Raw genomic sequence first — 72,089 nt, forward strand, 5'->3', positions numbered from 1 at the left:
TTGAGACCTTGTTATGCTGACCAATGTATGCAATTAGCTCATTACAGATTATAGTTTTAGTGGTTTGCATTGCTATTATCGAATGCATTGTTATTCAAATGCTGCATAGATTGCATCTTTTCCGCCGTTATGGACAGCTATTAATGTTCATTTACATATATCATTTGGTGTTGAGACACATTTATATCGTGCTAGCTTTGTTAATATAGGGAAATAAATTCATTAACTTTGAATAAACTGGTGTGATTATTCATGGCCGGAAGGTCATGGTTCGCCGAAATGTTTTCTGGATTAATTGTGAAGTGTTATGTTGATCAGGGTATTGCTTATGTTCGTTATTGATTTGATTAAATTGACTAATCTCGGGTGAAGAGAGCCCCACTTGGTCAAAAGATTCATCGACCTAAGAGCGTCCACATACAGGTAATTTATTAGGTCGGAACGCTCTATCACTGGCATGGGTCCTCTGCTTGCTAGACGAGCCCTCACTTTGCAGGGAGGGCTGCACAGGCCTCTCCCGCGGCTGCGAGGCACGGGGCGATGCAGAGGCAGGGGAGGCTGAGGGGTGTCCCTGTTGTTTGAGGAAGCTTGGCACCTTCACAAGAATCCCGTATCCATGGCCTGGGATTCACTCCTTGACCGATTCCTAGGACACATTCATAGTGACAATTTACCCCCGTGAGCCTGACCGGTTCTCCATTGGTCCCCGTCTGCAAGTATTTGCACCCTTGGCATCCCATCTCTACCGGCTGTACAGCTGATCAGCCTTCCAGCCCCTGGTGCCCACGTGCCAGGCTAGCCCTCAGCTACACCCCGCACCACCTGCGCCCTAGCCCTGGCAATCTTGTCAGACCAGCCCCCAGGTCTGGAGGGGGGGGGCATGGACGAAGCATTGTTGCTTTTGTTCTTTTGTTACAGTGGGCAGATATTACAGCACTGCTGAAAAACCGGCCCCCAGTACAGCGGCGGCTGCCACATAATTCGAGGGGAGGGGGGGAAACGAGGTAAAAAAAAAAAAGCACTTACCTTGCCTCTGTCCCTGCCGCCTCGTGCTCCTCACAGCAGCACAGGCTCCCCAGCAATCCTGGCACTGCTTTGATGCAAACCCTAGCATGAAAGCAACGCCAGGATTGGTCTGAGCAGCAGTGACTGCCGCTCAGACACAGTCCTGGGGTCTGTGCAGTTTCTCCAGCCAGCTTTTAAACACAGCCGGGCTGGGAGAAAAATAAGTGAGCATGTGTGTTTGCCCGGCCTCAGATGGCTGGCTAATCACACATGCGCACTTAGGTGCACTCTCCCCTCATCCCCCCTCCCGTGGCCCAGCCCCGCCCCTCTCTGCACTGCTGGCTGTGCCAGAAGCAGAAAGATAAAATAAAAGTAAACTATTGTTTTATTTTTCTGCTTCTGGCTCAGCCAGCGGGGCGACGCTCCTTCGCCATAGCGAAGGAGCTGTCCCTGCCCCAGTAACAACACCCGCCCCCTCGCCTCCCCTACCACTGAACAACCAGCCCCTCACCCTTCCAGCCTACCAGGAAAATGCCGGATGCCCACTGCGGCCAGTCCGGCGCTGATGTACCCAGCCCCCTTCACGGGTATGATCTCACCAGCCTCAGGGCCCAGATCACCGTCCTCCCTCTGTTACGGGTCACGCCTCGGAGAGGCAGGCACATCAGCATGCAGCTGTCTAGCACTTTTATATCTAGCGCCCTCTACAGGAAGATTTTAGCTGCTGTCACCCCAGTGCCTTACCTTGTGTGTTCAGTGCTGCTTTAATAATACTTGCACTGTGGTCACACAGTTTCAGTACTGCACCACAGTCATATTATGCTGTTACTGTTGGCAGATGAAAACTCTAATCAAAAGAGTTTAAAGAAAGGTGTGGCAGAGATGCTAGGAGTAGTGCTGTAATAATGTGTAAGGCATAATGCCAGCCTCTGTGAATTTAAGTTCTGAATTTCGCAACAATTAAGCTTGCAGAATCGACATTGTCTGCATCCTCAGCCTTCCCTGTGGCTGGCCCTGAGAAGTTTCACGTTTTCTTCAGTTATCTCATTTGAAGATGGGTACTGGAAGGATGAATGTCTGCCAGTACTGCTCTGCAGCCTGTTCAAGCCAGAGTTCTCTTCTGGTGGACGAAGATTTCAGCCTGACTTCTCAGGAGTACCATCAGCTTCTTCCTTTCAAAAGTCTTGACCCTGACATTTTAGAAACAATTGCTCTTTGTGAAGTACACTATGAATGTGTGCATGTGAAGGTACTTACCAGAATCCTAGCTGGGAAGCAGTGGAGCTCAAAGTATGTTTTCTAAGCACATTAACAGAGCTAGGGAAGGGGGTGACCCACTCAGGGTAACAAGATCATCCTTGGGGACACCTGGAGGACTGCAGCCTCATAGCAAATGGTCTATCCAGCCTCATGGAAGCTGTATCGTGGTTGCCACAGTGGAGCCGAAGGTGGTTCTCATGTCCTTTCGTTCCAGTTCTGCTTCTCCTTTATTGACCAGGCTTTCGTGCCAGACGTCCCCCTAGGCCACAGCAACCAAGCGCACAGCGACTCCTGTTTCAGCCCTTTAAGGCTCATGGTCTGGGTATTTTTCTAAGATCACACATTCACACTCATATTCCCAAAGTCTCCCCCTCACACCTACGGGCATATTTATACTCCATTCACGCAGAATTTGTGTTATTTTATTTTACGCAAATTCAGCGCAAAATTAACTCCATATTTATATTTTGATGTTAGATCATCTGACGTCAAAATATTGGAGTTTGCACCATTTTTTTGATGCTTGAACCTACCTTGCATCAATGAGATGTAAGGTAGGCGTTCCCATCTAAAAAATGGTGCTATCCCCATAGCCCCATGTTTGTCCCCGTGCTAAAATGACGCAGTGGTGGGAGGAGGGGCTCAATAATGGTGCAAAGCTTGCTTTAATTAACGCCTGGGTCAAACCAGGCGTGTGGGGACCTGTGGACCCATTTCCATGGTCAGACACCATGGAATGGGTCCACAGGTGCCCTCCCCAAGCCCCAGGAACACCCCCACCCCCACCAGAGGAAAGGGGACCCCATCCCAGGTAAGTAGGGGAAGTATTGGTAAGTATTTCTTTTTTAAAACTAAAGTGCCATTGGGGGCCCAACTTGGGGCCCCCTGCATGGCACAGGGTGCCTTGACCATGCCCCGGGGACACTTGTCCCCTGTGCTGCCCATTAGGGTGGTGGGCATGTTTTTAGTGGTTGTGTGCCAGAAATTGGCACTAGTCTGGTTAGAGCCTTTTTTTTTGCCTGAAACCAGGCTAGCGCCATTTCCTGGCGCACAACCCCCTCCTTCCCTATGCCACTCCCATCCGGCTAGCGTCTTCTTCTAAGATGCTAGGCCTAGTTTAGCACCGGCTTGCGCCATTCTATAAATACAGCGCCCGGCTGGCGCTGTGGAATGGCGCAAGCCGGAGCTATACTTTTTGCCGCAAAACTGCGTTTGCGCAGTTTTGTGACAAAAAGTATAAATATGGGCCCTAGTCTTCACTGGGCTCAAACCAGATCAGTCACCGCCATTCACCTGGCAAATTCATACAGAACAGGGAGAAGCCTGTGACCATCCCCCTCCCTGCTTGTGTCTACCCAAGCCTTGCTTCCTCCCAGATTATCACCTTCATGTGATCTCCCAGCGCCCTCACAACTAAACTTTATAGTCTGTATCATTACAACAGTTTCATGAACTACAGTGTCATCAGAAAAAAAAACTAACCATCTTGGGTAGATAGGACAACACCAGTCTGGACACAATAACGTGCAAGAAAAGTTAATAAAAAGAAGCCAGGCCTTCATCTACTGCATCCCCACCCACCTCAGGACCGCTCCACCCGCGTTCAGCGATTCGCTTTCTAGCGAGGTTTGCCCAGTACAGCAGACCACACTGCATCCCATCACACACACATCAATCCCAGGTGGCACCTTTCACTTGACTGGTATCTCAGCTTCTCCTTCATTTGTCAGCTTCTGCTGCTAGACAGGGCTGTCCTGTGTACCATGCCACTCAAGATGCCCACTGACAAGCTGAACGGTGTTGTCACATGTGACTCAAACTACACAGCCGGGCCGGGCTCATGCCACATCAATCCAGCTGGCATTTCCTCACTGTCCCATAACTCTTTCCTACTGATCTTCTGGTATTATTGTTGTCCGGGGTAATTCTGAGGGACAGGGTTTTAATTCTGAAAATGTATATTCAATATACAATGGCGGGTGAAGCTGTACAGAAGCCCCTTCCATTTCCAGCTCACCCCACACTTAAAGGAGCTCCACCCTCAGAAACTTGTTCTCTTCCCCTCCTGCACCAGAACACTGGAATTCCCTGTCTCCAACTGGTTCTCCATCACTGGAACTCTTTCCAGCTTCCCTGGTTACCTTAGCATGAAGCCTTAGCTGTGATCAGATGGCCTCTCCGTCCTCCACGTTGGTGTTCTGCTGTAGCTTATTGGATTTTACACCTTTTTCATGTGGAATATCCTCAGTATTTCTGTTACTCTGTCCTCTTGAACCTTTCACAAGCTTCCTGCAGGAGCTGGCTTTTTAGATGGTGCACTAAAATGAAGTACTCCGTGCAGAGAGTCCAGTGGATCCTCAGTTGGTTTGCAGAGGCAAAAGTAGATAGGACTAATGCTCTGTTTGTGGTAGCGTGGGCAAGCAGTTAGGCTTATCAAGGAGTCATGTTAAGCATTTGTTGTACTCAGAGGCAATAAATGAGACACACTCAAGAATAAATCCAAGACCAATTTAGAAAAATAACAATTATTTTTATATATGTTTCAAACCCAAGAACTTCGTAATCAGGTAAGTCGACTTTTAAGCATTAAGGGCCATATTTATACTTTTTGACGCAAAACTGCGCTATCGCAGTTTTGCGTCAAAAAAATTTGCGCCGTCTAACGCCATTTGGATGCTCCATTCGGGCGTCAAATTTATACTTTGACGTACGGCGGCGCAACCAACAGGTGGGAGTCATTATTTTGGGACGCACACAGCGTCGGTCTGTCGTAAGGGAAACCCACGTAAAAGTGACGCAAATCACTGTGGGTCGATTTACGACAGCGCAATTGTGAAAACGCCGGTTTTTTTCACGCTATTGCGTGACATTTTTGCGCGAAAACTGCACTTACAGGAGAGGAGACCCAAAATGGATCCTAGATGCCCCAACAGACCCCAGGAGGATGAGAGCAGACCAGGAACCAGCCAGGAGGAAGCATACAGGAACCAGGACATGTTAAAGAAAAAAAGAAAGTGTCGCTTCAGTGCAGAGGAGCAGGAAATCCTGGTGAAAGAGGTGACGGAACACCAGCACCAACTTTTCATATCCTCAAAATTGCCACTCAGTAGGAGAGAGGCCATCTGGAAAGAAATTGTGGACAAGATAAACAGTGTGGCTGAAGAACGCCGGACAGTCACCGAGTGTAAGAAACGCTGGCATGACTGTAAACGTAGGACCAAAGAGAAAATGGCCAGGAACAGGAAGGCAGCAATGCAGACTGGAGGGGGGAGTCCAGCACAACAGGAGGCCCTGGACCACATGGAGGAGATGGTCGCAGCCGTCATCCCGGAGGAGATCGTCACAGGGATACAAGGACTGGACAGCGCAGACTACCACGACACTACGCACATGCAGGGTAAGTCGCATGGGGAATTACAATGCAATAATGGGGACTGTAAGCAGGGGGGGGATACCTACTACACAATGCATGTAACTTAGCACATATATGAAGTGGCATGGGGAAAGGGGCACGGCAGGGGGGAATGCCCAGTACTGACCATAGCCGGGGCACGACAAAATACTGCCACCACTACAGTCCCACGGGGACATCCTGTAATTACAAGAGAGCCAAGGGAAACCAGTGACAGGTGGGAAGGACACTACCCTGAATCCACATCCAGGCACTTGTTTTGCACAAACTATTCCCCATCAACTAGGTCCCTACCTGTAATGCAGTAGCAAATACAACAACTGCAACTTAACTGCCACCACAGTTGACAATAACACCTCTCATCTCTGGGCAGCTATAGTACCAAATGGCAGGAACCCCACCCTGGAACATACATACCTAAATTAGGGGGTGAGGATGACATCTGCAACTACTCCTAGAAATAAGACAAAGGTACCAGTACACTTAAATGCCGAATGTCCATAACTGACACATACATAAGCCTAAGTAAACAGCAATAGGAGCCACACAGCACTAACGACACACACATGCTGCATACGTCAGGGTCCCTCACGTGCCTGCCTAACAATGCTACATCACAAATGTCATACTGCTCAGACAACAACATTGACGAGGGGACACAGGCAACTGGTCAATGAAACACATCTGCACAGTCTAACCAAAAAATAGGACATTCATACGATAAACAGGCCAATCCAGTAAGACACACATGAGACCCCATCAGATACAAACATCAACAATGTTTACATCCATACCACATCCTAACATTGACATACATAGGTCATGCCACCTAACATGTACAGATCATGCAATGTGAATAAAAAGTGTATGGTGCAGGGCCTGTGAGGCAAGTGTGCTGGCAGGGCAGTCACAACACCCACAGTCAGTCAAAGTGTAGCGTGGCAAGTGAAACGTATACTTTGCGCAATAGCCTCAGGCTGGAGGCCTTTGTGCATCTTACCCTGAATGTACTTATACTCATTTGATCACATCTAAGTGCCTCAGAGCACTTTGCACTAAATGAATCTCATTGCCCTTCCTATCAGTTAATGTAGCAAATAGTCAGTCCTAAGGTGTTGGCAATTAGTCAAATCACCCTGTTTTGTCTACTTCTGGACTGGAGTTTGCCAGAACATATTCACTCTGTGCCCCAGTCAAGGATACCGTCTGGTTCGTTGATGATAGATGTGGTAGGGGTTAAGGTTTGCCATTCCTGCGTAGGGAAACTTTGTCATCACAATGACATATGTTTTTTAAATTCACTTCCTCGTCCCAAGACACGCATGGGGGAGTTTACAAACAGAAAATCACATCTAGATGCTGCCTGCCTTGCTGCTGATGCACAACCAGATCCCAGCCCATTCCTCTGATATGAGGGATGATGTCTCCCCTGTGATTCAGACAGCCAAGCTCCAAACTTAACATGCTGTGCTATACATAGAACAAGCAGAGGGAGAGTAGAAACTGTTAGGCACCATGATAGCTGTGTACCAATGTATTACTCTCCTGCGGACTATTTCAGTTCTAACTGTGTGTATTGTTTTGGTTATTGGGGCTCACACCTAAATTCCTACAAGTCAGTTGTACAATGAAACTTCATATCAAACAAATACTGTCCGTGTCATTTGTGTATGGGAACATACCGGAAAAGATAGAAATGTGTAGGACCTGAGTGACCACCACTTCCCTGAGAAGTCCCAAAGATGTCATGGGCTTGGACTTCTAAACATTCCTCTGTTGTGGGAGACCAGAGGCACTGCTAGTCTGTCTGAGCTAAATAGAATATCTGGGTGACAGAGTTATTTACAAGTGGGTCAAACTTAGTCCCCCACACCATTAGCTATCCTGCTGCCTAGAAAGCCAAGAATCACATGTAGGATAATGAGAGCCCACCCAAACAAATGTCCCTCCATAACAATAGTGAAACACCGAGGGAGGAGTAGGACAAAAAAATGCATATTCTGAAATAATTACAAATCAACACCTAGAGATGACCTGGCAGGCATGTCTGATAGCTCCATATCATACATGTGACACACAGGTGGGCCATAGGCCTACAACAATGCCCTATGACGGACAGCAGATACCAAGACAAAATCAGAGTACAAAGTTAAGGCATCCAAAGGCTTGTATCTTAGTGCTAAATGATCTCAACACAGACACACTAATTGTACCCTGTTTCTTTGCAGAGGAACACGGATCTCCTGCCGATATGCCTGTCCATGAGTTCCCTGATGACATGGATGACGAGACCATCAACCTCACACAAGAGACCATTGACATGGTCCTCGTAAGCCTCCAAACCCCCCCTTCAGTAACAAGGAGGAGCCAAGAAGAAGCAGCCACCACAGTAGAACCACCCGCCACCCCAATTGTAAGACCTGCCAGCTCCAACACAGCTGAGGACTCTGACGACACTGGCACCAGCTTCGAAAGAACAGTCGTTGGGGTCCAGCGGGAGCTGGCCAAGGAGGTGCGGGTGGGGATGCAAACTATGGCAGCCAGCCTTGAGGGGGTGCGTTCGTGCATGCTGTCAACTGCTGATCAGGCAGCTGCAATGCAAGCCAGAACATCGCTGTTGGAGGAACTTTTAGTAACACAGAAGGCAATCTGCACAGCTGTCATCCAGTTGACCAAACAACTCCAACAGCAAGCCAGTCAGCGTGTGCACGAATGCAACATCGAACCCCTCAGGGCCGACCTGGCTGCCTACCATCGGGATGTGGCTGCCATTCTGAAAAACCAGCACGCCCTCCTTGCTGCAGTACTGCCCTTCATAACTGGACAGGGATCAGCCCCCGGGATGTCTGCCTCCATGTCTTCTGACACTGAGGTGTGTGTTGCCCCTTCACAACCAACAACAACAAGGACACACCAGGCAACACACACATCAGAAGAAGAAGACATGGAACAGATAACATTCACTCGCAAGAGTAACTGGAAGCCCTAGTCCCTGCACCATGGCCTACTCTGACCAAGGTCCTACGTTTTGACACATGCCAGCCTCACTCCAACTACCCTCAATGACTGTTCGGCAATCCACTGTTTAACTTGTCCACATTGGCTGTAAATGTTTCTCTCCTACCATTTGGCAATTCCTGTTCCTCTGCACCGTCTGTGACATCACCCCAGCATGTCAGGAGCATCATCCACACCCTGTAAATAGGATCACCATTTAAGAATGCACCAGAACGGACTCACCTAACATTGTTAATGGACTTTTTGCACTACTCCACCTAAAAATAAATATCACTTGCACACCTATTGTGTCTCTGTGTCATTTCACACTTCAACTGTGCAGTACATAACTCCAAAGTGGCTGTGTGGCAACCATGTCGATTCTCTATACTACTGTCCTGATTTCATGTATACTGAAACATCTGTGCAGTGGCCAGGATTGCATCATAGCTTTACTAGACTGAGGAAAATAACTGATGTAGGGACTAAGCACACACAATCATGCTGTGTTGGACAGAATGATGCCCCATCCATAGCTATTCTAGACAACTAATGGTGGCTGAGAAATGTAGGCACCTTGCAATACTAAAACAAGAAATTATGCTGTAAAATGAAAGGAATGATAACCAAATTACACTGCATCAATCACCCTTTCAGCGTATACTACCATGAAGGAAAGTCATGCTCAAGCAGTACACACATGATGTAGGTCAGCAATGACAGCAACAAGACAAGAGTGTGAACAAATACTCATCTACAAAGCTCTCCCTGAACTTCACAATGCTGTCCGACCTATCTATTTACCTACAAAATCAACTCTGGAAGCACTCTTTGTGAAGTAGGATACATACCAACCCCAAATCTTGATGATCTATGCACACTACCAATGGTGGCTCTCCCACATGGTGGATACTTACCAAGTTAGCACACGGGTAGCTGGCATGTTAAACCTCAATAGCCTGGGGATAGCGAGCATAGGACACAAATGTCATACTAAAACTTTCTGCTACACTGATGTCAAGGCCATGAAAAGGTAGCACCTAACGCATCAGGTAAAGGGTTAACAAAATTTTTATTTCCAATAAGTAATAAAAGAGGCAACTAAGGGAAAGATAAACCTACACTAATCTAACCTGACTACTACTAACCCACAACTGTCCCTAACTAACCTAAGCTAAACTTACTCTACACATGTAACGAAACGATCTAAACATCAACCCCCCACCCACCATTATGAGACAAGACACATGCAGGACAACACTTACTAACCTACACACATACTACACTATCCTAAACAAACATATATTTTTATTTTTTATATTTTTATATATATATATATTTTTTTTTTTTTTAAACAGGAATCCCAACATTGCCCCCCACCCACCCACCCACACAAAAAGATAAGATATAAAGAAGAAGGACCCCCCACCCTCTTACCTAACACTAACTAAGCTAATTTCCTACACTTATCCTATAACTAACCCCCCAAACCCAACTAACAGTATGAAATAGGAAAGAGGTGAGAGGGGAGGGGTAAAAGTTCTTGAGGGCAAAATGTCTACAGATTTGGCCTCCGTATTGTTCGCCGGATGGAGCGCACCTTCTTCTTCACCTCAGCCATGTCCTCCGTCAGGGTGTCAACTTTTCCAATCAACCTGTCCAATTTCCTTGACAATGCGTGGAAGTCCGCTGGGTTGATCGGAGGGTCAGTGCAGGTCTGGGTGCCGGTGGAGGTGGATTGTGTTGGTGGAGTGGTGTGGGCACGGGACTGCCCTGCTCCCACCACACGGCTGGGTCCAGGTCTGGATGAGGATGCCTGGTCCGTTGCTGGGTCCACTTGGCCAGACCTGGTGGATGTAGTGGCTGGGGGCACCGTTGGGGGGGCCTGTGGTGTGGCATACCACGCCCCAGAGACCCGTTCCGAATTGTATCTGCGGGCCATCCTCCGATACCCACACTGCACCTGCAGGATGTGGCTGTACCTCATTGCCCGGCGCTCAAACTGGTTGCGAGCTGCGGCACTCAGGTTTGCAGCTGTGAAGAGAAAAGGCAAATATTGAGCATAGAATTTACAGTGGGTTGAATACCACAATGGGTAATTTGTCCATTACTAGCAATGTATTGGTTGCAGCAATTGTTACAACATAGTTCACGGGAAGGCTCAGAGGAAGTACATGTGAATCATGCATACTGAAGGGCATATCACATATAGCATATCCATGTCTCTACATGATGGATGACATCACCCTAAACTACTCATACAATTCATACCTAAGGCATTATACATTATGGCACCAGCTCGTCCGCATACTGACTTCACTACATATGTCATTCTATGTGATAAGAATCACACTCCTCACTCAATGGCATTTCGAAATAGTTGTGTGCTAAGATTGAACCCCTGGCCATGAATCATATGTCGACACTATGGGCCAGATGTAGGAATTGATGGGAAATCAACTAGCAAATTGCAAAGCTGAACGGTGTCTCTGACACCGTCTGCGAGTCACTATGGGGTCCCTAAATCCCACCTCATGAACATCAATGATGTGGGTTCCAACTTGCACCACCTTAGCAACTATGGGCACTCACGGGGATGGAGGCCTGCTGGGAACAGCAGAACTCCATAGACGTGACTGCTTTTAAATGAAGCAAGTTATTTTTCACCAAGTGTAGGCCCTTTATCTGAAAGGAAAATGAGCTGCTATTTGTTTAAATTCACAACAATTGGTTTTTACGTAATTTACACAATAATTATTGCTCCCTTAGACCACTGGCTGTTTTGTGCAGGAGTATTTTGGTCCACTCACAAAGGTGAAGGTTCACAATGAGGACCCCTTCCAGTCAGCAAGTTGGTTAGCATCCAATTCAAGTGGATGATAACAGCTACTCACTTTGCAACCACGTACTCGTTAGCAAATGGGATTGCCTACCACTGTGATTTGCAAGTAGGGCTGGTAAACTCCTTTATTTTTTTCATTTAGAAAAGCATTTTGCTAATATGTACATGACCACCAAAAACATTTCGGATTAGGAAACAGACGTTTGCAACTCACTAACATCAAATTATGCTATTTGCAATGTGTAGACATTTTGCTACATCTGGACCTAGGTACAAACTCAAGTCACAAAAGGTGTTAAGTACGTGTAACATACTGGTTGCTACAGTCCTAGGTACCCTGTTTCACAGTAACATCCCAGTCTTTGTGGGTGGTGTGGGAAGAACAAACAACAATCCCATGATCAATGCACAACCAGGAGTGTACAGAAAGTTCAACAAGCATGTGCCTTCACACACAACACCTATGAAGGGCTAGCAACACGTTGGAGTCAGCTCAACCTTGTCACATCCCAGGTCCACACATGTCAAAATGATATGACTTAGCCCAACATAACATACTATTAGTGAGGCATGTTTTACAACACACACAGAGGAGGTAGAACACCCATTCACATGATTCAACAGAACACCTAGGCCATTGCACTCAAGTCACACACACTTCGAGGTCACCTTGTGGAAGTACATGCCCCCGGAAGATCCGACCTACAGTGTACACAGTCCATCCTCAACTAGGAAGAAGCACTTGTCATCGAAGCCATGTGCCTAAGCTATCTGGGAGACTGTCAGTCTGATATGCTGACTCAGTTAATGGCAAGTTCCTGACCAAGTCTAACATTGACCAGTGTATTCAAAATGAGTCATGCCATTCCCAATTGTCGCACTAATTGAATGACCTACTGCCCCTCAATCTGAGAGATGACTAGGTATTGCTTTACAGAAACATTATTCCAATTTGATATCACACCAAAACAACAAAGCCAATGAACGGCCAGCACATCAAATCATGAATTATCCTGAACACACAGTAATCCATCATGCTTCATTTCCAAACAATGTAAATAGCACTTAGGCAACACTCACTGTAGGTATCGGGGTCGTCAAAATGGGCCACCTCACCAACGGTGTACGGGGCTGGTCCACCTGTAAAGCATGAAAGGAAGATTATACTCAGACTGGGTGAACAGACAAATAATTTCTGTTACAATGACAGTGTGTGAATATTACATGGTAATGATACACTTTCACACATGCTCATCCTGCCTGGCTGACTTTGTATTCTAGATTATCATTGGATGAGTCTCCTGCTCCAGTGACACACCCTACTACACTCATGCAGTGGCCAGGACAGTCATGTGTCGTCCAAGTTAATCCTCCATTAGTAGGCCCCAACAATCATGTGATCCATACATCTCAGCATGTGCATCCCAGAGAGAAACATTCCACAACTGGTTCCATGAGGACTGCATGACCACTCACAATCAAACAGGCTATGTGGACAGGTTCAACACACAGCAACCAGACACACATGTGACATATGTGTGGACAACATGACTAACTTCATGTGACGTGAAGGCAACACACATGTGTAGCATCATCATGTGTTTGCAATTTTCGGTCTAGCTATGGCGTCTACATATGTAGGTATGTTGTTTCTACATGAGGTACTCACTGGCCATTATGACCAGTAGAGTACAAATAGAGCAGTTCACGTGTTGCTTTTCAGACACAAATGCAACAGTACATTCCATGCAGCTACAGCCATCTGGTATGTGTTGCAAAAATGAGGCATCGGCCTGGTAGCATAGGTCTTCATACACATCCTGCAACAAATACACATTTGGACACATATGTATACCTTTGTAGCGCAGCATTTGCATCATTTTGTGACGCAGAGAGGGGGCTACTTAGCAAAATACAAATAGATGTTGCATTTTACTGCTGTTATTGGGTGTACATGTGTAGCAAAAATGGGGATTTATGTGTATACCCATGGGCCTAGGTTTCCCTAGCATAACACGCAGTCAGCTACTTATTTTGCAGATTGGCTACCAATCATCACATGTTCACGCACACATTCCTATTATTCCCATGTAATTGATTAGTACTCACCAACATAGCCACCAATCCGGAGTCCCAGGTGGTCCAGCAGGTCCTGTTCCCTGCTGATCAGATCTGCCCAGCGGTGCTTGAGTTGATGTATATTCCTCAGACTCCCGTAGACCCGGACCAGGTGATGGCGCACCTTCTCCCAACGGATTTCCCTCGCCTCCGTGTGATACCCCTGTATCACACGGCCCCCAGCCTCCAGCATCAGTGGGAGGAAATGGCTTACGAGCCATATGAAGCCCCCCAATTCGTCCTCACCCATCCTGGACAGGCGAGGCCTACCTGACATGATGAGAGGTGTAAAAAAGTACAAAAGAAAAATGAAAGAAAAAGTGGGAAATGGGGAAAGGTAGAGGTGTGAAAGAAAAAGAAGAAGGAGAAAAATAGCCCAACTAACCCCCCAAACTATGCTACCCACAACAGACTCCCACAGACAATACAAACTATCACAGGTATAGACAAAATAACACTAAACAGACTGAGACAATGTTAGACAACAATAAAAGATTGACACAAAGACAAAATACAAGGCACACAGGACACTAAAACAGTAAAACACAGGACAACACCTTTCACACAACCACACAGTCTAGATAACGCTGAGACTGCAAAGTGAAAGTGAAAGTCAACTCCCAGTACAGATTTGGTAAACAGGATATCCTATTACATCACTTCCTGCATAAAATGGCCGCCGTTTTTATTTTCGCATAATGCGTCATATTTTCACGCATACACAGATGTGCGTCATATTTTTTTGACGCATTACAGTGCACATGATGCGGAGTGTAAAAATATGATATGAATATTAATATTTCAAATTGTACATGAGATGACCAACATATTGTCCATGTAGCGTCATTTTTACCACGCATACATCATGGGCGTCATTTTTTTTTACACGTACAGTACTGCACATGATGCGGAGTGAAAAAAAATGATATGAATATTAATAATTAATACTGTACATGAAATGACCAATATATTGTGCATGTAGCGTCAATTTCACCACGCATACATCATGGGCGTCATTTTTTTTACACGTACAGTGGTGCACATGATGCAGAGTGAAAAAATATGATATGAATATTAATAATTAATACTGTACATGAAATGACCAACATATTGTGCATGTAGCGTCAATTTCACGACGCATACATCATGGGCGTGTTTTTTTTTACACGTACAGTAGTGCACATGATGCAGAGTCAAAAATATTGTGGATGTAAATAATAATTTGAAGGTGAAATATCAAGACACTTTTGGATACATTTGTATCTGACTCTGCATTGTGTGCACTCATGTACGTGAACAAATTATGACGGCCATGCTGTATGCGTAGAATATGGAGCAAATTTATCCAAATGTCTTCATGTATTTAGCTTTGGAAAGGTGATTTGTCATGGTAAAACGGTGCGATGTGAGACACATTTGTGTTTGTATATGACAAATGTCCGTACTTTTATGTATAGACGGCCTTCACACTGTGATGTTTGGGATACGTTAACTAATGTATTGACCATATTTGACAACATATTTGGTGTAATTGCTGATGGCTATTTTGAAATGATGTTTTTGATACCATTATGTATTCCGTCTCCAAAATGTCCCCACCTTTATGATGGGGATGCTTTTATCTGTAGTCCTAACAGGGAGTGGGAGAGTCACTTTCAGTTTTTATGGGGCTGACCATGTCCCATTATGATTTTGTGTTTCATATTTGTGTAGGACTTGTGACATGGAGGCCACACATGTGCCTTATGCATGTGTTTAGTTCACAAGTACATGATTCTTGTATGTTTTGGGGGTGGTAGAGGTGGAGTTAGGCCCCCAGCACCCTAGGATTTGACCATCCAGAATAGCTACTGTATCCATGGAGTATTTTTATCATATCCTGGCAAACCTGCAGCAGCGGGCGAATGTAAGGCCATATGGTATGAATGACTGTTGACCATTCATTCATCTCATTAGCCCATTTGACGTTTGCAGTAATGATGATTTGGAGCTAAGTTGCATACCATTTTCATATGACTAAGGGGGTCATTCTGACCGCGGCGGTCGGCGGTCGCCGCCAGCCAAGCGGTTCCCGCCGAAAGACCCCGGCGGTCATTCTGGCTTTCCCACTGGGCTGGCGGGCGACCGCCAAAAGTCCGCCCGCCAGCCCAGCGGGAAACACCCTTCCCACGAGGACGCCGGCTCAGAATGGAGCCGGCGGAGTGGGAAGGTGCGACGGGTGCAGTTGCACCCGTCGCGAATTTCAGTGTCTGCAAAGCAGACACTGAAATTCTTTGTGGGGCCCTCTTACGGGGGCCCCTGCAGTGCCCATGCCACTGGCATGGGCACTGCAGGGGCCCCTAGGGGCCCCGCGGCACCCCCTACCGCCATCCTGTTCCTGGCGGGAGACCCGCCAGGAACAGGATGGCGGTAGGGGGTGTCAGAATCCCCATGGCGGCGGAGCCATGGCGGATTCTCAAGGGCAGCGGGAAGTCGGCGGTCCGTTTCTGGCCGCGGCTGAACCGCCGCGGTCAGAATGCCCATCGGTGCACCGCCAGCCTGTTGGCGGTGCTACCGCCGACCTCCGCCATGGCGGTAATTACCGCCAGGGTCAGAATGACCCCCTAAGTTTGCAAGACTAATGCGAAGATTGTTTTGCTTGTCTGTGTCCCTTTCTGCATAAACTGGTTTAGTGTCATGTTACAATCTTCCTGCTAGGTTCAGACTGGGACACAACTGTGATGGTCTACTTTCAAATATTAGGTTGGTTGTATGACATATGTGTACATGTGTGTGGGAATGTGGATCCAGTATGACCTGTCTGTGTGTATGTTGTCACTGTAACTTCAAGGTCTCCTCCTGAGTTAGTGGCAGCTGATGTTGTTGCAATTGTGTATTGCTCACATCATACACTTGAGAGAAGCCATTGATGACATGTTCACGTACACATGGATGGTCCCACCCTGTCTCTGAACACGTGTGATGTGACTTTCAAATGATCTCCAATTTTGGGCTGGATGAGAGACTGTTTCAGTTGTTTGGATCCGGCATGTGTAATTGTCACATTTGTACTCTTGTTGGGCTCTGTGTATGGTAATGTAACATGTCACATCCTACCCTCTGTGCATACAGTTGTGATGTTTATTTTTGGTGTGATGAATTTTAATGGCATTCTTGATCAATGAGACGACATTCATCTTCAGCTATTTCAAACTAAAGGTGGTCAGAAATGAATAGGCCAAAGCATGATGTGGTGTTTGTTATCTGTGTTTATTTACAAGTGTGGAATACAAGTGATTATAATAACTTAAGTAAAAAAAAAATTCACAAGCTGTTGGCGCCTACGCAGTCCTGCTGCGGTGTTAGGTTGTTCCCCCTCCTGTTGCAGGCCAGCATCCTCCTCATCATCATCCTCAGGCATGTCTGGGTCCGGTTCAAGGAGGGGAATGTTCCTTTGTACACAAATATTGTGTAATATGGCACAAGTGAGTATGATTTTGCAGACCATCTCTGGGGAGTATAGTAGGCTTCCGCCAGTGATGTCAAGGCAGCGGAACCTTGACTTTAGGATCCCAAAGGTCCTCTCCACAATGCTGCGGGTCCTCTTGTGGGCGTCATTGTATGCCCGCTCAGCAGCAGTATTTGGGTTCCCATATGGTGTCATTAGCCAAGGCTGGATGCCATACCCCTGATCAGCTGAAAGAGAAACACAGAATGGTATCAATTAGATGTAGGAGGCACTGTTGTACGTATCTTTGATGGCAGTAGTTGTGTTGTGTTGTCTGTGACTATTTTGTGTACTAATGTGACAACCTATGGTTGTTGGTGGAAACTTTGGCATTGTTTTTTTTCCTTGGCTGAGCAAGTGTTTGTTGTCTAACTGTTTGTCAGCAGGATGTATTGGTTTCTCAAGTACAGTGTGCCCTCCCTTGCATTGTGACTTGTGACACAGGTGTCCGTGTGTCCTCACTGGGGGTGTGATGATAGTTCCATGCAGAGTTGAAACATGAAAGGGTATTAGAAACGTTCATATGAACATAGCCAGGCCATCCCATCCCTTAAAAGTTATGCATTGTATTAGTGTACAGGTTATTGTGAGACTTCCAATTTGCAAGGTGACATTTAGGCAACCACAGTCATGAATGTCTTCACACTAAGCTGTGGAGTAAATTCAAATGTGTGAGAGGTTCAATGGTGACTTGTGACACATGGCTAGTGATGTGAGTACCTCAGTGTGTTCCTGTCTAGGTGTTGCTATTGTGGTGTATGGGTTGTTTATCCTAGAGGGTTTCTGTGCAGTGAGTATATAAGTAGATTTTTGTCCTTACCAACAAGTAGTCCATTGCCATACCGTCCATCCTGGAAGTGTTGGTTGATGGTGCAGTGACGGAAGATGAATGCGTCATGTACACTCCCAGGATATTTAGCCACAATGTTGCTGATCAGTCCTTGGTGATCGACTATGGCCTGCACGTTGATGGAATGTGTGTGCTTCCTGTTGCGGTAGAGGTGTTCACTCGCAGCAGGTGGCACAAGGCGTACGTGTGTGCAGTCGATTGCACCAAGGACGTGCGGAAATCCACTGATGGCGTAGAACCCCTGTTTTGTTTCCTGCTGCTTCTGCACTGTGTTAGGGAAGCAGATGTGGCGGGGTGTCAGTCCAATGATGGCATCCAGTACTTTAGGCAGGAATGCGGAGAAAGATGGTTGTGAGATTCCACCAACCAGGGCACCAGTTGTCTGAAAGGAGCCACTTGCCAGCAGGTGAAGTACGGCAAGCAGCTTTGTTTCGGTTGGGATAGTGCGTGGAGTCACTAAAGTGGGGGCCAATTGCTGTTCAATATTTGTCAGCAGCTGCTGAATGGCCTGCCAGTTCAACCGGTACCTCTGGATGATGTCTCGTTCCCTGAGGCCATGCAGGGTTGTTCGTGGGCGGAAAATCCTCTCCTGCCTTCTGCGCTGCACACCCGTCTTTGGGGACCCTGCTGTTGTTGTTGTGGCTGCTGTTGTTGCTGCAGGGCTCTGCGTCTACGTGCACGTTGAAGAAAAAGCACCTCCATGTCTCCCTGTTGCTGCTCTGCTGCTCTGTTGTTTGTTCTGTGTGTTCTGATTAAGTACAGGTGTGTTTGCCCCATTTTAACGCCTGCCCTGACCCAGGCGTTAAAATTTCACGCTATTTGTGCTTTGCGCCATTTTTTTGCGCCGCCTGCCGCGCTGGAGTGATTTTTGCCCTGGAGCATAAATACCACGCACCGCTATGTGCGTCTGTTTTTGGACGGGAACGCCTACCCTGCATGTCATTAACGCAGGGCGGGGTGCCGCTTCCAAAAACTGGCGCACATAGCGCCATTTTCCTGGTGCGCCGGATCGGGCGTCAGGGTTTAAATATGGGGCAACGTTTGCGCTGAAAGTGCGTCAAAATTTTGGATGCACATTCGGCGCAAACGGAGTATAAATATGCCCCTAAATTCTCTGCAGTTTCAGAAATCACCACAGTGGAGTTTTCAGAGTTCTTCCAATGTTATCCTATGGGGGAAATCAATGTTCAGCAAATACAGGATTAACAGCGACGTACAAGGTCAGGCTTGGGAAGCAAAGGTAAGTACTGGGCACTGATCAGAACCACACCAGCAGATCACACTGGGCAGCACTGAGGCGGCTGGGTGCAGGGGTGCAGTAGGCATCAGGGGCCCATTGGTTCTCTATGGGATTTGGACCTCGTGACAACAGGCTGCAGGATCTGGCAAGGAAGCCAGTCAAAAACAACAAAGAGGTGAGTGGGAGACTTAGGCCCTCATTCTGACCTTGGCGGGCGGCGGAGGCCGCCCGCCAAAGTCCCGCCGTCAGGTTACCGTTCCGCGGTCGAAAGACCGCGGCGGTAATTCTGACTTTCCCGCTTGGCTGGCGGGCGGTCGCCTTCAGACCGCCAGCCAGCCCAGCGGGAAAGAGGCTTCCATGATGAAGCCGGCTCGGAATCGAGCCGGCGGAGTGGAAGCTGTGCGACGGGTGCAGTTGCACCCGTCGCGTATTTCACTGTCTGCGCAGCAGACAGTGAAATACATGTAGGGGCCCTCTTACGGGGGCCCCTGCAATGCCCATGCCAGTGGCATGGGCACTGCAGGGGCCCCCAGGGGCCCCGCGACCCCCCCTACCGCCATCCGGATCTCGGCGGTCCGACCGCCGGGATCTGGATGGCGGTAGGGGGGGTCGGAATCCCCGCGGCGGTGCAGCAAGCTGCGCCGCCGCGGAGGATTCAATGGGGCCGCGGTACACTGGCGGGACCCCGCCAGTGGTGCCGGTCCGACCGCGGCTTTACCGCCGCGGTCGGAATCCCCATTCGAGCACCGCCGGCTTGTCGGCGGTGCTCCCGCGGTCCTCCGCCCTGGCGGTCAAAGACCGCCAGGGTCAGAATGAGGGCCTTAGGGTGCTCAGGGACATAGGTGCACCTTTGGTCCTTTTCTCCAGTTCTCAGGGGCGACGTATGCAGGGGTGTCCTTAGGCATCGGGTTTCTTCATCTGGGAGCACTCGCGGTCAGGGGGTCTTGTGTGCTTAGACTCCAGGCATCATTGGGGAGTCCAGCAGGGGTGGACTCGAGCTCAGGGGAGCCGGGGACGTCGCTGTGACCCACCTCTGATTGGTGCAGTGGTTGCTGAAGGTGTTGGGATTTCTCTCACCACAAGGCTGCCGGAGAGGGGGGCCGGCATGCAGAGGCTGCATGCGACTTGGGTGAGTCCGGGAGAGGTGACACTCGGGTGGACTCGGTCTCTGGACGGCTCAGGAATCTTGCATGTACTGTTGGTTTACGCCTTGCCGCGGGCCATGGACATTGGGTACAGAGGTCACTTCAGGTGTCGGGTCTTTGCTGTTCTTGAGGCTGTAGAGTTCTTTGTTACTTTGGTGCTGAGCAGGTCCACTGCTCACTGGAGTCTTGAGTCTTTTTAGAAGGCAAGCAGTCCTCCTGGGTGTCTTGGAGGCTCAGCTGCAGGATGAGTCATCTTCTTGGGCAGAGTCTGGTGAGATCAGCAGGCAGGCAGGTAGGGCTAGTACTGAATCAGTTGCTTCTTTTCCTCTTCTGCAGGGGTGCGACTCTCTGTCCTTGCTTTCTAGGTCATTGAGATCTGAGTTCTAGGGTGCAGGGGTGCCTCCTAAATACTCAATTTAGGGGCATTACACGAAGTGTCAGGTGGTAGCCAATAGGCAGACCACCTTTAGGGTGACTACACCCTTTCTATGACCACTTCCACTGGGAAATGGGCATAACCCTAACCCTAACCCTAGGAGCCTAATTCCTTTCAAGATGGAGGAATTTAAAAAGTACAGTCCACTTCAGCCCGTCTACCTTAGAGGTGGGACTGGCATGAAGAGGGCACACCTCCTAATCTGCCTAATTTTCCCGCCTGTGGTGCCATCAAATGTGGGGTCAGGACAGCAGGGTTGGTCATCTCCACCATCTGGAGAGACTTGGGTCACATTACAAGGGCGGCCAGGCCTTTGAAGATTCCAGCCATGGAACGTCCATGTTGCTCTAAACGAGGTGTTGGCACCCCCACCCAGAGCAGGCCTTTATTCTGGGACTCCAAGGGCACTGTCTAGGGTGGCTGCACTGGTTTTGACTAGTCAGTGAACACACCAATAGCTGGGTAGGTATCAGAGGGCCCCTCTAAGGTGCTCTCTGGGTGCAGTTATTAATAAATCCCTCACTGGCATTAGTGAGGATTTATTAATCTAGGATGTTTGATACCAAACATCCCTATATTCAGAGAAGCCATAATGTAGCTGGGGAACTCGTAATGACCAGTGTTCAACACATGTACTTAAAATGGCATCCCTGGTCACTCACTATGTCTGAGAATCATTAAAGACATACAAGGGGCATAACTGCTCATGCAGCTGTGCCCTCACATGTAATATTATGCACCCTGCCTTCGGGCTGTAAGACCTGCCAGAGGGGCATGCAGTGTTAGGGGACAGGGCACAGGTTGTGTTTTCACTTTTGTCTGCACCAAGATACGCAGTCTGCAATGCCAGCACTGTGTGCACCTAGTGAGAGGGTCCCCGAGGATGGCACAATTCATGCTGTAACCTTCAGGCCTCCTTTACTAACCCATGCCCTAGGTACCAGGGGTAACATTTACTAGAGACTTACAGTGGTTGTAAAGGTTTTGTTAATTGGGAAAAATGACTGTACAGTTTGGGGAAAGAGATCTGGCACTGGGATCAGGTTAGCAGGAACCCAGTGCACTTTCAGTCAAAATTACACCACAAACCAGACCAAAAGAGTGTGGGGGTGACCATGTCAAAAGGGGCACTTTCCTACACTTCATAGTATAAAGAATCTTACCTGTTCTCAGGCTTTCCCTGCTATAAGGTTAGACTATCTACAGCTCTGCTGTTACTCGTACTGTTTCTTTAAAATATTCCTGGTATCCATTATCTTTCAGCCATTCAGCCAATTTTTCTTATCGGTTCTTAATTACTCTCATCCTTTACCAGTCATCCTCCAAGTGCCCCTTTTGAGCTCTCCCGGCACCCCCAGTTCTCCTGGGGCTCGTCTTCCAGCCAGCTGCTGCAAGCTTCCCGCTGTTACCGGGCTCTGCCCGCTGATGCGCGCTTCTCGCCTTGGCCTGCACCCGTGCTTATTGGGAACACTGTGGGCGCCCCTCGCGCACATGTACGGCTATTGAGCCTTCAATGTTATAATTAGGCATTTCTACGACCCTCGCAGTACTTCTCACTCAATTTCTTCAAAGAAAACCATTAAAGAATAAATAAGGCACGTACAATAAAGAGTTAAAATAGTTAGAAACTCACCCGAGATCTTTGCATTTGATAGCATCTCCTAGAAAACGAGCACTTTAAAGACGTCTGATCAGAGGGTAAAACATATCTCGACATAACACCCACATAACAAAATAAAGTGCAACATGCCCTGGAAAGAAAATGAGTCACAACCACAAGGGCCCAGACGTTTGACCTGGTGCCGACCCTTTGGCGCAGCAAACACTTCACCAGATGTATTCTGAACCTCGTTACAAGGCAGCGGTGTAACCGCACTGAGCCCAGATGTGGCTCCGTCTTTAAGGTACATTTCAAATGAGCCTGAGCTCGCACAGAGTGCAAGTCCTGGATTTCTCTTCTCCCTTCTGTGTGAGGAAGCTGATTTTAGCTCATCTTCCTGATACAGTCCAGGTTATCAAAACCTTCTGGAAGCCCGAACACTCCAAAACACATTTAATGTAGCTTAGCCAGGGGGCCCTGTGTGCCCCATCAAGGTTCACACAATCCCTCAAAATGGCGCTATAAAGCTCAGTTGCACTGTTAGCCCAGGCATAGTCCCCTGAATAGGGGCGATGGGCAAAGACGTCAGAAATATAGGGGAAGATTTATTGAAACGTGTCACAACGCGGTGCTGCGCCAAAATTTACAGCGGCGCGCTGCGTCACTTTAGAAACGCAGGGATGCGCTGTATTTAACTGAATACAGCGCACCCCTGCGTTTCCCCCTGAGCCGGCGCTAAATTTAGCTGCCAACGCAGGCATCCTTGCACCATCGTGCAAGGATGTCTGCGTTGAGGGGTGTGATTGTTTATGTGCGGGAAGGTGTCCCTTCCTGCACATAAACAATCACTAATGCACTTTGGTGTGTGCTGCGCAATGCAGCTCACACAGAAGTGCCAAAGCGTCATTTTCAAATGATTGTTTATGTGCAGGAAGGGACACCTTCATGCACATAAACAATAATTTCTGGTATTTTGCTTTTTGTATGCGTGCGGCAGAATGCAGCATGCATAAAAAAAGCAAACAACGAGGTTGCGCCCTACTAACGCCACCCTTGGGGGTTACATTTTGGCATTGTCTCAGGTTTACATTATTTTGTAAATCTGAAGCAGCGTCAAACTGCAATGGGTGTTGCTGTGGCACGCCCACAGCGACACCCATTGCACTCCCCTTCCACGCACAGTGCTGCGTGGGAAGGGCCGTACTTACAGGGTGGCTTACGCCAGAAAAAAAGTGGCTTAACGCCACCTAGTAAATACGGCGCTGTGCTTAGCACCACAGGAGCGTCACAACACGCGACGCTCCTCTGGCGCTAGGGCCGTATAAATACGGCCCATAGTCCACACTTAAATCCTCATGAGCTATATATGCAGGGATGCTCTAAGACAGCAAGCATCTCGCCCAATTATTCTAAGCAGATTTTGATACAATCTGCTGAGAATGATTGTGCAAGAATATCTTCCCTTTCTCAGAGCATCCCTGCATATATAGCTCAGGAGGAATTAGGACTGGGCTCTATTTCTAATGTGTCCACACAGTCCTAAATAACACCACACGAAACTGCGCAAACACGTTTAGACTGATATCATTTTAACAAAGTTGTCAACTGTTTGTTCCCTAGTCTAGAGGGAAAGTCAAAAACAGCAGAAACATTTGTTGTTTTCGGAGTTCAAGAGCACGGCCCATGACCCTTTATCATCAAATTATACACCAAATTACATGTAAATTAATAGAATGCTAAGAACCTACCCATTTCACGTCCCTGAACAAACTGTGTTCATTTTGTAGATTTAGGGCTGGCTACCATTATGTTTGATTTTCTCAAAACACTTATTCTTATTGGATCTTTCAAGCAGCTCGTATTGATTACCTATTAACAGCTAACTTTAGAGGGTTATCAGCAGCCTTACAAGCAGTCACAGTCCTTCGATAGTTTCAGCATGTTTTGCCTGTTAAGCAGAATGTAAGTTCAAATAATAATATGGCAAAAGTATAATATAACACCAAATAAAAGTTCAGATAGGCTTGAAAGGGATGTACTCCCACGTGTCACGTGGTCATGATCCTGTCACAAAGAGCGAAATAATTGTTTCATTGGCCTTACAGGTATTTTTTTTAAAAAATATTCAGTTTCTAGGAGATAAACTGTAGATGTGTGGGCCTCTACTGAGAAAACTTTGTTAACCCCTTCAGGGTCCTATATAACATGTACACAGGATTCTATGCATTATACCCCCTAAGGGTAGGTTCATCTCATGTGATTCCTAAGTGCAACCCCCGGAGCAAGCAAGAAAAACAGCCTTGGCATTAAAGGGGCTTAAGTGTCCTTCGCATTAACCACAGTAGCTCTGTGTGGTATGCCAAGTCCAAGAAGCCCTTTAAAATGTGAGTCTTGTAGGTAGGAGTTCTACTACACTGGTGACCTCAGAGGTCTCTGTAAGGACACACTGAGAGTTGCTGCATTGGGGAATCTATGCCCCGTCCGCAAAATTAAAAAGCTAGGACTTGGACATTACCCGGGAAGGATTCTTATTTATAAACCCATTCAATGTTTAATGATTTGCATATTCATTGATACTGAATACCACTCAAAAATAGTTTTCTGCCTAAGGATGGTAGAAAAACCTATTATGATACCAAAGAATTATATTTTCTGAGAATAACATTTTTTTCATTAATTTTCATAGCTATCGTTCTATTCAATTACTTATTATTGTGCTGCTCGGATCAGATGAGTAATTGATAAACTCTTCTAAAGTGCACTTTTCCCAGTTACACTACCAGTCAAGTATTTAGGACTTACCTGTCATTTGTCCTTACCTGTTCTTATTAACCCTTACCTCACATTGTCGCGTTGTGACCAGTGTGCCTGCATCGCTCCTCCAGAAGCCCTTACCTGTTCCCTTCTCATCTCTTCCACACCCCCTGGGGCCTGCAGATTGCTCCAGTAATCCATCCAGGAGACACATGAATCATCTCGTGATCCTTCTCTAGACCCCCCTAAGCGAAGGCCCTGACTGAGAGGAACATACACCAGCCGTGTTTTCAGAGGTACTTTAATGATTATTTTATCCGGTTGCCACAGGCAGGACCAGATTTGATCAGTAGTGATGGTTTTCTTGAATGAACTTTAATGGGGGGATTCATGGGTCTCGAAATGTTCTACCAGTCAAGAGTTTTTCTCTCTTTCTCGTGTCCTACCAGATGAAGAGGGGTTTCCCGTCTTCCTTCGCCAGCTGTACCAGGCAGTTGAGTAGCAGCTGCACATCCTTCAGCACATCTGCGGGCATGGCCTCGCTGGCCATCTTGCGCAAGACCTCGGGGTCACTGAAGGACGCCAGCTCCCCGCTGCCCGGCAGGGGCCGGTCCTTCATGATGCCGTAGGTATTAACCAGGTACTCGGAGAAGATGGGGTGCACCCGGGGGTCGTAGCCGTACTTCTTGAGGCGGCACATCATGTCCTGGTAGCGTCGGTTCATCTCGCAGCGCTGGGCCTCGTCCACCTTGTTGTTCAACGGGCACGTTGTGGCCTGCGGAGGAGAGCACCATGGTCACGCGCCGTTGCAAGCCTTTTATTAATGGTTACAAAGAGCTGCACAAATGCAATGTAATATAAGGGCTCTCGCCCACCACTGACACTGTATTCAGACAATTACACCACTCTTGAGGTCTGTAGTGGTCCTTAGGATAAACGAGCCCTAGCCACTGTTTTCGGCTCGTTTTTGCAATTAAATAAAACAATACATTTCAAACGTAATAGCTTCTTAGCAGCTGTGACATTAACATCATGTTATAGAGTTACACCTTTGTTTCTCCAGCCATTCATCGTCTATGCAGGAAATTACATTTTGTCTCCATTTTAAAATGTGTCACCCACAGAAATGACTAACCCGTGGTCTTCACTCATTGTGGGGAGCCCCAAAGGAGGGTGAATCCACAGTTGAAGCACAGATGTAGAGTTACCGTGGATAAGTTAGGAATGTGTTGGGCTCTCACCCCTAGGTACATTTAACAGCTCTGGGATGAATTATAAACACAATACACATCCAAAAGTGAAGGGAAGCTGCTAATAAAATTCTTCGAAACAAATCCCAGCATGGCACGCATAGGGGCCCCAACGTGTTTGAGGGACACCTCTCTCGGGCTCTGCACCTGGGCCCCAGGAGTCCGCGCTGGGATACTCAAGTACCCCGAGTACCCCCTGGAGCTCAGGCAGGAGCTGCCTCCGAGCACATTTCCCATTGGCTTGCCTCTTCGGGCTGCAAAGAGGGTCTGGGGCTATTTAGGCTGTCAGGGGTCTTTGGGTCGTGAGGTTCTCATTACCTGCCAGTACTGGAGCAGTACCCATCGGTACTACACCCCACACACTGTGCCCCACTGGAGGTCAGGGGACGATGTACGCTTCCAGTATCAAAAAGTGTAAAACATCCTTTTGTTTTGCTGCAAAGGAGCATTTATGAGGCGATGACACTACATTTCAATCAATGGAAAATGAAAGTCTTATAAAGGTTAAGAAGTACTCGTTTCTTCCAGGGGTCCAGCACCTTTCAGGTTCCCATGCTTAAAATATTCCCTAGCACACCCGTCTACTTCATTTGGGTTCTTTTTCAGGGCCACGAAAAAGTAGTCAGGTCTTTACTTTCTCCTGAGGCAGCCATCTTAAATGGTGAATAAAAGATTGTTAAAACATAGACTGAATCAGACTAGACAAAGGACCCGTTTGTCACTGAAAGCTGAAGTTGGCATCATTCTATCATCCAAGCTTCCAGAAGCTTGCATCCATTGATGCTGAATACGTCTTGAAGGGCACGCATAATTCTACTGGTTAGGAGGGCATTAGTCATATGTGGACCTTGTATGACCAAGCAAGTCTTCACATCAGATATTCTCCATCAAACAGAAACGATCCAAGCTTTAGTGTCTCTGGAAATATTGCTTCCTGATTGGTTAACCAACTTAAAAGATACTAAAAAGCGAGTTTGCCTATGTTGGTATGGAAGCCCTAGTGCTCTGAAGCTCTTTGGTAATCTCTGCACCATCAAAAGGCATGTCTAGACTTTTTGCCCGAACCTGAGGTCTGGGGTTTGGGAACAGTACCAACCCCGTCCCTCCCTTACACCTGAATAAGATCGCTAAGGCGCTACAGCCTGGAGCTGTATGGAAAGTGCATGGAGAGCGCTCCTACTGGTAAAATTCCATTTAACCCGCTCCCAATGTGCTCATGTATTGCGACAACAAAGTGCGTCCGGTCCCTTCATAGGTATGTACACAACTACATCAAACATGTATGTTGCCTTGCATGCCTGTAATTTGTGAGCTCTTTAAATGGGGTGTTAGGGTCTCCTCTACTGTTCTTTTAAGGGGTCCAGCGGCATCTGGGCCACCAGAGGCAGCTGCCATTCCACCATTTATCCTTCCCATGTTGATATTCATCTTACACAGTTTTCCATTCTGAAGGGGTCTCTAGTGAAACAGACCTATGAGCCAACACTGGTAATTAGGCTCAAGGGTCTTTAGCAAAGATATTCGATTCCCATTTTGTCCAACTAATTTATGAACAATGCATCGCAACCTTCCACTAGCTGTGACAATTAGTCATGTTATAGGGTTACCTCTTTGTGGAATTAAACGGTGCATAGGAGGCTTCTGAAAGGGAATTCCAGCCCCCCTCCCACCCAGGAGTGATGGGGGCGCTGAACGCGCCTCGGTAACAAAGATGGCTGTAAGGCAGAGACCAGTCTTGGAGGATTGACAGCTCTTTCAGGTACAGCATCATAGACGGCCTCAAGGCGCACCTTCAAGAGTCCAGTTCCAAGTATAGACAGCAAAAAAAGAGCGGGTCAGTCACTTGGTTTATTCAGAAAGACACAAGTATAGACAGCAAAAAAAGAGCGGGTCAGTCACTTGGTTTATTCAGAAAGACGCAGGTTTTGTTTGTAGAAATCTGAGCCACCTCGGGTTATGTAGGGACGCACACCACCACTGAGTCCCCAAGTTCATTCTGGCGCAGGAACCTGGACTCCATAAGGCCAGGACTCTTGGAAACCAACAAGTTGTGGTGTCGAGTTGACAAATCGAGGACTGACTTGTACAGAACAGGCACTTCCTACAGGAAGCAGCAGCCCAAGGGGCGTCTGTGACTACAGCTCACTTGATGTTGTCAGAGCAGAGCTTTGATTTGGACCAGTTTACGAACCCTTCCCGAGTGTGTCACAGACACACCGATGCCTGGGGAGAGCCCGGAGTACACACTGGGCCTTGGAGGGGAAGATGAGCTGTCACGTTACACAGGGCAGTGGAGAATGCCCTGGGAGCAAATGTATGAAACAAGAGGCAATCCATGCTGTCCTTGTGCCACACCTCACTTCCGGGGGTCTCTAATGCTCTTGTTTTGGTTTCTAGCGAGCACACCCTACAGCCAGCCTGCCCAGCAGCCAACTCTGCAATAGTTACAAAGTACAACTATTCCCAAACTAGAAAGAGGTTATAGATAAAGAAAAGGGCTGAACCATCCTAAATGTGAGGGGATAAAGGGCCAGATGTAGCAAGCAGTTTTGCCCATTCTGTGTCTATGGGAAAATGTGTTCGTACATATAAAGTAACTGGAATACAATTGTCTACTTACAATTCCCTTGAACAAGCTTCAGGGCACCTTAGTTTCTTGAAGTAAGTTGAATGAATCTAGAATCTGAACAGTACCACCCGCGTAACCCAACTACGCCAATCGCTCGCTGCCTGTGACCCTGCACACCGCTCTGCTGCATTATTCCTTGGTCTACTTTCTACAGATACCACCTGCTCTCCTATTCCTTGTCTTGTGACGTAGATAATCCTATACTGCTCTCTGCAGGAATGAAGGAAGAGTCGTATTCTCTTCAATACCAAGACCAGGTGGGTCTGTTCTCCATCTGGAGGGCCCGGTGCACCACTCAGAACATTTATCCTAGTATGGGAACCTCTGATGGGTCTACGGAAGTCGACATTTGGCAAGTAGGTTGTGCCATGGGATGCTGACATGCAACATGGGATCTGCAGCAATAAAGGATACGGGCTTTAAAGGGCCGGCTACCATTGGTCAAAGCTGGAGGAGCTGGAAGACCCACTGCTCCTGGACAATGGCCGCCGCCTGTCCAAGGGCACACGCAGCACAGCGGAAGAGGGACTACTTTGAAGGACATTAAAGAGTCACCCCACAACATGAACTTCTGTAAGAATAACTGGCAAAGAAGCGATATGAAAGCTATCATCTGGTGACTTTGGGGGCCTTAAGTCGAGAGGCGAGAACAGCCGCACTCTTGTAGGAGCGCTCCCACAGGACTCTCTTAGATGAAGATGCAACTTCAAAAGTGCCCGGTTGTGTGATGAGCTGTGGACATTGAGGGTTGAGGTGCTACTGGAAACAGAGACACTGGGCAGCAAGTGTTGGGCCCTCGGCCAGGTCTCCAGCAAGGGCAGTGAGTATTGGACGATGATGGCGCCTCTTCAGCCTTTACACCCAGAGCTTACGCAGCGCACTGAGGTGGGTCACAGACCAGGGACAAGCTCTGAGACGAAGCCATCTTTCAAGGGAGAACTCGCATGGAAATACCCATCTCACCCTTCACCGAGGAGGACACGACAGGCTTCCATGGATTGATGCTGGAGCCCTCTGAGCTCTTGGGGTGAGTCTCCGGCAGAATCGAGCGCCCAGTCCGCATAAACCATGTACTTGCAGAATGGATGTTCTGCAGTCAGCTGATGAAAGCTCAGCCTGTCTCAAAAAGTTCATTCTTTCATGCAGGCGGGTTACAACATGCCAGAGGCAGCAGGGAAAAAGGTTACCAGAAGAAAACTGGCGAAAATGTAACACCAGAAAAAACTGGCAAAAACGCCAAGACCAGGATAGGGGCACAAACCAGAGGTTCCATCCACAAAACAGACCTGCACGAGAACATGATTCCTGATGGTCTGGGAAAGTGTCTATGGTAACACCTTCACAGGGACTTCTGCAAAATATTGAGCGATGGCAAATGATGCTAATCTTTTCCCATTCTGCAGGAAGTGCTACACAGCTGGGCAGGGGAGAACTGGATGAAAAGTTTGTAACCTTCTTCTCAATTGGAGGCTGGGCCATGTTTCTGTATTGATTTATTCAGCCACTAGGGGTTTGGAACAGTGGATTCACAAACGTGGTAGGTGTTAAGGAAACACAGGAGGTCCCTAACACACCCACTCAGAGTTGTCGCTACTAAGGCACCCCTGGCTTAGATGTCGCTAGTTAGGGCACATCTAGGTTAAAATGGGCTCGAAACCCCAATGGAAGGTCAGTGGGTGGCGAATATTGCATAACTGTGTAGTCTCAAGCAGGAAAACGCCCCTGAAAGAGGCCTCAGTCCTCACACACCTTTTGTGTAGGGCATGGACTTTCTGGAGTAGTTACAAATGCAACATCCACACAATATACGTCTTTGCCCAACAAAAATATGCATTGTACTCTCAGTGGATGGAGGGAGGACTGGATTTAGTTTGAATTCTTCTTGGGCAAAGAGATAAGGAAGGAGCTTGCCTTAGATGTCAGGCTAGTGGTTCTAGAGGGACTCATCATGTAGTATAATCCTGGACTAAGGTTTGGTTTTTCTGCAAGAAAGAGGGAATACACTGAGAAATGAGTCTGCTGACAAGGACTCCTGATTATGCACTGACCCAGGAATGGTCCTGTGATGTCTGACACTGGGCTGAGGGCTGTCTCAGGTGGTCGGTCTGGTCTGCCTCTTCTGCCTGGCCTACCAGTCTTCAGAGAGCCCCCCAGCCAGTCTCCTAACTCTAGACCTTCTTGCGGGAGAAAGGAAAATCAAAAAGGGCACCTGTTAGAGCAGACTGTGAGATAAGTCTCTCCTTTGCCATATATTAATGCTGATCTTTTCGAACCGCCTCCCTGTTTTACCTGGAGATCTCTGAAGGTCATAGGGTCTTGGAATTGCCACAGGCTCCTCATTTATCATCCAATGGATTTTTAGGGACCACAAGTACCTTCTTCAACGTTCTTATACTAGGAGCTGACCAGGCGGCCTGAGCATCGGGGCAGACCCTACTGTTGTGGTAATACATTCCGCTAGGCGTGGAGAGGACCTGTGCATGTTCAGAGTAATGGGATCGCAAGAAGAGACGAGGCCCTCTGCTGAGATTAGGTACCAGAGAGCCTCAGAAGAGGATGTTTTCTAACAGCCTGGTGATGTGTGACCTGGGTTTCTGTAGAAGGGTTTCCTCAAGCATTCGTTTCAGTAGTCATTCATTTCAATCCGAGAATACCTGTTAAGAGAACTGTTTCGTTTTGTTGCAACAAAACACTTCTATAGAGGAAAAAATAACAACTAAAGACACAGCTCTTAGCACGATTTATGGTGGACACTTGTACCGACACAGCACAATGTATCAGCCTAGGGTTCCCTGGAAGATTCCTTAGATTTGGAAGGGTTGCTGCATGCCCTACCCTGCTCTTCCCTGGGATTTGAGACTGTTTTGAAGCCACTAAAATATTGATCAGAGGCGTGGCTTCGGGCGTCAAGATGGCGGTCGCACTCTGAGAGTGCTCTGGACCCCTCCGTCATCCGCCCGAGATTACCACGACTTAGCGACCCAACGGTGCCGTGCCGACCATCCCTGTGATCTCCCCGTCCCGTTGGGGTCCCAGGGTGGTGAGTGGTGGCGAAGCGGAGCCCCGCTCACGCGACGCGGCCGGAGCAAGAAAATGGCCGTCGGAGCCGGAACCCCCCGGGCAAACTGACTCGGAGCTGCCTGCTCCTTGACGTAGCTGCTTGGACCGGGGGTGCGGCGGTGGCGAGGGGGAGCCGGCGCTGGGCCCTGGAGTGCGGGTCCCGGTGGATTGAGGGACCGCACGGCCCTGGGCGGTAAGCGGGGCTCCCGGTGTCCCGGGCTGCGCCGCGCGCCTGTCCGGCAGCGCCGGCTGCGGGAGCTGCGGCGTCTGAGCCGCTTGAAGAGCTGATCTCCGCCGGATCCACCCGGGCGGCGAAGGAGCCGCGATGGGAGCGCCCCCTGCGGTGGGGGCCCCCCGGGCTCCTAAATGAGGTGAGCAATGTGCAGCAGGCCGCGAGGGCGACAGTGGAGCTAGGACCCAGGCTCCGAGACACTCCAGGAGGGAGCCCCCCCGGGGCCTGCCCGAACGGGAACAGACGAGGCATCCTTGTAACGAGGCCCCCCCTGGCCCCCCTGAATGAAGACAACTCCAATGCTAAGGGTTCACAGTGGGCCGTGTACGGTGACTAAGCAGTAAGCAGGATACCAAATCAGCTTGGGCCCTGAGAGACGCGCCAAGAGGGGGCTCGGACGCTCCACTGAGACATTCTCTGCCCCTCTGTCTGACTCAGCACCTAATCTTAGTAAACTTTAAATATGCTCAGCTTCGCTCTGTAACGTCGAAGACCACCTTAATAGTGCAGCGCGGGGCGGGCTGGAGAGGAGACAGATGTGATGGGACCCAGGCACTGAAAACGAAACACCCCCAATAAAAGGCAGGGGAAGAGGCACAAAAGAAAGGGGAGCCCGGCGATCCGGATTGCCTTCTGGGCCCCGGAACAGGTGGGGCCTACTGCAGAGCACCTCATAGGTGTTGATCGAGCCGAACAGACAAGATCAAAATCCTTGGGCCCCATCAGATTGTGCGGTCGCAACGCAACTAACACATACTCATCAGCAACAGCCGTGGGACCAGTAGTCCGGCTGGAGCGGTGGCGGACCTACAGCCGGGACGCCGCGCCCTTGGCTCACGCCTCAGCGATCCTGGGCCGGTGGCCGCTGGACGAGGCCCCAGGCACATTGGAGTAGGCCCCCTGGGTCCCCCCGCTGCACCGACGACCCAGCTTCCCCGGGGGGAGGAGTGGACTTACGTCCTTGCGCCCCAAATAAAAGACCGCGACCACACAAACCTGCCGCCACAAAAAGCCCTGCGGAGACACGACCTGGAACACCCCAAGAAGTTACAAAACTGACCCTTGTCTCTTACGCCAAAATGGGGAAAGACAAAGCAAACAAACAACTCCCGGCCTCCCAGCAAAAGATCGACCAGTTCACGACACCGGCGGGTTCCCGGGGAGGAGGAGACGCGACTGGTGGAGGTCCTGCGCCGGATGGGGTGAATGCCATCCTCCTTGCAATCCAATCATCGCAAGTAGCCGTAGAGACCAAAATTGGGGAAGTGCGAGAAGACATGGGCCTTATTCGTCAGGACCTCAGAAATGCGGTGAGCCGAATAACCGATGTGGAAGCCCGCATCTCCCAGACGGAAGACGAATTATCCGATCTCAGAACCAGGGTAGCCCAGCTACAAACTCGAACTAGTGAGCTGCACCGCCGCACAGAGGATGCGGAAAACCGTTCGAGGCGCAACAACCTCCGCTTTGTGGGATTCCCTGAGGGCGTGGAAGAAGATAAGGCCTCCGAGTTTCTGGAGCAGTGGATTAAGACCTGGATGCCGGATCAAATTCTTTCACCTTGGTTCGCAGTTGAGCGCGCACACAGGGCTCTTGCCCCGCGGCCCCCTCCCCCGCCCGATGATTGCACGCTTCTTTAACTTTAAAGACCGAGACAATATCCTTAAAGAAGCCAGACGCACCAAAGACCTCCATTGGGAGAATCATAAAATCCTGCTCTTCCCAGATTACACCCGAGAAGTTCAGACTCGCCGCCGATCGTATGAGCAGGTAAAGCAAAAGCTCAGAGCAATGCAGCTCTCATACATGCTCCTCTTCCCTGCGAGACTTAAGGTCCTCATGGCCGGAAAAGCGTACTTTTTCGAATCTCCTGAGAATGCGTGGGACTGGCTAACAGAGGAAGGCCTCGGGGCCCGGAGGGGTCCCCTGAAACCAGTCGGGGGGACCCCCCACGAAGGCCCCCCCCTTGGGGGAAGCCCCGGAGGAGCCGGAGGCGCACCAGATCCCGCAGAGGGAGGCAGAAAGACTCAGGCACTCCCATTAACGACGGGATGGCTCGCGACTCCGATGTGCAGACCGAGAAAGCCCCGGCTGGACCCCCGGGACCCCGGGACACAACACAAGCCACGGATGACAACCGCCTGAGCCAGTCCCCGGTGCTCGGCTGACTGAACCACTGGATCCCTATTGGGTTACATTAGGAGGTCCTGGGCGTCGGCGCGCACCTGGAGATCCTGGAGGAGCCACTGAGGTTGGCGCTACCATTCCTCAGCGCAAGCCTCGCTGAATTTGAACCATGTCTGCTAAATTGTAATTGATCCGACTAAATGGAGGGGTCCACCACTCCACCCCAACGACAGTCCTCTTGGCTGTTAGGTTCTGGTTGGGTATTTGGGCGACAGATGCTTCCAGGGAGGGAGTATGGGGAGGGGGGTGGTTGGGGGGTAAAGAGTTTAAAATGGGCTTAGATAGTAAAATGTGGATTCTTTTTTTCTATTACTGTAACATTTCATTGTTGTGTTTTAAACAGTCGTCCCGGGGTCCACAGACAGGCACTCAAAACCTTGTAACACCCATGCAACCCACGCCCGGCCCTCACTGACCCAGATTATTTCATGGAATGTAAATGGCCTACTAGATAAGATCAAGAGATCCGCAGTATTCAATACTCTCCGCAGATACTCCCCCTCAGTAGTCCTACTACAGGAAACCCACCTCCTTGGGACCAAGTGTCCCATGCTCGCACGAGGAGGGTACGACAGGGTGTTTCATGCGGGCTTCTCTAGAGGATCCAGGGGAGTGGCCATTCTGCTCCACCGCTCACTACCCATGGTGGTTACAGCCACGCAATCCGACCCCCAGGGCAGATTTGTAGTAGTTCAGGGGACTCTTCACGGGTCACCGATAAACCTGGTATGTGCGTACGGGCCTCCGGCAGGACTTGACGCATTCCTGCTTTCGCTCCGCCATGTGGCAACGGGTCTCCCCCAGGGTATCACCCTGCTGGGAGGGGACTTCAACGCCGTTCTCAACCCTAGTCTGGATGTATCCGGCGAAATCACTGCTAGTAGATCCGCCCGGGCCTCGAGTCTTAACAGTTGGGCCGAGAGCCTTGGCCTATGCGAGGTATGGAGAATCTGGCATCCTAGGGAACGCCGCTATACACACACCTCGGCTGCTCACTCGACACAGTCCAGAATAGACCTTGTATTTATGCCCGCCCTAGACATTACCAGCGTTACGGATGCGGAGTTGCTGCCCCGCGGGGTCTCAGATCATGCACCAGTGCGCGTCCGGTTGGGCGGTACGGACCCCGCTAGACGCCCGATGTGGCGCCTGAACGCATGGTTCCTACAGGACAACGACTATACCCAGGAGATCAGGAAACACCTTACCCAATATTTCGAGCTGAATGTGGGATCGGTCCGATCTCCAGGTACAATATGGGCAGCCTACAAGGCTACTCTCAGAGGACAAGCCAAATACCTCCTGCGTTCACGCGAGCGGGCCAGAGATTCACAACTGGTTGAGTTGGAGGCCAGGGCGCTAACCTTGGAACGCCAACAAACGACCCTAGCGTCGGCCTCTACTTTAAGACAGCTCACTACGGTTAGAGAAGAAATTAAACACATAACATTAGAATCAGCAAAACATATCTGGAGGGCCTCGGCAGCACGAATATATGGCTGGGGGGACAAAAACGGGAAAATCCTACACTGGCTGGCCACCCGCCCTCTGGCCAACAGGGTCATACCTGAAATTGCGGAGGATTCAGGTTCGCTTTCCAAAACACCCATTGAAATCGCGCAAAGGTTCGCCTCCTATTATTCGCGCCTATACGCAGAGCACCCTCGACCTAGTGCCGAGAGAGAGTCCCCCCTCCTAAACGACATAGCTCTTCCAAAAATTCCCCTTGCGATGAGGAACAGACTAGATGAATCTATCGACCTCGCGGAGGTCACAAACGCGATCGCTAACCTGGCGCCGAGCAAGACCCCGGGACCGGATGGATTCCCTGCGGAGCTATACAATAGATGCGGCGACATTCTGGGTCCCCACTTGCTCAATATGTACGAAGAAGCCGAAAGGCAGGGTCGCTTCCCCATTGAGATCGACCAAGCCACAATTGTAGTGATCCCCAAGACCCAACCCCCGTCGCGACATTGCTCGGCATACCGGCCCATTTCACTTTTGAATACAGAGATCAAAGTGCTGTCCACGATCCTTGCATCCAGATTGAGGGAGGTGATGCCCACCCTGGTTCACCCTGACCAATGCGGTTTTATGCCTACCCGTAGTACCCGACATTGCATTAGACGATTACATCTGGCGTTAGCACATCGCAAGACCTTGTCATACACCCCCCTGGCGTTACTCCTGCTCGACTTTGAAAAAGCCTTTGACCCAGTAGATTGGTCCTTCCTAGACCAAGTGCTGCATGGAAATGGGTTCGGGCCTAAATTCCGAGGCCTGGTGAAGCTCCTCTATTCTAACCCGACGGCCCGGGTGCAAGTGAATGGAGTGGTCTCCGACCCGTTTCCCATTGGTCGCGGCACCCGACAAGGATGCCCGCTATCCCCACTGCTCTTCGCACTAACAATAGAGCCCCTGGCGATACTGCTACGGGAAGACCCTTTGATCGAGGGCTGGCCCTGGCCCGCCAGCCCAGAGGACCGAATAGCGCTATACGCGGACGACGTCCTACTGTACATTTCCAACCCTGCTAAAAGCGGTCCCCGCGTCCTACAAATTCTGAGCCTCTTCACAGAGGCCTCGGGTCTGATTCTAAACCCTAATAAATCCCTCTTGGTCCCCTTACATCGTTCCCGGGACTGTGTGGACTGGCAGCACACCATCCCAGTGCGAAGGAACAGTTTTAAGTATTTGGGAATATATATTTCACTACTCCCTGAGCTGACCTGGGAGCTTAACGTGACGCCGCTAACCAAAAGAATTAGATCCGACCTACAACGCTGGAAGACTCTCCCCTTAAATCTGCTTGGCAGAATAGCACTCTACAAGATGATGATCCTCCCCAGAGTCCTTTACTTATTGCAAAACTTCCCTCATCCCATCCCTAAGAGATGGTTTGGTGAGATGGATTCACTGGCACGTCAATTCTTGTGGAACGACACCCGCCCACGCCTAGCGCTGAAAACCTGTCAAAGAGATGTTTACGACGGGGGACTGGGCATGTCCAGCATTCATTATTATCTCCTTGCGATGCACCTGCTCGTGATCAATGACTGGGTTGGGGGCGGGTGGTCGGACCCGGCGTATCGGTTGGAACTCCGGTCGCTGGGCTACCCGCGGATCTTTGACACCCTATATGGGGGCCCGATCTCCCGGGACATCCCGGAAGTGACTAGAGTGATTTTGGTGGGTTGGCGGACGGCCCAGAAACTGTCGGGGTGGTGGGGGCGCCTCACCCAGCGGACCCCACTGTGGCACGGGAAGCACCTAAAGGAAGCAGCGAACCTGGAGGGTTTCCAGAAGTGGGACAGTATAGGAATCTCCACTTTGGGCGATGTTTGGGAAGGGTCCCACATGCGATCATTTGGGGACCCACAGAGACTCTTCTCTTTAAACAGGACACAATTTCATAAGTATCTCCAGCTCCGACACGCCCTACTAGTACACATGCAAGTAGGAGACAACATACCCGAATGTAGCCCCATGGAGGCGAAGGTATTGATGGGGAGCCTGGGTAGGGGTGGTGTTTCCCAGGTATACCGTACTTTGATCACTCACACCGCCTGTTCCCTAGGGGGGCTCCGCCAGAGATGGGAGGGATGGGTGGGCCCCATGGAAGAGATGGATTGGAACGAAGCACTGATGGCCCCCCGTACTCTATCAATGGCCTCCCGCTTCCGGTTAGTACAGACTTTTTACCTCCACACAGCATACCTCACTCCCTCCAAACTACACCGGGCGGGCCTCCAACCTACAGCGGAGTGCCCGCGATGCATGAACCCCGCAGCCGACTTCTTTCACATGGTATGGACGTGTCAGTCATAGTGACCTACTGGGGAACGGTCCTACGGGAGGTCTCGGGAGCCCTACAGGAAAACATAGAAAGGGACCCACTGCCCCTCCTTTTGGGGATCATGGGAGACACCGGACTGAGAAGATCAGACCGAACCTTCCTTGGGGTGGCATGCCTGGTGGCTAAGACGGATATAATGGCAGATTGGAAATCTAGGGGTGCCCCAGCTCTGGCTAAGTGGAGGCGGGGGATGGACTGGTGTGCACAACGTGAAAAATTGGTATACGAGGCCAGGGGATGCCCGAATAAATATGACAAGATATGGGGGAAGTGGGAGGCAGCAGTGGATGCCTAAGTAGTGTTTGATCTTACTTATATTGTGATGCCTGGGAGCTGGGAATCGGGACGGATCAATGTCAGGTGCCACGTTGGCTCCTTGTTAAATTGTTGTATCATTTACCTTTTTCTTTCCCGAAAATTAATAAAATGTCTTTATAAAAAAAAAAAAAATATTGATCAATTGGACTGTTTTTTGGCAGTGGTGATGCTGAGCAGGAACTTCATGTCGACTGGCTATTGGGCACGAGTTTGCACTAGCTTAATATTTACTCAACTTACATGTCTTTATGCTAAAGAACTGGTTTGGGTAAAGCCATTACCGAAGAGTATGCCGAATGGCTAGAACATGGCCACCTTAAGAGTGGTTTGAAAAGCCGCCACAGGCTTAAACGTCTGCCACTTTTGTGACTGATTACATTCTAGGTGCTGCAACACAATCAGGAAACGCCTCAAGACCTGGTTATTCGAGCAGTAGCACCCCACCATTCAGCGCCTTGAGACCCTAACGGGTGAGTAGCGCTCTTTACAAGTGATTAATTGATTGATTGAGGTTGAAGCCAACCCATTTTAAAAAAGTCAAAACTTTGGAACTAGGCCTAAAACAAATGCAGGGACCCAGCAACTACAAGCCAGCAAAGTAGCCCCGTTGGATCATATCAGCTCACAACATACCTGTATAATTTTCTCCTGCACATTAGATACCGTAAAACCATATAATCTGCTTTGTTCCAAGAAGATGGACGAGAGAATCCTCCGGTCCAGCTGGAAGGCGATCTCCCCCACCACCCTCTGGCAGCGCTGAAGCTGTTTAGGGTCTGAAAAGAGAAGAAAGTAGGGTGAGCGCCCCCATCCTCCTGGTTAAGCCGCTTACCTGACGCCACCATGGTGAACATACACATACACCGCGGAGTCCACCACTGAGAAGGGAGTACAGGCATTGAGAGAGATCAAGACAAGAATGTGGGCACAGACCAAAACAAAGACAGGTTCTAGGTTTGTCTTCTAGTATCGTACAGAGTAAGAGCTTGATTTAGATTTTGACGGACGGGTTACTGTGGCTCAACAGTGGCGGATATCCCGTTCGGCGAATTATAAATCCCATAGGAAATAACGGAATTTACATTTCCGCAGATGGGATATACCTCACAGTTGTGGCAGAGTAAACCATCGGCTGAAATCCAAATCAGGCCCTAAGTGTTTAAGGGTCGATATTACGAGGTCCCTAGATGCAGGATAACTCCATATCCACGGAGTTAACGATGCTAGGGTTTCATCAAACCCCAGGGGTGTAGAATTTAAAGGGATTCTGGGTTGTGGCTTTGGAATCTCTTTAGGAATGAGGTATCACCAGGGCAATCAAGAATTAAGGGTCAGATTTCTCTGGTAATTCCTCATTCTCCCCTACAGCTTCACCAAATGTCCCGGAGAATATCCAGCGTAAACGCGAGGTCCAGGGTAACGGCTGAACTCATAATTGCCAAAGGGGCGGGTAACAAGGTCAGGGGCTCCGCTGAGTATTACGGACCTCTCTTCATGAGGACCTTGGTGGGATCTTTTGTCGTTCTTAGATCTGGCTTGACAGTGCAGCTGTCTGTGATATTGTTACCAATTTTTTAGAGTGGGCTTTGGCTCTGCCCAGGAGTATTGTCCCTGGTGCTATGGGATGTTTGGTGTATCATTCTGCTTCCTATGGAGTGCTTGCATTGCAAACCGCAGAGGTCCATTTTACATCTCAAACGTATGCTGAATCATCACACATTACATTCTTCGGAGTAAACTTTAAATCACATATACAATACATTAAATACATGTTATTCCACCAGTCCTGGATGGAGACTGGATGCTTACCAGTTCCTCTGCTTTTGGCTGACCAGAACATTCACTATGAGAAACATTTGTGAATAAAAGAAAAATTGGTTGAAGGGACTATGATGACTTTCTGGTGACCTGTTCAGAGAGCTTGTTTGAGGAGCATTTGAATGGCTGTCCCACCCCTTTGCTGAGCACCTGACCAAGAGCTCTAAAGACTAATTGGACGCTTTGCTGTAATGGCCACCAAAGTGTTCATTACTTCAAATATAAATGGCCTTAGACTGCAGTTATTTACCCTCCATACTGCTTCTATTCTAGACTGGCCCTTTATCCACAGCAGCCACTGTGGTTATTTACCCTCTGTATGCAGCTTCTGTTCTAGACTGCACCTTCATGCACAGCAGTCACTGTAGTTATTTACCCTCCATGCTGCTTCAGTTATAGATTGGCCCTTCTTGCACAGCAGTCACTGTGGTTATTTACCCTCCTTCTGTTATAGATTGGCCCTTCTTGCACAGCAGCCACTGTGGGTATTTACCCTCTGTATGCAGCTTCTATTCTAGACTGGCCCTTCTTGCACAGCAGTCACTGTGGTTATTTACCCTCCATGCTGCTTCTGTTATAGACTGGCCTTTCTTGCACAGCAGTCACTGTGGTTATTTACCCTCCATGCTGCTTCTGTTATAGACTGGCCTTCTTGCACAGCAGTTACTGTGGTTATTTACCCTCTGTGCTGCTTCTGTTCTAGACTGGACCTTCATGCACAGCAGTCACTGTGGTTATTTACCCTCCATGCTGCTTCTGTTCTAGACTGGACCTTCATGCACAGCAGTCACTGTGGTTATTTACCCTCTGTATGCTGCTGCTGTTCTAGACTGGCCCTTCATGCACAGCAGTCACTGTGGTTATTTACCCTCCATGCAGCTTCAGTTATAGACTGGCCCTTCATGCACAGCAGTCACTGTGGTTATTTACCCTCTGTATGCAGCTTCTGTTCTAGACTGGCCCTTTATGCACAGCAGTCACTGTGGTTATTTACCCTCCATGCTGCTTCTGTTATAGACTGGCCCTTCTTGCACAGCAGTCACTGTGGTTATTTACCCTCCATGCTACTTTGGTTATAGACTGGCCCTTCATGCACAGCAGTCACTGTGGTTTTTTACCCTCTGTATGCAGCTTCTATTCTAGACTGGCCCTTCTTGCACAGCAGTCACTGTGGTTATTTACCCTCCATGCTGCTTCTGTTATAGATTGGCCCTTCTTGCACAGCAGCCACTGTGGTTATTTACCCTCTGTATGCAGCTTCTATTCTAGACTGGCCCTTCTTGCACAGCAGTCACTGTGGTTATTTACCCTCCATGCTGCTTCGGTTATAGACTGGCCCTTCTTGCACAGCAGTCACTGTGGTTATTTACCCTCCATGCTGCTTCTGTTATAGACTGGCCTTTCTTGCACAGCAGTCACTGTGGTTATTTACCCTCCATGCTGCTTCTGTTATAGACTGGCCTTCTTGCATAGCAGTTACTGTGGTTATTTACCCTCTGTGCTGCTTCTGTTCTAGACTGGACCTTCATGCACAGCAGTCACTGTGGTTATTTACCCTCCATGCTGCTTCTGTTCTAGACTGGACCTTCATGCACAGCAGTCACTGTGGTTATTTACCCTCTGTATGCTGCTGCTGTTCTAGACTGGCCCTTCATGCACAGCAGTCACTGTGGTTATTTACCCTCCATGCAGCTTCAGTTATAGACTGGCCCTTCATGCACAGCAGTCACTGTGGTTATTTACCCTCTGTATGCAGCTTCTGTTCTAGACTGGCCCTTCATGCACAGCAGTCACTGTGGTTATTTACCCTCCATGCTGCTTCTGTTATAGACTGGCCCTTCTTGCACAGCAGTCACTGTGGTTATTTACCCTCCATGCTACTTTGGTTATAGACTGGCCCTTCATGCACAGCAGTCACTGTGGTTTTTTACCCTCTGTATGCAGCTTCTATTCTAGACTGGCCCTTCTTGCACAGCAGTCACTGTGGTTATTTACCCTCCATGCTGCTTCTGTTATAGATTGGCCCTTCTTGCACAGCAGCCACTGTGGTTATTTACCCTCTGTATGCAGCTTCTATTCTAGACTGGCCCTTCTTGCACAGCAGTCACTGTGGTTATTTACCCTCCATGCTGCTTCGGTTATAGACTGGCCCTTCTTGCACAGCAGTCACTGTGGTTATTTACCCTCCTTCTGTTATAGACTGGCCCTTCTTGCACAGCAGTCACTGTGGTTATTTACCCTCCTTCTGTTATAGACTGACCCTTCGTGCACAGCAGCCACTGTGGTCATTTACCCTCCTCCTGTTATAGACTGGCCCTTCTTGCACAGCAGTCACTGTGGTTATTTACCCTCCTTCTGTTATAGATTGGCCCTTCTTGCACAGCAGCCACTGTGGTTATTTACCCTCCATGCTGCTTCTGTTCTAGACCAGCCCTCCCAGCAGTTTTCATTTTTCTCTGTACAGGTCTGCAGCTCAGCCTCACTCGGTTCTGCACGCTAAAGACACACTCACCTCTGCAGGGGGGCGCGTGGGAGGCGTGGCTCGGGTCCTTTTTGCCATCTTCAGTTTCCAGTCATGTAAAGAAAAAGAGGCCGAATTGAGATTCACTCCATCAAATCAATCGTGAGCCACTCTCAGTGCTTGTGAATCTTAGTCCTCAGCTTACAGTCCCTCACTGCTTCTGACCCTCATTCTTGCACTGCCTGCAACCCTCATTCCCTCGTTGCACCTGCCCTCCATGCTGTCATTCTCTCACTGCATGTCTACCTCATTCCCACTGACTAGACAGCCCATTATCGCGTTATGTGTGCCCCTCATTCTCTGTTGCCTCTCGATGTGTTCCACGCTCTCGCATTACACGGTCCCTGCGCTCTCATTACACCTACCCCCTGCTGTTACCAGGCTGGATAGGCTGAGTCTCACTGGCATGGACCACCTACCTGCTCTCTGTGTGCCCTTCTCCTCCCATGGGATGCGCCCCGACTCTCATGTGCCCCCTCTCTGCTTCTCGCTCTCACCCTACTCTCATTCTATGTGGTCCTAGGCCTCATGGCTTCAACCCCTCGCACTCTATGCACCCTTCACTCTCGCGATATGAGCCCATGACAAGCAGCCCTCAGCATCTCCTGTGCCTCTTCTCTCAGCCCTCAGCATCTCCTGTGCCTCTTCTCTCAGCCCTCAGCATCTCCTGTGCCTCTTCTCTCAGCCCTCAGCATCTCCTCTGCCTCTTCTCTCAGCCCTCAGCATCTCCTCTGCCTCTTCTCTCATCTGCTTCTCGCTCTCATCCTACTCTCATTCTATGTGGTCCTAGGCCTCATGGCTTCAACCCCTCGCACTCTATGCACCCTTCACTCTCGCGATATGAGCCCATGACAAGCAGCCCTCAGCATCTCCTGTGCCTCTTCTCTCAGCCCTCAGCATCTCCTGTGCCTCTTCTCTCAGCCATCAGCATCTCCTGTGCCTCTTCTCTCAGCCCTCAGCATCTCCTCTGCCTCTTCTCTCAGCCCTCAGCATCTCCTGTGCCTCTTCTCTCAGCATCTCCTGTGCCTCTTCTCTCAGCCATCAGCATCTCCTGTGCCTCTTCTCTCAGCCATCAGCATCTCCTGTGCCTCTTCTCTCAGCCCTCAGCATCTCCTGTGCCTCTTCTCTCAGCCCTCAGCATCTCCTGTGCCTCTTCTCTCAGCCATCAGCATCTCCTGTGCCTCTTCTCTCAGCCATCAGCATCTCCTGTGCCTCTTCTCTCAGCCATCAGCATCTCCTGTGCCTCTTCTCTCAGCCCTCAGCATCTCCTGTGCCTCTTCTCTCAGCCCTCAGCATCTCCTGTGCCTCTTCTCTCAGCCATCAGCATCTCCTGTGCCTCTTCTCTCAGCCATCAGCATCTCCTGTGCCTCTTCTCTCAGCCCTCAGCATCTCCTGTGCCTCTTCTCTCAGCCCTCAGCATCTCCTGTGCCTCTTCTCTCAGCATCTCCTGTGCCTCTTCTCTCAGCCATCAGCATCTCCTGTGCCTCTTCTCTCAGCCATCAGCATCTCCTGTGCCTCTTCTCTCAGCCCTCAGCATCTCCTCTGCCTCTTCTCTCATCTGCTTCTCGCTCTCATCCTACTCTCATTCTATGTGGTCCTAGGCCTCATGGCTTCAACCCTTCACACTCTATGCACCCTTCACTCTCGCAATATGAGCCCATGACAACCAGCCCTCAGCATCTCCTGTGCCTCTTCTCTCAGCCATCAGCATCTCCTATGCCTCTTCTCTCAGCCCTCAGCATCTCCTGTGCCTCTTCTCTCATCTGCTTCTCGCTCTCATCCTACTCTCATTCTATGTGGTCCTAGGCTTCATGGCTTCAACCCTCACACTCTATGCACCCTTCACTCTCACGATATGAGCCCATGACAACCAGCCCTAAGCATCTCCTGTGCCTCTTCTCTCAGCCCTCAGCATCTCCTGTGCCTCTCTCATCTGCTTCTTGCTCTCATCCTACTCTCATTCTATGTGGTCCTAGGCCTCATGGCTTCAACCCCTCACACTCTATGCACCCTTCACTCTCGCGATATGAACCCATGACAAGCAGCCCTCAGCATCTCCTGTGCCTCTTCTCTCGGCCCTCAGCATCTCCTGTGCCTCTTCTCTCAGCCCTCAGCATCTCCTGTGCCTCTCTCATCTGCTTCTCGCTCATTGCATGTGATCTCGTTGACTGAGCCCCACACAGATGCATGCACCCATTACTGTCACGATAGGAACCCTCCAGTCTCATGGCTGGAAACCCTTCACTTTAATGTCCCTCTTGCAGTCATCTGCATCTCTTTCTCGCTGTATATTCTTCATTCTCACTCTATGTGGCCCTCATTCTCACGGCTTCAACCCCTTACACTTGTTGTATCTATCCTTACCCCACATGATATGAATGAACCCTTCATTCTCTCATGACAGGCACTCCGTACAAACAGCTTCATCTGTTCTCTCATTGTCTGGTCCTCATTCTCATTGTATGTGGCTCTCATTCTCTCGCAGTTTGAGGCTCTCTCAGTGTATGTACCTTGCTCTCATGATATAAACCCCCTCAAGTATCGCTCACTCACATATAACTCGTACACATAGCTTCATCTCTCTTCTTTCATTGTCTGGTCCTCATTCTCATTGTATGTGACTCTCATTCTCTCGTGGGTTGAGGCTCTCTCCCTGTATGTACCCTGCTCTCATGATATAAACCCCCTGAGCATCTCACTCTCATATACCTCTTACACAGCTTCATCTGTTCTCTCATCCTCTGGTCCTCATTGAATCTGGCCCTCATTCTTTCATAGTTTGAGACCCTCACTTTGTATAGACCCTTCTCTCATGATAAAAAAAACCCTCAAGCATCCCTCGCTCTCATACATCCTGCACACAGCTTCATCTGTTCTCTCATTGCCTGTGGCCCTCATTCTCTGACGTCTTGAGACCCTCTTGTATGTACCCTGCTCTCATGATATAAACGTCCTCAAGCATCCCTCACACTCATATACATCTTGCACACAGCTTCATCTGTTCTCTCATTGCCTGTGGCCCTCATTCTCTGATGTCTTGAGACCCTCTTGTATGTACCCTGCTCTCATGATATAAACGTATTCAAGCATCCCTCATTCTCATATACATCTTGCACACAGCTTCATCTGTTCTCTCATTGCCTGTGGCCCTCATTCTCTGACGTCTTGAGACCCTCTCTCCTTGTATGTAAACTGCTCTCATGATATAAACCCTCTATTATCTAGTGGCATACACCCTCTCTCCTGTACCTTTTACACTCAACTGCATCTCGTTCCCTTGTATTGTTTTTGTATGTGGCTCTCATCCTCGCAGCTTGAACCCCTCGCCCTCATTGTGTGCATCACCCATATATGAACCCTTCATTCTCATGGCACGTACTCCTCACTCCCCAAAGCCTCCTGCACTCAAAGGAATCTCATTCTTACATTGGGTTGTTGTAGTATGTGGTCCTCATACACAGTTTGAGCCCCCATCCTCATCACATGTGCCCTTCTCTCACACTGTACCATCCGCGGTCTCCACTCATCGCATGCACCCTTCACTCACACACTATGCACCATCCGTTGTCTCCACTCATCGCGTGCACCCTTCTCTCACACTGTGCACCATCCGTTGTCTCCACTCATCGCATGCACCCTTCACTCTCACAATGTGCACCATCCGTTGTCTCCACTCATCGCATGCACCCTTCACTCTCACAATGTGCACCATCCGTTGTCTCCACTCTTCGCACGCACCCTTCACTCTCACACTGTGCACAATCCCTTGTCTCCACTCAATGCATGCACCTTTCACTCTCACACTGCGCACCATCCGTTGTCTCCACTCATCGCATGCACCCTTCACTCTCACACTGTGTACCATCCGTTGTCTCCACTCATCGCACGCACCCTTCACTCTCACACTGTGTGCACCATCCCTTGTCTCCACTCAATGCATGCACCCTTCATTCTCACACTGTGCACCAGCCGTTGTCTCCATTCATCGCGTGCACCCTTCACTCACTGTGCACCATCCGTTGTCTCCACTCATAGCACGCACCCTTCCCTCACACTGTGCACCATTCGTTGTCTCCACTCATCGCACGCACCCTTCCCTCACACTGTGCACCATCAGTTGTCTCCACTCATCGCACGCACCCTTCCCTCACACTGTGCACCATCCGTTGTCTCCACTCTATCACATTCACCCTTCTCTCACACTGTGCACCATCCGTTGTCTCCACTCATCGCATGCACCCTTCCCTCACACTGTGCACCATCCGTTGTCTCCACTCATCGCACGCACCCTTCACTCTCACATTGTGCACCATCCCTTGTCTCCACTCAATGCATGCACCCTCCACTCTCACACTGTGCACCATCCGTTGTCTCCACTATTGCACGCACCCTTCCCTCACACTGTGCACCATCCGTTGTCTCCACTCATCGCGTGCAATCCGTTGTCTCCACTCATCGCATGCACCCTTCTCTCACTGTGCACCATCTGTTGTCTCCACTCATCGCATGCACTCATCGCATGCACCCTTCTCTCACTGTGCACCATCCGTTGTCTCCACTCATCGCATGCACCCTTCTCTCACTGTGCACCATCCGTTGTCTCCACTCATCGCACGCACCCTTCACTCTCACTGTGCACCATCCATTGTCTCCACTCACATGCACCCTTCACTCTCACTGTGCACCATCCGTTGTCTCCACTCATTGAACGCACCCCTTCACTCTCACACTGTGCACCATCCATTGTCTCCACTCATCTCATGCACCCTTCACTCTCACACTGTGCACTATCCATTTGCTTTTAAGTGCCTCTTGAACAGGTCTGCATCCATTCTTTGCCTCTACCTTTCACTAAGGCGCCATTTATTAGGGTGAGCATAGCAGTGCGCAAGTGCTGCTCTTCCGACCTGTTGGTATGCATCTGGGCTTTTAACCACTCCCGCCGCACACCCATCACTATCACAAATGTGAGACCCGTTGCATTGCAAATGCTTGTTTTCTCTGCATGTGACCCTCTTGTCTGTTTGTGCTGCCCCCTTTCTTATCTCACTCTGACCTTCATTGACATTGTGTTCCCCCTCCAATTCTGGGTTTGTGCCTATTCTCTCACCATACCTCACTCATCGCACGCGCCGTTCCTGTTCACTGCACCCCTCGCTTTTCCTGAATGACCCCATCCCTGCCATCATCCTCAGCACTGCTGTACCCCTTCACGCACGGCATGCATCCATGTAGCCTCTCGTGCATCCTGCCCCAGCGGGTGCACTGAATGAGAGTGCCAAGGAGCAGCGCCCTAGTGCTGCCTGTGACGTCACTTCCTGCCTGGCCTGGCCGCGGTGCCAGAACCTGGACCTCTGCAGATTGTCCCGTTCAAAAGTGCCCAACCACACACTGGCAGCGTGAGCCGGGGCTGGGCGCGGGCCCTGCTCCTCCAAAAACTGGACACCAAGCGAGAGCCGGGGCCTGGGCGCGGGCCCTGCTCCTCCAAAGACTGGACACAAAGCGAGAGCCGGGGCCTGGGCGCGGGCCCTGCTCCTCCAAAGACTGGACACAAAGCGAGAGCCAGGGCCTGGGCGGGTGCCCTGCTCCTCCAAAGACTGGACACAAAGTGAGAGCCGGGGCCAGGGCGCGGGCCCTGCTCCTCCAAAGACTGGACACAAAGCGAGAGCCAGGGCCTGGGCGCGGGCCCTGCTCCTCCAAACACTGGACACAAAGCGAGAGCCGGGGCCTGGGCGCGGGGCCCTGCTCCATCAAAGACTGGCACCAAGTGAGAGCCGGGACCTGGGCACGGGGCCCTGCTCCTCCAAAGACTGACACAAAGAGAGAGCCGGAGCCTGGGTGCGGGGCCCTGCTCCATCAAAGACTGACACAAAGCGGGAGCCTGAGCCTGGGCGCGGGGCCCTGCTCCTCCAAAGACTGGACACAAAGCGAGAGCCGGGATCTGGGCGCGGGGCCCTGCTCCTCAAAGACTGACACAAAGCGAGAGCCGGAGCCTGGGTGCGGGGCCCTGATCCATCAAAGACTGACACAAAGCGACAGCCTGAGCCTAGGTGCGAGGCCCTGCTCCATCAAAGACTGACACAAAGTGAGAGCCTGAGCCTGGGCGCGGGTCCTGCGCCCAGATCCCGGCTCTCGCTTTGTGTCCAGTCTTTGGAGGAGCAGGGCCCCGCGCCCAGGCTCCGGCTCCTGCTTTGTGTCAGGGCCCCGACCGGGGCACGGGGCCCTGCTCCTTCACAGACTGGACACCAAGCGAGCCTGAGCCTGGGCGCGGGGCCCTGCTCCATCAAAGACTGACACAAAGCGGGAGCCGGAGCCTGGGCGCGGGGCCCTGCTCCTCCAAAGACTGACACAAAGCGGGAGCCGGAGCCTGGGTGCGGGGCCCTGCTCGATCAAAGACTGACACAAAGTGAGCGCCTGCGCGCGGGGCCCTGCTCCTCCAAAGACTGGACACAAAGCGAGAGCCTGAGCCTGGGCGCGGAGGCCCTGCTCCATCAAAGACTGACACAAAGCGACAGCCTGAGCCTAGGTGCGAGGCCCTGCTCCTCCAAAGACTGGACACAAAGCGAGAGCCGGAGCCTGGGAGCGGGCCCTGCTCCGTCAAAGACTGACACAAAGCGAGAGCCGGGGCCTCGGCGCGGGGCCCTGCTCCTCCAAAGACTGGACACAAAGCGAGAGCCTGAGCCTGGGCACGGGGCCCTGCACCTTCAAAGACTGACACAAAGCGAGAGCCGGAGCCTGGGCACGGGGCCCTGCTCCATCAAAGACTGACACAAAGCAAGAGCCGGAGCCTGGGCGCGGGGGCCCTGCTCCTCCAAAGACTGACACGCCTGAGCCTGGGCACGGGGCCCTGCTCCATCAAAGACTGACACAAAGCGAGACCCGGGACCTGGGTGCGGGGGCCCTGCTCCTTCAAAGAATGGACACAAAGTGAGAGCCTGAGCCTGGGCGCGAGGCCCTGCTCCTTCAAAGACTGGACACAAAGCGAGAGCCGGGGCCTGGGCGCGAGGCCCTGCTCCTCCAAAGACTGACACAAAGCGAGAGCCTGAGACTGGGCGCGGGGGGTCCTGCTCCTCCAAAGACTGGACACAAAGCGAGAGCCTGAGCCTGGGTGCGAGGCCCTGCTCCTTCAAAGACTGACACAAAGCGAGAGCCGGAGCCTGGGCACGGGGCCCTGCTCCTCCAAAGACTGGACACAAAGCAAGAACCAGGGCCGGGGCGCAGGCCCTGCTCCTCCAAAGACTGACACAAAGCGGGAGCCGGAGCCTGGGTGCGGGGCCCTGCTCCTCCAAAGACTGACACAAAGCGGGAGCCGGAGCCTGGGTGCGGGGCCCTGCTCCTCCAAAGACTGGACACAAAGTGAGCGCCTGCGCGCGGGGCCCTGTTCCTCCAAAGACTGACACAAAGCGACAGCCTGAGCCTAGGTGCGGGGCCCTGCTCCATCAAAGAATGACACAAAGCGACAGCCTGAGCTTGGGTGCGAGGCCCTGCTCCTCCAAAGACTGACACAAAGCGACAGCCTGAGCTTGGGCGCGGGGCCCTGCTCCTTTAGAGACTGGACACAAATAGAGAGCCGGGACCTGGGCGCGGGACCCTGCTCCTTCAAAGACTGGACACAAAGCGAGAGCCGGGACCTGGGCACGGGCCCTGCTCCTTCAAAGACTGGACACAAAGCGAGAGCCTGAGCCTGGGCACGAGGCCCTGCTCCTCCAAAAACTGGACACAAAGCGAGAGCCGGGACCTGGGTGCAGGGCCCTGTTCCTCCAAAGACTGACACAAAGCGAGAGCTGGAGCCTGGGCATGGGGCCCTGCTCCTTCAAAGACTGACACAAAGCGAGAGCCGGAGCCTGGGCACGAGGCCCTGCTCCATCAAAGACTGACACAAAGCAAGAGCCGGAGCCTGGGCGCGGGGGCCCTGCTCCTCCAAAGACTGACACAAAGCGAGAGCCTGAGCCTGGGCACGGGGCCCTGCTCCATCAAAGACTGACACAAAGCGACAGCCTGAGCCTAGGTGCGAGGCCCTGCTCCTCCAAAGACTGGACACAAAGCGAGAGCCTGAGACTGGGCGCGGGGCCCTGCTCCTCCAATGTTTCTCCAAAGACTGGACACAAAGCGAGAGCCTGAGACTGGGCGCGGGACCCTGCTCCTTCAAAGACTGACACAAAGCGAGAGCCGGAGCCTGGGCACGGGGCCCTGCTCCTCCAAAGACTGGACACAAAGCAAGAGCCTGCGCGCGGGCCCTGCTCCATCATAGACTGGACACCAAGAGAGAGCCTGAGCACGGGGCCCTGCTTCATCAAAGACTGGACACAAAGCGAGAGCCTGAGCACGGGCCCTGCTTCATCAAAGACTGACACAAAGCGAGAGCCGGAGGTCTGGGCGCAAGGCCCTGCTCCTCCAAAGACTGGACACAAAGCAAGAGCCGGAGCCTGGGCACGGGGCCCTGCTCCTCCAAAGACTGGACACAAAGCGAGAGCCGGGGCCTGGGCGCGGGCCCTGCTCCTTCAAAGACTGGACACAAAGCGAGAGCCGGAGCCTGGGCACGGGGGCCCTGCTCCTCCAAAGACTGACACAAAGCTAGAGCCGGAGCCTGGGTGCGGGGCCCTGCTCCTCCAAAGACTGACACAAAGTGAGCGCCTGCGCGCAGGGCCCTGCTCCTCCAAAGACTGGACACAAAGCGAGAACCGGAGCCTGGGCGCGGGGCCCTGCTCCTACAAAGAATGGACACAAAGTGAGAGCCGGAGCCTGGGCACGGGGCCCTGCTCCTCCAAAGACTGACACAAAGCTAGAGCCGGAGCCTGGGTGCGGGGCCCTGCTCCTCCAAAGACTGACACAAAGCTAGAGCCTGAGCACAGGGCCCTGCTCCATCAAAGACTGGACACAAAGCGAGAGCCGGGACCTGGGCGCGGGGCCCAGCTCCATCAAAGACCGGACACAAAATCTGGCTCTTCAAGTGATGGAACCGTCCACAGTTTAAAACACAACAGAGAACCTCTCCACAAAACACAAAGGCCTCTACACACCCCAAGACCCTATGCATCCTCAAGACTGCTGCACACAGCATGGTTACCCCAAACCTCAGTAACACGCAGATCCCTCACAAAACGACTCAACACAACACTTTGTGCAATTCCATCGGGTTCACAAAGATCTTGGACACATCTCATTGATTAAAGATATTCTGCAAAACACCATTGGATACTCACACAGTCCATAAAAAACCATTGGATACTCAAAGACTGTCCATAAAACCATTGGATACTCAAAGACTCTCCATAAAACACCACTGGATACTCAAAGTCCGTCCATAAAATACCACTGGATACTCAAAGACCATCAATAAAATACCACTGGTTACTCAAAGACCATCCATGAAATACCACTGGATACTCAAAGACCATCCATGAAATACCACTGAATACTCAAAGACCATCCATAAAATACCACTGGATACTCAAAGACCGTCCATGAAATACCATTGGATTCTCAAAGACCATCCATAAAATACCACTGGATACTCAAAGACCGTCCATGAAATACCACTGGATACTCAAAGTCCGTCCATAAAATACCACTGGATACTCAAAAACCATCCATAAAATACCACTGGATACTCAAAGGCCGTCCATAAAACACCATTGGACAAGCAAAGGCTGTCCATAAAACAACACTTAATACTTAAAGGCCGTCCATAAAATACTTGAAACACCATCCTTGAGTATTAATGTTCCACAAAAACCAGTGCATTCACATACTCCTAAAGACTACTTAAAAACAATATTGTAAATATTCCATGAGTACCAATCTATTCCCATAAAAATTGAATCATTATTGTTTTGGAGTAAAGGTGCTACACAAGATCATGCCCTTAACACCCTGAACAGCGTGATGCATCCATTTATCCACTAGATGCTGACGGCCTACCGCCAGGGGTTCCCATGTCAGTACACTGTGGCGGGCATGACCTCGATGGTGTTGGGGACGGCATTCACAGTCATGGGGCAGTGGGCCCCCTAACTTATTAGTAGCATGAGCTTGGAACACAACTGGCTTCTTGGAGCCACGTACATGTGGTGTAGCTGTGGGGAACTAACGTGTTGTAGGGCAGTGGTTCCCAACCTGTGGTCCGGGGACCCTCGGGGGTCCGCGAAGCCTCCTCAGGAGGTCCATCACTGCTTAGAAAATTAAATATTAACAGATTAGGTCCCCAGCTTTCAGTAATGACTCCGTGGGGGGGTCCCCGGATTCCAATAAAGCTTCAGTGGGGGGTCCCCAGGCTCTAGTAATGATAAAGTGGGAGTCCACAGAAGTCAAAAGGTTGGGAACCACTGTTGTAGGGTAGTAAATCTACTTGTCATGGAGGTAAGTCGTGTGATTTCACTGACAATCCTTCATGATTTCCCATTTGGGGGTTGAATGTTCCTCAGGTTTTACAGAGAGGTGTGGCATCAGGGTGGTTCAAGAGGCAGTCATGAAGATGGAGGCCATGGGGGCCGTTGAGGTTCATCTCCATGGTTACCACTTGATGATGAGGTTACTCCCTTTGTGAAGGCATGAGCCATCAAGGGGAGCACATGGTGCCCAGACACCACACTTGGTAGCATGCCCTGCTCCCTTCACTCTCACACTGTGCACCATCCGTTGTTTCCACTCATCGCATGCACCCTCGCGTGTGGAACGGGTGTGTGCGCTCTCCACACAGTTCCCCAACGTGTTTTATGAGCGCCCCCCTCCGCAGTGCTCCTGCGGGTTACCCAAGGTGTTCCATGGGGGTACATCCTCAATGCCCCTGTGAGGCACCCCTGGTGTTCTATGGGGGCCCCCCTTACAGCTCCGTGGTGTTCCATGGGGGACATCCTCACTGCCCCTGGAGGGGTACCCAGGAGGCTCCATGGGGGACATCCTCACTGCCCATGGGGGGGTACCGCTGGTGTTCCATGGGGGGCACCCTCAGTACCCATGGTGTTCCACGGGGGACCCATTCACTACCCATGATGTTCCATGGGGGACATCCTCACTGCCCCTGGAGGGGTACCCAGGAGGCTCCATGGGGGACATCCTCACTGCCCATGGGGGGGTACCCCTGGTGTTCCATGGGGGCACCCTCAGTACCCATGATGTTCCATGGGGGACATCGTCACTGCCCCAGGAGGGGTACCCATGGTGTTCCATGGGGGACATCCTCACTGCCCCCGGGGTGTACCCAGGAGGCTCCATGAGGGACATCCTCACTGCCCTTGGGGGGGTACCCCTGGTGTTCCATGGGGGACATCCTCACTGCCCCAGGAGGGGGACCCCTGGTGTTCCATGGGGGACATCCTCACTGCCCCCGGGGTGTACCCAGTAGGCTCCATGAGGGACATCCTCACTGCCCTTGGGGGGTACCCCTGGTGTTCCATGGGGGACATCCTCACTGCCCTTGGGGGGTACCTCTGGTGTTCCATGGGGGACATCCTCACTGCCCATGGGGGGGGTACCCCTGGTGTTCCATGGGGGCACCCTCAGTACCCATGATGTTCCATGGGGGACATCGTCACTGCCCCAGGAGGGGTACCCCTGGTGTTCCATGGGGGACATCCTCACTGCCCCCGGGGTGTACCCAGGAGGCTCCATGAGGGACATCCTCACTGCCCTTGGGGGGTACCCCTGGTGTTCCATGGGGGACCCCCTCACTGCCCCCAGGGGTGTTCCTCTGGTGTTCCATGGGGGCACCCTAAGTACCCCTGGTGTTCCATGGGGGGCACCCTCAGTACCCATGGTGTTCCATGGGGGACACCCTCACTACCCATGTTGTTCCACGGGGGCCCCCTCACTGCCCCCGGTGGTGTTCCTCTGGTGTTCCACGGGGGCCCCCTCACTGCCCCCGGGGGTGTTCCTCTGGTGTTCCACGGGGACCCCCTCACTGCCCCCGGGTGCACCCACGGCGCTCCACGGGCCCCCCGCACTCACCCTTGCCGCAGTGCGCCTCCTTGTCCTTGTGCTCCTTGCCCGGGGGGCTGAGGGTGCGCACCCGGCTCTCGTGGTCGCGCAGGGTGCAGCGCAGCTCCAGGTTCTCCTGCATCAGCCCCACCATCTTGCGCAGCTCGCCGTTCTCGGTCAGCAGGCGCACGTTCTCGTTGCGGAGGGCCTCCACCTCGTGGCTCTGCAGCAGCTCCATGCTGGCCTGGCCGACTCTGTGCTGCGGGTCCGCGGCTGGAGAGCAGTGATGGCCGGGGGGGCCCCTGCGCACCTCTTATACCGCCCCCGCCTCTGTGACGCGCGCATTGTTACCTGGGCGCGCGCAACAGAGGCGGTCCCCCTGGCAACGGGGCCCACCGGGGGCCACCTTCTGCCCCCCGCTGACCCCGGGCACCCTTGGGCAGCGGGGCACGTCTGGGTAACCGGGCGTGCGCCCTCAGCTCTGGGGCGGGTCCCGGGGCCACTGGCACTGGCCTCTTGGCACAGCCTGCCCCTCTCTTCTGCTGATACCAGACACTCACAATCGGGGTCTCTTTGTGGTGAAGCGCTTCCCCACAGCCCTGGCACTGGACAGGCCCTTCCCCGATATGGGGGTCTCTCCTTGATGGTACCAAGTGCGCCCAGTTCCGGGCTGTCACTGCGCCCGAAGGCCTACCCGGAGATGGGCTCCCTCGCTCCAGGGTGGGCTGCTGACGTTTTGTGGGTACCCACCTCTGCCTGTAGACTCTGCGGCCCTCACCCTGGTTCTGCGACAGGTTCTCCACGGGTCACTCATTCATACCTGCCATCAGTCAGTGCGCACAGATGCGCGCCATCCATTGGCGGTTTTGGGGGAAGAGTGGGGTTCCCTAACTACATGCCTATTACAAGACCGTTCATAAAGAGTGCTTTCCAGTGTCAGACTCCCACGTGTGCCATATGTGTGTATCTCCAGCATCCCTGGGTGTCAGACTCCCATATGTGTGTATCACCAGTATCCCTTGGTGTCAGACTCCCACGTGTGCCATTTGTGCGGATCACTAGTATCCCTTGGTGTCAGACTCTCACGTGCACCATATGTGTTTCACCAGCATCCCTTGGTGTCAGACTCCCACGTGCACCATATGTGTTTCACCAGCATCCCTTGGTGTCAGACCCCCACGTGTGCCCTATGTGTGTATCTCCAGCACCCTTTGGTGTCAGACCCCCCCACCGTGTGCCTATGCGTTGATGACTTCATCATCAGCACATCAGCATCACCCGGTGTACTTTCTTGAAGTCTTGCCCCTGGAGTCTCACCGGGGCCCCAGGGACCCACGCTGGGTCTTGGGTGGTTCTGACGCACCCAGACCCCGTCACCAGTATTAGTTGCCTGGGCTGGCAGGTCGCCCTGTTCACTGGTCCCCTCCAGTTTGGAAGAGGCGCTATCTTCCAGCCCTGCGGCCCTCTGAGCCCTGGCCTCCCAGGGCACAAGCCCGCCCGCCTACACGCCTCTCGCCCATTGATTAGACACAATCCCGGCCGGGCCGGGCTCTGTGAGCCAAACAGGGGCCCCCGGGCCAGCCACAGGCGGTCGGGGGCCGCGCCGGACGGATGGCGTGCTTCCTAGCTCCCAGCGCCGGCCAGGAGGGAGTGCGCCAGGGCTCTCAGATCGAAGACAGCGCCTGGAGGCGACTCAGCCGAAGGGAGCGCGAAGGGCTCGAGACTGGCCCCTGCCCCCCCGGGATCGATCGGAGATCGGGGCCCCGGACCTCGGTCTTCGGTGGTTTGAAAGATTGGAGTTTCCGGAACAGCACTTCCCCGGGGTCGGGAGACGGCGCTAGAGCCCCCAGCACTGCCCCAGATCGAGACTCTGAGCGGGCAACGCCGCCCCCCTACAGCCAGAAACCCGACGAGGATTGGAGAGACAGGGCACCCCCCCACGCCCATATTGAAGTACAGAGCTGGGAACCCCCCATCAGAGACCAGGGCTGGAGACTTGGAGGTTCACCTCACAGCCCGATCAGAGCCGAGGACCAGAAATCTGGGGTTCCCTCACACTCCCCTGTTAGAGGCCAGGACTGGAGACCTGGGACTCCCCTTCCTTCCCCCAACCGAGGCCAGGTCCAGACACCATGGACTCCCCCTCATGTCCCTGCCTCAGACCAGGGCCGAAGACCTAGGGCCTGTCCATACACCCCCATCAGACAGGATGGCTGGAGACCTGGGATTTCTTCACCCGAGTCCCCTGCCACAGATCCGAACCGGAGACCGCTAACCAATCCCCCCATCCCTAGCATAGACCAGAGACCTAGAACCTCATCACACACCTCACTGACAGATCAGAGCTGTTGGCCTAGAACAGATCCTAGCACGCCTCCTCAAGCCCGTAACACAGATCTGAACTGGGGGCCTAGTACATCACACCATGCACCTATCTCAGATGTGAACTCGGGCTTCAAAACCTCTCCGCAAGGTCCTTACCCTGGTCAGCTGGGGGAGCAGCAACCCCTTCTGCATGCCTCAACTAACAACTGGGGGACTAGAATCCCTCCCCAAGCACTTAACCCAGGTCAGAACCAGGAGCCTAGAACCCCTTCCCAAGCGCCTATCCCAGGTCAGAACTGGGGACTGGGAACCCCTGCGCGAGCTCCTAACCTGAACCGACAGCCTACAACCCCTGCCCATGCATCTGTCCCAGATCAGAACTGGGAGCACAGAGCCCCTTCCCAAGCACCTATCCCATATCTGAATCGGGGGCCTAGAACCCTTGCCCAAGCCTCTGTCTCTGATCAGAGCTGTGGGTCTAGAACTTTCCCATGTGCCCCACTTCCTGATACAAGATGGGCTCCTCGAACTTTGCTGCAAGCGCCCCTCGCACAGCAGTGTGGGTGGCCTCATTCTACCCCTTGCATGCCCCCTACAGAACAGGAGTGGCCCCATAGAAGCTCGCCCAAACCCATAGATCACAATTGGGGAAAAAGGGCTACACCCCAGACTACCAAGATTGTCTGTGGCCCCAGAACATCACCGTGCAATGCTATATCAGACCAGAGGTGGGACACTGGTCTGGCTGTGCATGACCAAGAAGGCCAGGATGAGCATTCACTGACCACACCTAGTGGGCCTGAGCCAGCATGGAGATCCAGGAGCACTGCATGTGACAAGAAGTGTGAGCCAGGAACTCGGTATGACAACCTACAGGCGGACAGGCTGTGGGACCCAGAGGCAGTACCCTACAAACCTGATCGACCTCTCCCAATGGGAGGGGACCTACCTGATGGCCTCAGGAGGGAGGACGGCCGGGAACTCAGCTTTTCATCGCAGGATCATGGAAAAGTCCCTGAATGGGAGCTTGGGACTTTATCTCTAAACCCAATGACATATCCACCATGTGAGCTAAGATTCCCACCCAACAGTCCAGGGACACACAAGGCATTGGAGCGTGAACCCCAGCACCAGAGTCATGGACATGGACACATGCAGTGGAGACAGCTTCAGTCAAGGCCCGGAGACGGGAGGTCTGAGGCTGACGCCCCCGGACAAGCAGTAGCGAAAGGTGAGAACCTCACGTATGTTGCTCAGTTTTAGTCCTCTTCTGCCACCTTCTGTATCTGCTCCCTACAGGTTGACTTGACAGAGAGTTCCGAACTCCTTGTAGAGGTCACGCTTGCTAGCTAGCCCTAGATCCTAAGTTCATGGGTTCTACCTAGCTCCTAAATGCATGGGTGCACAGCCGTAGCCCCTGAAGAGAAGAGGAAAACAGGTACTTGTCACCAGTCCTTTCTGCTTTACGTGTGTGAAGGTAGCCATACCCCCACCCCACATAAATGGGGACAAAGTTGTTCTGCCCACCGGTGAGCAGATGGGGCAATTACCCCCGATCCACTCCCCGGGGGGGGCAGAAAGCCAATTAGATGAAAAAAAAAAAAAACAGTACGGGCATGGTTATGCCCCCACCCTAACTGAAGGGGGTAACGGTCTTTCAGGTCTCCCCCATGCACTATGACATCTTATCCCACAGCAAGCAGGAGGACATTTGATTATTTTGAGTTTTGGTTTTACATATGGGCCATGAAAGATTGTCTAACTCTCAAAATCGTCCCACTTGGAATGGTGAGGGCTGCACGTTTTGGACTTTGGAATGCTGCCATGTAGAAAAATCTACGAGACCTAGACACATCTGAAAACTAAACATCTGGGTGAGTCCAGGATAGTGTGCTTGACACGCACCCGCACCATTTCTTTACCCACAGTGCCCTGCAAACCTCCAACTTTGCTGGAAATCATACATTTTCCCCACATTTTTGTGATGTAACCTTCTGGAATACCACCCACCATTGTCGCATCTATACAGATAAAAATGCTGCCCCACTTGTCAGCCTAAAATTTTTTTTTTTTCAAACTGCCTTTTGGACCCGCTTTGGTTCCTCCCTCATTTTAGACATGTCTTTGCCTCTTCCCTGTCACAGGCACTTGGCCCACCTACACAAGTGAGGTATCCTTTTTACCAGGAGACTGAGGGGAACGTTGGGTGGTAGAAATTTGTGCCTGTGCGGTGATCCCACACAGAAATGTGGGAAGAATGTGATTTTTTAGTTATATTTGAGGTTTGCTGAGGATTCGGGGTAAGAAAACATTGGGGGATCCAAGCAAGCCACACCTCCTTGGATTCCCTCGGGTGTCTAGTTTTCAGAAATGATCGGGTTTGGTAGGTGTAAGGAAATGCCTCCTTGGCATGGTTACCCCCTGACTTTTTGCCTTTGCTGATGCTATGTTTTGAATTGAAAGTGTGCTGAGGCCTGCTAACCAGGCCCCAGCCCCAGTGTTCTTTCCCTAACCTGTACTTTTGTTTTCACAATTGGCACACCCTGGCATCCAGGTAAGTCCCTTGTAACTGGTACCCCTAGTACCAAGGGCCCTGATGCCAGGGAAGGTCTCTAAGGGCTGCAGCATATCTTATGCCACCCTGGGGACCCCTCACTCAGCACAGACACACTGCTTGCTAGCTTGTGTGTGCTGGTGAGGACAAAACGAGTAAGTCGACATGGCACTCCCCTCAGGGTGCCATGCCAACCTCACACTGCCTATGCAGTATAGATAAGTCACCCCTCTAGCAGGCCTTACAGCCCTAAGGCAGGGTGCACTATACCATAGGTGAGGGCACCAGTGCATGAGCACTGTGCCCCTACAGTGTCTAAGCAAAACCTTAGACAGTGTAAGTGCAGGGTAGCCATAAGAGTATATGGTCTGGGAGTCTGTCAAACACGGACTCCACAGCACCATAATGGCTACACTGAAAACTGGGAAGTTTGGTATCAAACTTCTCAGCGCAATAAATGCACACTGATGCCAGTGTACATTTTATTGTAAAATACACCCCAGAGGGCACCTTAGAGGTGCCCCCTGAAACCTTAACCAACTACCTGTGTAGGCCGACTGGTTTTAGCAGCCTGCCACACTCGAGACATGTTGCTGGCCACATGGGGAGAGTGCCTTTGTCACTCTGTGGCTAGTAACAAAGCCTGCACTGGGTGGAGATGCTATCACCTCCCCCAGGCAGGAGCTGTAACACCTGGCAGTGAGCCTCAAAGGCTCACCCCCTTTGTTCCAGCACCACAGGGCACTCCAGCTAGTGGAGTTGCCCGCCCCCTCCGGCCACGGCCCCACTTTTGGCAGCAAGGCCGGAGGAAATAATGAGAATAACAAGGAGGAGTCACTGGCCAGTCAGGACAGCCCCTAAGGTGTCCTGAGCTGAGGTGACTCTAACTTTTAGAAATCCTCCATCTTGCAGATGGAGGATTCCCCCAATAGGGATAGGAATGTGACCCCCTCCCCTTGGGAGGAGGCACAAAGAGGGTGTACCCACCCTCAGGGCTAGTAGCCATTGGCTACTAACCCCCCAGACCTAAACACGCCCTTAAATTTAGTATTTAAGGGCTCCCAAGAACCTAGGAAACTAGATTCCTGCAACCTAAAGAAGAAGAGGACTGCTGAGCTGAAAAACCCTGCAGAGAAGACGGAGACACCAACTGCTTTGGCCCCAGCCCTACCGACCTGTCTCCCCCCTTCGGAAGAAAACTGCTCCAGCGACGCTTTCCCCAGTACCAGCGACCTCTGAATCCTCAGAGGACTGCCCTGCTCTAAAAGGACCAAGAAACTCCATAGAACAGCGGCCCTGTTCAACAAAGACTGCAACTTTGTTTCCAGAGGAGCAACTTTAAAGACCCCTGCAATTCCCGCCAGAAGCGTGAGACTTGCAACACTGCACCCGGCGACCCCGATTCGACTGGTGAAGAAACAACGCTACAGGGAGGACCCCCAGGCGACTCCAAGACTGTGAGTAACCAAAGTTGTCCCCCCTGAGCCCCCACAGCGACGCCTGCAGAGGGAATCCCGAGGCTCCCCCTGACCGCGACTGTCTGATTCCCAGATCCCGACGCCTGGAAAAGACCCTGCACCCGCAGCCCCCAGGACATGAAGGATTGGAACTCCAGTGCAGGAGTGACACCCAGGAGGCCCTCTCCCTTGCCCAGGTGGTGGCTACCCCGAGGAGCCCCCCCTTGCCTGCCTGCACCGCTGAAGAGACCCCTTGGTCTCCCATTGATTCCTATTACAAACCCGACGCTTGTTTGCACACTGCACCCGGCCGCCCCCGCGCTGCTGAGGGTGTACTTTCTGTGTGTACTTGTGTCCCCCCCGGTGCCCTACAAAACCCCCCTGGTCTGCCCTCCGAAGAGGCGGGTACTTACCTGCTGGCAGACTGGAACCGGGGCACCCCCTTCTCCATTGAAGCCTATGCGTTTTGGGCACCACTTTGAACTCTGCACCTGACCGGCCCTGAGCTGCTGGTGTGGTGACTTTGGGGTTGCTCTGAACCCCCAACGGTGGGCTACCTTGGACCCCAATTTGAACCCCGTAGGTGGTTTACTTACCTGCAAGAACTAACATTAACTTACCTCCCCTAGGAACTGTGAAAATTGCAGTGTCCACTTTTAAAATAGCTATATGTGTTTTATGTAAAAAGTATATATGCTATTGTGATTATTCAAAGTTCCTAAAGTACTTACCTGCAATACCTTTCAAATGAGATATTACATGTACAATTTGAACCTGTGGTTCTTAAAATAAATTAAGAAAATATATTTTTCTATACAAAAACCTATTGGCCTGGAATTGTCTCTGAGTGTGTGTTCCTCATTTATTGCCTGTGTGTATGTACAACAAATGCTTAACACTACTCCTTGGATAAGCCTACTGCTCGACCACACTACCACAAAATAGAGCATTAGTATTATCTCTTTTTGCCACTATCTTACCTCTAAGGGGAACCCTTGGACTCTGTGCACACTATTCCTTACTTTGAAATAGTGCATACAGAGCCAACTTCCTACATTGGTGGATCAGCGATGGGGTACAAGACTTTGCATTTGCTGGACTACTCAGCCAATACCTGATCACACGACAAATTCCAAAAATTGTCATTAGAAATTGATTTTTGCAATTTGAGCTATTTTTCTAAATTCTTAAAGTCCTGCTAGGGCCTTGTGTTAGTCCCTGTTTAGCATTCCTTTTAGAGTTTAAAAGTTTTGTGAAAGTTTGAATTAGAACCTAGAACTAGTTTTAGATTCTTAAAAAGTATTCCAACTTTTAGAAGCATAATGTCTAGTGCAGAGATGAATGTGGAGGAACTCGACCTCACACCTTACCTCCATCTTAAGATGAGGGAGCTAAGGTCACTCTGCAAAATAAAGAAAATTACAATGGGCTCCAGAATTTCCAAACTACAGCTCCAGGAGCTTTTGGCAGAGTTTGAAAAAGCCAACCCCTCTGAGGATGGCAACACAGAGGATGAAGATAGTGACTTGGAGGAGAATTCCCCCCCTCCAGTCCTAATTAGGGAGAACAGGGCCACTCAAGCCCTGTCTCCAAATATACTAGTCAGAGATGCTGTTTCCCTCACAGGAGGGACCAGCACCTCTGAAATCACTGAGGATAACTCCAGTGAAGAGGACATCCAGTTAGCCAGGATGGCCAAAAGATTGGCTTTGGAAAGACAGATCCTAGCCATAGAAAGGGAAAGACAAGAGATGGGCCTAGGTCCCATCAATGGTGGCAGCAACATAACTAGGGTCAGAGATTCTCCTGACATGTTGAAAATCCCTAAAGGGATTGTAACTAAATATGAAGATGGTGATGACTTCACCAAATGGTTCACAGCTTTTGAGAGGGCTTGTGTAACCAGAAAAGTGAACAAATCTCACAGGGGTGCTCTCCTTTGGGAAATGTTCACTGGAAAGTGTAGGGATAGACTCCTCACACTCTCTGGAAAAGATGCAGAATCTTATGACCTCATGAAGGGAACCCTGATTGATGGCTTTGGATTCTCCACTGAGGAGTATAGAATTAGATTCAGGGGGGCTCAAAAAACCTCGAGCCAGACCTGGGTTGATTTTGTGGACTACTCAGTAAAAACACTGGATGGTTGGATTCAAGGCAGTGGTGTTAATAATTATGATGGGCTGTACAATTTATTTGTGAAAGAACACCTATTAAGTAATTGCTCAAATGATAAACTGCATCAGCATCTGGTAGACCTAGGACCAATTTCTCCCCAAGAATTGGGAAAGAAGGCGGACCATTGGGTCAAGACTAGGGTGACCAAGACTTCCACAGGGGGTGACCAAAAGAAAGGGGTCACAAAGCCTCCCCAGGGGAAAGGTGTTGAGACATCCAGAAACAAAAATAGTAAAGAGTCTTCTTCAGGCCCCCAAAAACCTGCACAGGAGGGTGGGCCCAGAGCCTCTTCACAAAACAATTTTGGGTACAAGGGTAAACACTTTGATCCCAAAAAGGCCTGGTGTCGTAGCTGTAATCAGCCTGGACACCAAACTGGAGACAAGGCCTGTCCCAAGAAAAGTACCACTTCTAACTCCACTCCAGCTAACACTGGAATGGCTAGTCTCCAAGTGGGATCAACAGTGTGCCCACAGCAAATCAGGTGTCACACTAAAGCTACATTAGTCTCTGAGGGTGGGGTGGATTTAGCCACACTGGCTGCCTGGCCTCCTAATATGCAAAAATACAGGCAGCAGCTCTTAATTAATGGGACAAGTGTAGAAGGCCTGAGGGATACAGGTGCCAGTGTCACCATGGTGACAGAGAAACTGGTTTCCCCTGGTCAATACCTGGCTGGACAAACTTATCCAGTCACCAATGCTGACAATCAAACTAAAGTACATCCCATGGCTATGGTAACTTTAGAGTGGGGAGGGGTCAATGGCCTGAAACTGGTGGTGGTCTCCTCAAATATCCCAGTAGACTGTTTGCTTGGAAATGACCTGGAGTCCTCAGCATGGGCTGAGGTAGAACTGAAAACCCATGCAGCCATGCTGGGTATCCCTGAACTGGTGTGTGTCAAGACAAGGGCACAGTGCAAGGCTCAGGGTGAAAAAGTAGAGGTGGAGTCTGGAAAAAGGGCCCAGCCTACCAAGAGACAAGGAAAGACAACTGGGAAACCAGCTGCAACACAACAACAAAAAGAGAGCCTCTCTTCTCAGGAAGAAGTTCTGCCCTCTGAGGGAACTGAGCCTATGGAGTTAGAACCTTATCAGGTTGAGCTCTTAGGCCCAGGGGGGCCCTCAAGGGAGCAGTTGTGTAAGGGGCAAGAAACCTGTCCCTCTCTTGAAGGCCTTAGGCAGCAAGCTGCTGAAGAGTCCAATGGGAAGAAAACTGGAACACATAGGGTCTATTGGGAAGATGGGCTCCTGTACACTGAGGCAAGAGATCCCAAACCTGGTGCCACTAGGAGAGTGGTAGTGCCTTAGGCGTTCAGAGAGTTCATACTGACCTTAGCCCATGATATTCCCCTTGCTGGGCATTTGGGACAAACCAAGACGTGGGAGAGACTAATCAACCACTTCTACTGGCCCAACATGTCCCAGAAAGTTAAAGAGTTTTGTGTCTCCTGTACCACCTGTCAAGCCAGTGGTAAGACAGGTGGACATCCAAAGGCCCCCCTCATTCCACTTCCAGTGGTGGGGGTCCCCTTTGAAAGAGTGGGTGTGGACATAGTGGGTCCAGATGAACCTCCCACAGCCTCAGGAAATATGTGCATACTAGTAGTAGTGGATCATGCTACTAGGTATCCTGAAGCTATTCCCCTTAGGTCGACTACTGCCCCTGCAGTAGCCAAGGCCCTCAATGGTATCTTTACCAGAGTGGGTTTCCCTAAGGAGGTGGTGTCTGACAGAGGTACCAACTTCATGTCAGCATACCTGAAACACATGTGGAATGAGTGTGGAGTGACTTATAAATTCACTACACCCTATCATCCACAAACTAATGGCCTTGTTGAGAGATTCAACAAGACATTAAAAGGCATGATCATGGGGCTCCCAGAAAAACTCAAAAGGAGATGGGATGTCCTCTTGCCATGTCTGCTTTTCACTTACAGAGAGGTGCCTCAGAAGGGAGTAGGGTTCTCACGCTTTGAACTTCTGTTTCGCCACCCTGTAAGGGGACCACTAGCTCTTGTGAAAGAAGGCTGGGAGAGACCTCTTCATGAGCCTAAACAAGACATAGTGGACTATGTACTTGGCCTTCGCTCAAGGATGGCAGAGTACATGGAAAAGGCAAGTAAAAACCTTGAGGCCAGCCAACAGCTCCAGAAGTTTTGGTATGACCAAAAGGCTGCACTGGTTGAATTTCAACCAGGGCAGAAAGTCTGGGTTCTGGAGCCTGTGGCCCCCAGGGCACTCCAGGACAGATGGAGTGGCCCTTACCCAGTGCTAGAGAAGAAGAGTCAGGTCACCTACCTGGTGGACCTGGGCACTAGCAGGAGCCCCAAGAGGGTGATCCCTGTGAACCGCCTTAAGCTCTTCCATGACAGGGCTGATGTGAATCTGTTGATGGTAACAGATGAGGATCAGGAAGCTGAGAGTGAACCTCTCCCTGATCTCCTCTCATCAAACCCTAAAGATGGTTCAGTAGATAGAGTGATCTATTCAGACACCCTCTCTGACCAACAGCAAGCTGACTGCAGGAGGGTCCTGCAACAGTTTGCTGAGCTCTTTTCCCTAACCCCTGGTCAGACACACCTGTGTACCCATGATGTGGACACAGGAGACAGCATGCCTGTCAAAAACAAAATTTTCAGACAGTCTGACCAAGTTAAGGAAAGCATCAAGGTGGAAGTCCACAAGATGCTGGAATTGGGAGTAATTGAGCACTCTGACAGCCCCTGGGCTAGCCCAGTGGTCTTAGTCCCCAGACCTCACACCAAAGATGGAAATAGAGAGATGAGGTTTTGTGTGGACTACAGAGGACTTCATTCTGTCACCAAGACAGATGCCCATCCCATTCCTAGGGCTGATGAACTAATTGATAAATTAGGTGCTGCCAAATTCTTGAGTACCTTTGACTTAACAGCAGGGTACTGGCAAATCAAAATGGCACCTGGAGCAAAAGAAAAGACAACATTCTCCACACCTGATGGGCATTATCAGTTCACTGTTATGCCCTTTGGTTTAAAGAATGCCCCTGCCACCTTCCAAAGGTTGGTGAATCAAGTCCTTGCTGGTTTGGAGTCCTTTAGTGCAGCTTATCTTGATGATATTGCTGTCTTTAGCTCCAGCTGGCAGGATCACCTGGTCCACCTGAAGAAGGTTTTGAAGGCTCTGCAATCAGCAGGCCTCTCTATCAAGGCATCCAAATGCCAGATAGGGCAGGGAACTGTGGTTTACTTGGGACACCTTGTAGGTGGAGGCCAAGTTCAGCCACTCCAGCCTAAGATCCAGACTATTCTGGACTGGGCAGCTCCAAAAACCCAGACTCAAGTCAGGGCATTCCTTGGCTTGACTGGGTATTATAGGAGGTTTGTGAAGGGATATGGATCCATAGTGACAGCCCTCACAGAACTCACCTCCAAGAAAATGCCCAAGAAGGTAAACTGGACTGTAGAATGCCAACAGGCCTTTGACACCCTGAAACAAGCAATGTGCACAGCACCAGTTCTAAAAGCTCCAGATTACTCCAAGCAGTTCATTGTGCAGACAGATGCCTCTGAACATGGGATAGGGGCAGTTTTGTCCCAAACAAATGATGATGGCCTTGACCAGCCTGTTGCTTTCATTAGCAGGAGGTTACTCCCCAGGGAGCAGCGTTGGAGTGCCATTGAGAGGGAGACCTTTGCTGTGGTTTGGTCCCTGAAGAAGCTGAGACCATACCTCTTTGGTACTCCCTTTGTAGTTCAAACTGACCACAGACCTCTCAGATGGCTGATGCAAATGAAAGGTGAAAATCCAAAACTGTTGAGGTGGTCCATCTCCCTACAGGGAATGGACTTTATAGTGGAACACAGACCTGGGACTGCCCATGCCAATGCAGATGGCCTTTCCAGGTTCTTCCACTTAGAAAATGAAGACTCTCTTGGGAAAGGTTAGTCTCATCCTCTTTCGTTTGGGGGGGGGGGGGTTGTGTAAGGAAATGCCTCCTTGGCATGGTTACCCCCTGACTTTTTGCCTTTGCTGATGCTATGTTTTGAATTGAAAGTGTGCTGAGGCCTGCTAACCAGGCCCCAGCACCAGTGTTCTTTCCCTAACCTGTACTTTTGTTTTCACAATTGGCACACCCTGGCATCCAGGTAAGTCCCTTGTAACTGGTACCCCTAGTACCAAGGGCCCTGATGCCAGGGAAGGTCTCTAAGGGCTGCAGCATATCTTATGCCACCCTGGGGACCCCTCACTCAGCACAGACACACTGCTTGCCAGCTTGTGTGTGCTGGTGAGGACAAAACGAGTAAGTCGACATGGCACTCCCCTCAGGGTGCCATGCCAACCTCACACTGCCTATGCAGTATAGATAAGTCACCCCTCTAGCAGGTCTTACAGCCCTAAGGCAGGGTGCACTATACCATAGGTGAGGGCACCAGTGCATGAGCACTGTGCCCCTACAGTGTCTAAGCAAAACCTTAGACATTGTAAGTGCAGGGTAGCCATAAGAGTATATGGTCTGGGAGTCTGTCAAACACGGACTCCACAGCACCATAATGGCTACACTGAAAATTGGGAAGTTTGGTATCAAACTTCTCAGCACAATAAACGCACACTGATGAAAAGGTAGAAAGCGACCAGGGCACTCCAAACTTCATAGAACCGAGATACGTAGAATAACAAAAAAATTTATTGTTAAACCTTCATGATAAAACCTTCCATGTACTTAAGGTCAATACATGAAAATTCGGTAACAGCCTGTTCATATAGTACAATTAATGTCCATATAAAGTGACCAATACATGTATATTCGGTAACCGCCAACACGTGTTTCGTCCTCAATGGACTTCTTCAAGGCTGGAAACAAAGAACAAATTGGAGCTCTTAAACAAAATAAAATCTCTACCAATCGGTAGGTAACATTTATGGGTAAAACCCTTTGTTTTAATTAGAAAATAGTGAGAGGTGAGCATTAGGTATAGGTCAAGTGTAGAGACCCATTGCGAGTAATGCGCAATCAAAATAGAGAAAACCCATTAATTCGTGATGTGTTGAGTCTAAAGAAGTAATCTATTAGGTAATACAGGTAGTGCATAACAGTGAGAAAACCCAGACTTGACAATTTGTGAATAATGGAGATAGTAACACCCATCAATAGAACCAAGAGGTGTGCTGCGGGGGGTGTAGGTTTTTTATATCCCCTTTCTTTCCAGAAGGAAAGGGGATTGTAATAAGATTGATATTCCATGCACATGCGTGATATAACATGGCGCCAGACGGCATATAAAGCATATAAGGTTACCTCATGAACTAAAATGTAAATGGGAATCACGATGTTAATGTTGGAGTTCCAAGTGGAAATTCTGGAAAGGTAGAAAAGGCCCAGAGAAAAGATACATTACTAATGTGCAGGGCTCATGTAGGTCCAGTGAGAAAAGAGGAATGTTGGAGTCAAAAATAAGACCTACCAGGGAGACCGAAGGGTTCTCCATCTCAGTAACAAAGTCCATTTATAATCCCGAGACGGATATTAGTAATACGCGAATAGTGCGTATGCAGATAGAATGTGTCTGTGGTAAGAGGAACACTCTGATTGTGGTTTTGGTAAGAGCAGTCTGTAAAAAATAGAGCAAGGGACATAAGGGAGAAATCATATCAACTAGAAACGTTGCCAAAAACCGGGAGCGCCAGCTTTGAAATCTAGTACAGAAGATACTAGTAAACTATAACGTAAGCGGGAGCGTATAACAGATAATATGAACAAAATTCTATCAGTGATACTCGCTTTAAATTGGTACAGCTGTGACACGCCACTCCCTGGACATAGACAGGGTTCTATCCCTGCTGACCAACCAAAGTACAAACTAATTCTAGTATAGTGTGCCGGGGCATGTTGTAAGGGGGGAGTGGATCCCATAATTCTAGAGCGGTTAAAAAATCTAATCTATACCCACTAGGGAGAAAAAATGTAGAAGCGCTTACCAGTGTTTCCCCAGATCCGGGAAAACAGCACAACCGGTACGTGTGCGCGTAGCAGGCAGCGCGTGTTAACGCTGCCGTGTCCTGTCCGACAGCAGAGTGTTAGAGGAGTGACGGCGTATGTATGCGCGTGCTCCAAAAGTAAAAACAGAAAAAGGGAACTAACGTCTAGTCCGCTTTGACAGATGGGGATGCAGGCTCCATGGTTGGAGCACTCTATCGACGCCATGTTAGAGGGAAATAAAGCGGAAAATAAAGTAAAGTGTGCCGCAGTGGTAAAGTAAAGCGACCATGGTCACAAATAAGTTAGAAAGCAGGCGAGTGGGTAACAAATTGATAACACACGCGGAAAATAAAGTGGTGCTAAAATGGAGACCAAATTCCCCCGATTAAATGCACCCTTACTCCAATATGGTGGGTCCACGAGTGCTGTTCCATGCGAGGGTGGGAAGAGCAAAGACAGGGTGCATGTATAGTAAATTCAGTGAAGAAAAGGAAGGGGAGGGAAGTAAACAACAGAAAGGACGGTAAATACATGAGATACAGTCGGGAAATTATATACATATACTAGTACATAATGTAGAGAATTTAACATGGTAAATTGACAGGATTACCGTATTGGCATTTTACATGAGGAGAAGTGGACAACAAAACGGTCAATAAAGTACATGCGTTTCATTTGGAGAGCTAAAAAAAATATACTTTGCGATTAGTGAAGGATTTCCAATGGTGTTTTAACAATAATTCCGTACTGCCTTTCAAAAGTAAGTATATACTGAATGGCACAAACATAAACAGAAACAAAAACACTCAAAAGTTAATAAAACAAGACAGAAATCGGAAATGTTAAGAAGATTGTGCCAGTGTACATTTTATTGTAAAATACACCCCAGAGGGCACCTTAGAGGTGCCCCCTGAAACCTTAACCAACTACCTGTGTAGGCTGACTGGTTTTAGCAGCCTGCCACACTCGAGACATGTTGCTGGCCACATGGGGAGAGTGCCTTTGTCACTCTGTGGCTAGTAACAAAGCCTGCACTGGGTGGAGATGCTATCACCTCCCCCAGGCAGGAGCTGTAACACCTGGCGGTGAGCCTCAACGGCTCACCCCCTTTGTTCCAGCACCACAGAGCACTCCAGCTAGTGGAGTTGCCCGCCCCCTCCGGCCACGGCCCCACTTTTGGCGGCAAGGCCGGAGGAAATAATGAGAATAACAAGGAGGAGTCACTGGCCAGTCAGGACAGCCCCTAAGGTGTCCTGAGCTGAGGTGACTCTAACTTTTAGAAATCCTCCATCTTGCAGATGGTGGATTCCCCCAATAGGGATAGGAATGTGACACCCTCCCCTTGGGAGGAGGCACAAAGAGGGTGTACCCACCCTCAGGGCTAGTAGCCATTGGCTACTAACCCCCCCAGACCTAAACACGCCCTTAAATTTAGTATTTAAGGGCTCCCCAGAACCTAGGAAACTAGATTCCTGCAACCTAAAGAAGAAGAGGACTGTTGAGCTGAAAAACCCTGCAGAGAAGACGGAGACACCAACTGCTTTGGCCCCAGCCCTACTGGCCTGTCTCCCCTCTTCGGAAGAAAACCGCTCCAGCGACGCTTTCCCCAGGACCAGCGACCTCTGAATCCTCAGAGGACTGCTCTGCTCTAAAAGGACCAAGAAACTCCGAGAACAGCGGCCCTGTTCAACAAAGACTGCAACTTTGTTTCCAGAGGAGCAACTTTAAAGACCCCTGCAATTCCCGCCAGAAGCGTGAGACTTGCAACACTGCACCCGGCGACCCCAACTCGACTGGTGAAGAAACAACGCTACAGGGAGGACCCCCAGGCGACTCCAAGACTGTGAGTAACCAAAGTTGTCCCCCCTGAGCCCCCACAGCGACGCCTGCAGAGGGAATCCCGAGGCTCCCCCTGACCGCGACTGTCTGATTCCCAGATCCCGACACCTGGAAAAGACCCTGCACCCGCAGCCCCCAGGACCTGAAGGATCGGAACTCCAGTGCAGGAGTGACCCCCAGGAGGCCCTCTCCCTTGCCCAGGTGGTGGCTACCCCGAGGAGCCCCCGCCTTGCCTGCCTGCACCGCTGAAGAGACCCCTTGGTCTCCCATTGATTCCTATTACAAACCCGATGCTTGTTTGCACACTGCACCCGGCCGCCCCCGCGCTGCTGAGGGTGTACTTTCTTTGTCGAAGACGCGGGTACTTACCTGCTGGCAGACTGGAACCGGGGCACCCCCTTCTCCATTGAAGCCTATGCGTTTTGGGCACCACTTTGAACTCTGCACCTGACCGGCCCTGAGCTGCTGGTGTGGTGACTTTGGGGTTGCTCTGAACCCCCAACGGTGGGCTACCTTGGACCCCAATTTGAACCCCGTAGGTGGTTTACTTACCTGCAAGAACTAACATTAACTTAGGAACTGTGAAAATTGCACTGTGTCCACTTTTAAAATAGCTATATGTGTTTTATGTAAAAAGTATATATGCTATTGTGATTATTCAAAGTTCCTAAAGTACTTACCTGCAATACCTTTCAAATGAGATATTACATGTAGAATTTGAACCTGTGGTTCTTAAAATAAACTAAGAAAATATATTTTTCTATACAAAAACCTATTGGCCTGGAATTGTCTCTGAGTGTGTGTTCCTCATTTATTGCCTGTGTGTATGTACAACAAATGCT

At 50.6% G+C, this 72,089-nt stretch overlaps 1 protein-coding gene across 1 annotated transcript; it reads right to left on the reverse strand.

Annotated features, from left to right (window-relative positions):
- Nucleotides 1-25,584: 25,584 nt before the first annotated feature.
- Nucleotides 25,585-55,174, reverse strand: LOC138279013 (speriolin-like protein). The gene is made up of 4 exons (XM_069219366.1): nucleotides 54,967-55,174; nucleotides 43,012-43,059; nucleotides 39,315-39,457; nucleotides 25,585-25,921 (listed from the first exon to the last, which is right to left on the reverse strand). The coding sequence occupies exons 1-4, from the start codon at nucleotides 55,172-55,174 to the stop codon at nucleotides 25,589-25,591; spliced, it is 732 nt and encodes a 243-aa protein (XP_069075467.1). The 3' UTR covers nucleotides 25,585-25,588.
- Nucleotides 55,175-72,089: the final 16,915 nt, after the last annotated feature.

The sequence above is a fragment of the Pleurodeles waltl genome, chromosome 2_2 (assembly GCF_031143425.1).
Source record: "Pleurodeles waltl isolate 20211129_DDA chromosome 2_2, aPleWal1.hap1.20221129, whole genome shotgun sequence".
Lineage (NCBI taxonomy): Eukaryota > Metazoa > Chordata > Amphibia > Caudata > Salamandridae > Pleurodeles > Pleurodeles waltl.

Bases quoted from the DNA above. Each gene is read 5' to 3' on its own strand.
- LOC138279013 (XM_069219366.1), bottom strand. From the start codon at position 55,174: ATGGAGCTGCTGCAGAGCCACGAGGTGGAGGCCCTCCGCAACGAGAAC. The intron at 43,060-54,966 runs GTGAGTGCGGGG...TGGAAACTGAAG, and splicing joins GGAGGCGCACTGCGGCAAGG to ATGGCAAAAAGGACCCGAGC. The intron at 25,922-39,314 runs GTATGTTGTGAG...TCTCCTCCGCAG, and splicing joins TGCAGGAGAAAATTATACAG to GCCACAACGTGCCCGTTGAA.